At 36.7% G+C, this 72,089-nt stretch overlaps 2 protein-coding genes across 4 annotated transcripts in view; one reads left to right on the top strand and one right to left on the bottom strand.

Moving 5' to 3' along the window:
• Positions 1–22,727: 22,727 nt before the first annotated feature.
• Positions 22,728–49,836, bottom strand: LOC121373816 (gamma-aminobutyric acid type B receptor subunit 2-like). Of its 3 annotated transcripts, XR_005958134.1 has the most exons (5): positions 49,702–49,836; positions 44,789–44,883; positions 28,722–28,844; positions 25,451–25,642; positions 22,728–23,142 (listed from the first exon to the last, which is right to left on the bottom strand). XR_005958134.1 is itself a non-coding variant. In XM_041500592.1 (4 exons), exons 2-4 carry the CDS (start codon positions 28,818–28,820, stop codon positions 23,032–23,034), a joined length of 402 nt encoding a protein of 133 aa, XP_041356526.1. In that variant the 5' UTR covers positions 28,821–28,844; positions 49,702–49,812; the 3' UTR covers positions 22,728–23,031. The 3 variants fall into 3 exon arrangements, 2 of the variants coding, with proteins under 2 accessions (XP_041356526.1, XP_041356525.1); XM_041500592.1 differs by lacking the exon at positions 44,789–44,883 and having other exon boundaries at positions 49,702–49,812; XM_041500591.1 differs by lacking the exon at positions 49,702–49,836 and having other exon boundaries at positions 44,789–45,097.
• Positions 49,837–55,426: 5,590 nt separating this feature from the next.
• LOC121373813 (gamma-aminobutyric acid type B receptor subunit 2-like) overlaps positions 55,427–72,089 on the top strand; it is an 86,705-nt gene continuing 70,042 nt past the window's right edge. Inside the window, exons 1-2 of the mRNA XM_041500589.1 lie at positions 55,427–55,664; positions 60,461–60,598. Coding sequence (XP_041356523.1) covers positions 55,440–55,664; positions 60,461–60,598 — 363 coding nt within the window. The 5' untranslated portion in view covers positions 55,427–55,439. The remainder of the gene's footprint in view (positions 55,665–60,460; positions 60,599–72,089) is intronic.

Here is a 72,089-nt window from a genome sequence, read left to right on the forward strand (position 1 = left end):
ACGTCATTTCTCCGTCTGACTATGTTGACTAGGTTTTTTCGTAACTCGTATGACGGCCATTCTGCAGAACGCCACGGTTGTTCGCGTTTAGTCTCTACATGTCCGAGCCTGTCCTAGCAGCACTGGAAGATTGACCGCCCCACTCTAAGAAGAAATAGGAAGCGGGGTCGGCCCCTACTACTCTTTTCTAGACTTTACTTTGTTTTATTGTGATACCATCTCGTATCCTCCGGAGTCGGGCCCGTCTGCACCATTATACCAACCCATGACGACTGGACTATACCCTAGTCTGATTCTCTCTCTCGTTCAGACGGATCCGGTTTCTCAAGATCTGTATTTCAGCACAGCACTACACCTTCAACGTGTAGGGTTTTCTTGACGGGATGCAACCCATCTCGTCCCTACAAGATGTGTACACCCTAATGGCCTTAACGACGCCACTCACGTGGACATATAGATCGGACTTTAAACTTTTAGACCTTCGTTCAAAAGTTTATGTCAAAATTACTTTTTTTTTTAAAATATTATTAAATAGTCCGATCCTCTCTTCTTTCTCGTATTTATTTTTGGACTGTCGTTCTAAAATGCTCCAAATTATATAAATATTCGACCGAGCAGTTAATTCTTTTCATTTTTGGCTTGTAACCTTTTTTTTCTTTTTTTTAAAATTCCATTAACATTTTGACCACCCGATCTAATCTAGCGACCAAATTTAATGAGTAGAATTTTTTTCTGTCCCGGGACCGTTCCCTGGCTATCCAGAGACAGGCCCCGGGACGGACATGCTCGAACCTCTAGTGGTATATGAGCATGTAAAAATTATTCGCACTCGCACTCGCACTCGCGTATCAATATCAATGAAGAGAGGGCTGGAGGTAACTCAAGCTGAGGCAGTGAATGAATATGCTCAATGGTAAATACCTAGCCCAGAGGTAAAGCGCTACCTTGGGGCAGTAATGTTATTAGTTATCGTTTAGTTGATTACCAATCACATTACAGAACCCTCATTTTTCAAAACTGGAAAAAAAGAAAGCACTGGTTGAACGAGAGATAGCCCAATGGGCCCTCCGGCGTGGATCGATCTCAAACCGATCGCGCATTAAGCGAGCGCTTACCGCTGGAATGCGTCCCGCCCCTCGAAACACCAAGTCGACCAAAACAGTATGTCTTCTATGAAAAAAATAAAAAATAAAAATAAAATAAAATAAAATAAAAATAAAATAAAATAAAACAAAAACAAAAACAAAAACAAAAACAAAAACAAAACAAAAATAAATAAACCGATACAGAAACAAACAATAAAATAAATATATAGAATAGAATAATAAACCTCTGCCCCCAAGACCCCCCACCAAAACCCTCCAACAAAACAACAACAAAATAACAACAACAAAACAACAACAAAACAAAACAAAACAACAAACAAAGCAATAACAAACAAAAAACCCAAACCGAAAACCCCCTAAAACAACAACAAAACAAAACCGACTACAAAAAAACCCAAAACAATAAAAACAAACAAAACAAACACACAACCCAACCAGATATAAGTATATTTAAGTGGACGAAGGTGGGTGGGTCAGGGGCTCACCCCCCCCCCCCCACCCCCCACCCCACCCCTACATTTTGCGACAGTTATAATTTTATTATAATTATATTAATTTTTATCCCCGTCCAAAGCTCCCCCAAAGTTCCCTTGGCACTCTGCCTCATGTCATTAGGTCCCCGCTAAATGGATTTTGTGGATCCGCCACTGAATATGCTGCATCTGATGATGGTGATGATGAAATGTTTGTTCTGTTTAGCGACACCACTGGAACACATTAATCTTCGGCTGTTAAATGTCAAACATTTCATGTAGTCTTTGTACAGAGGATACCTGCTACTTTTTTTTTTTTTTACATTAGAATCAAATGATTTTTCATATTTACTTTCCCAGACAGGACAGCACATACCACGGCCTTTGATATACCAGTGATGTTGCACTGACTGGCAGAAGAAAAAAACCTAAACATTTAAAGAATAAATCCACCCAGGGTATCTAATCCTTCCACCCCAGCACTTGAGGTAAGCAATTTATCGATCGATCAAACAAAAGAAAGAAACAAACAAGACACAAACCACAAAACAAGACAAAACTAAAATAAAACAAACACAGCACAAACAAACAAACAAACAAACCAGAAAACAAACAAAAGCATCATTCGCCTTGGTAAACTGAAAACAATAGTACAGTTTGAATACCCCTCACTCAGTTTAGGGCAGCTATCTACGTTTCATTTCAACTTATTTTCGTGCTTCTATCCTATGAATGTTCAAGCAGGCTGTCCTGAGCACACACACCTCAGCTATCTGGACTGTCTGTCCAGGACAGTGGGTTAGTTGTTAGTTGGTTATTGGTTAGTGAGAGAGAAGAAGGTGTAGTGGCCTTAAACCTACCCACCGATTCCCTTAAGAACTCGCTCTGGGATGGAGCCGGTACCGGGCTGCGACCCATGTACCTACCAGCCTGTAGTCCAGTGGTTTAGACAAGTATTGCCTTAATGTGCCCGTCCTCTAGTTTGTGGGTTAGTGTTGTTGATTTTGTTTATTACGTAATCATATTGTTGCTGCTGCTTCAGTTGTGGTTATAGACTTATATGTCCCCCCCCCCCCCCCCCCCCCCGCACACACACACACACGTTTTGGCACCTTCCTACGGCACTGTAATGTGTGTATTTAAATTGTTCTTTTGGGCATCTCAAATGCTTCGTTAAAGCCGGACTACATGTAGGTCTAATCATGCTTCCAAGAACAAGCCTTAGATTTAAAAAATACAGCTTGTTTTCTCATTGTGACATTTACAATCATACAAAATAGTAACTGGTTATGCCCATTGTATTGTAAAAATATTTTAAGCAGCAGGATATCTATAATTTGTTCACAGTGGTCATATGTGTAAACTGTATCAAGTTACTTACACTTGTAAAACATTTTAATTTTAAGTAATAGCAAATTTATATATCATCCGGGGCGAGATGTAGCCTAGTGGTAAAGAGCTCGCTTAAAGCGCGGTCAGTTTGGGATCGATCCCCGTCAGTGGGCCCATTGGGCTATTTCTCGCTCCAGCCAGTGCATCACGACTGGTACATTAAAGGCCGTGGTATGTGCTATCCTGTCTATGGGGTGGTGCATATAAAAGATCCCTTGCTGCTAATCGAAAAGAGTAGCCCATGAAGTGGCGACAGCGGGTTTCCTCCATCAATATCTGTGTGGTCCTTTACCATATGTCTGACGCCATATAACTGTAAATAAAAAGTGTTGAGTGCGTCGTTAAATAAACCATTTCATTTCATTTATATATGAATCATTTGTTCTTAGATTTAATGTGTCCACAATTTTAGAACAATATTTCTTTCTTTTAGCTGTTCTAGTTGGGACATATACATGTAACTACTAGTGTTGCGGTTGTATGTACCTTTTGAAGAAACTTTCCACCCGGGCAGCAAGTGATGGCAAATATTCTGACGAGGTGTTTAACGTCAGCAACAGTGACATGTACCACTCACATGAAAAAAAATGTGTGCAAGGATGTGTTATCATATTTAAAGCCTTCTTCATATTATTTTTTAGCCCATTTTTCTTGGTAGGACTGGGTTCTCGAAAGCACACAATTTTGTCTTGTTCAATTGGACCATGTACTAGCTGTAGTGGAAAAACAATTACGGGGGTAATGAATTGCTATCCTATTTTGATTAAGAAAACTATTTAGGATATTAACTTATTTCCCATCTTTGTTAAGTATCGATAATATTTTATATTTCTCTAAATAACTCCCAAGACTGCTGTCTTAATATTAAAAGGGTAACATAATTACATGGCTACAGAACTAAAATATGATGTCATGTGTGTGTATGGTACAGTAATAAATGTCTACCTTTTATTGTAAGGCACTGAGATCAAAAATTACAATGCACGCGCACACACACACACACACACACACACACACACACACAGCGGGGGAGAGAGAGAGAGAGAGAGAGAGAGAGAGAGAGAGAGAGAGAGAGAGAGAGAGAGAGAGAGAGAGAGAGAGAGAGAGAGGTTTTAAATGTTTATATAAATGTTAATGGTAAAATAAAATCTGTATGTTTTACAAGACTGCTAAAACATATTAATTACTGTCAAACCCGTTCCCGCAACGTTCACTAATCTTAGCAACAAGGGTTCTTTTATTACAGCACCATTCATACAATAGCACTTAGCTCGGTCCTTTGATGCACTAAAGTACTGTCAGAAATAAAATAAAAATGATTTTCGTCGATTATTTCTTACCTATTAAACAGACAAGTAAATATTTTGTAAATATCTATTTAATGATAGTCTACCTAATTTAGCATTTACTTGTTTTGGCACTCATTGATGTACACGATGGTTCACTACTTTAGTTAATGGTCACTGGTTGTAACACATGATATAACTAAATGAGTCCAATGAGAAGGATCGATCCTTGGACCACTGTAACCGCAGTCGGGCGCTCTTTCGCTGAGCTACGTCTCTCTCTTCTCTATTATGACATCGCAGTTCGTGGGACACTATATACATTGAGTATTTGATTGATTGAAACATATATTATTGCTTTAACAAATGGATTAGACACACATTTTCTTCTAACTTACTAGGTCTTCTGTAAATCTCTATATAACAAAGAACTTACAAAAAGTCAACTTTATTAGAATGTGGTCGTTATATACAGATTAAAATAGATGCATTGATATACGAAATGTAGCACTTGAAGTGCCCGTTATTGATGCGTGGTTGTTAAATAAAGGTGACCTTTATAGCAGTTAGACCGAACATGACAGTCTTGTTCACACTAACATTACTTATATAGTGCTGAGTCATTTTATTCAAAAGTGAGCTCCGTGGTCTAGTGGATAAGCTGCTGGACAATCAAGCTGACGACAGTGGTTCAAATCCCGTCAAAGCTGGCTCACACATTCATTCATCTTTCTCATCTATCACCCTCTGCCTATCATTCTCATTATCTTAATATAAAACACTTTCCAATTTCTCCCACGATTTCAATCTGTTTTGACCCTTTCTGTCAATTTCCTCCGACTCTGTCTTCTGAGCTGTCTACACCATCGCCTACCTGTCTCAACTTCCTCCACGGGTGCAGTCTCTGTGTATATCCCTGCACCCACCTGGCATCCTCGTCCTCTGCCGCTAATAAAGCTGGTCTGACCCACGGCACTAACTAACGACCGCCGGTAGTAGGGGTGCATAGTAGGTGGTTACAAGTACCTCTTAACAATGCCAGAAATAACTACTGAACACTCCCCGAAGTGGTCAGACTAAGCACACAGCTAAAAAGCTGATAAGGAACAGGTGTGTGGCACAGATAGCCACAAGAGACAAGCACCTGTCGCGGTTGGAGAGCTAAGGACTGGGATGTGGAGGTGGACAACGAAAGAAGTTGAAAGATAGGAGTTGCCAGATCGGGAAGAAATGAGATGGAATGCACTGGCATACAAAAAAAAAACATAAATAAATTTATTCAACAGTGCTTTTTCACAGTGTAATATTGATTTGATATCGAGTTTTCAGACCACCAAGTTGGTACTAATAATGAAACATTTTAGGGGAATAGATGCTACTATATTTGAGCTAAGGGTATAACCCCAAAAGGACAAAACAAGAAAACATTTGAAAAACGTCAATGTAAATTATGACATTTGTGGTTAATGAGTTGCGTCATTTGTCGTAGTGACATTTGAGGCGTTAAGCGTTGTGACACTTGTGGTTGAGACCTTTGTGACCTTTGTGGTCGATCGTGTGACATTTGTGGTCGATTAGGACATTTATGGCTGTAACATTGCGACATTCGTGGTCGTTGCGACATTTGTGGTCGTTGCGACATTTGTGGGCACTACAGAGGCTGTTGTAAAACATGTTTTCAGGAAAGGACATTCCGTAATAGACTCTAATATCATTAGCAGATAATCCATGAGTCACCACTGTTCCTTAAATCTGTGCATGCATTGTTTGTATTTTATGCTACTGAATCGTCACATTTGTGTACCCTAGCCGTCATTTATATGTATACACGACTGTTTAGGAAAGGACACATTTTTACGGAATTTGACCCTAATGAAATAAATGTTTGGCCAGAAGATAGAGTTAATGTTGCTGGAGGCTGAACATTGTATAAGTTTATCCAGATACATAGAGCAATATTTTAATGCATAATTTGTCAACTGCCTTGCCTTTTAAAGTGGTTAGAAATGACACGTTCGGGAAACGACACCTGTATTAAATTTTTTTGATGGAAAGTCATCCAGTGTATTCATATAAACATAACACCAAAACTATATTGTCACTATAGGTAGTACAAAAGCAAATAATTTTCGGCTGGGTAAAAGTTCGAGGTGCACAAACCATTTGATAGAGCAGTTAACACCACAGGTCCTGTGCTTGGTGATAAACGTGAGTGTGTTGGTTGTAAAAAAACAACAATTCGTTTCATCTGGACAAAAAATGTATTCCATTTTATTTTATCTAGTACCACTGTGTGCTTGAAACATTATGGGATACCTGTAAAAAAGTACTCAAATGTGCGGAAATTGGGTCATAGATGCTACCCGTTATCTCTGAAATGAACAGCTTGTCCCCCATGTTTTTGTGATTCACTGTAAAGGTGAGGGGTGGTAGTATGTAAATCCATGGTGTTTATGTCGATTGATACATTGCAGGTAGGAGTTTTAGCCACATATGTTACTACTGTAGTCGATGACATTTGATTTGTTAGTCTACACCCTCTAGATCAAACTTGGTTTATGCCTGACTATGGATACAATCGACCATTGTTGTGTTGCACTTACTTTCTATATCATGTTGTTAATTGTCCAGTCATCGAATTTCGTAAAAATGTAAACGAGGCTGCGAAACCTGTGCAATTTCATAAATATATGCTCATATATGCAAGGTTCCTCTACCTATATATAGGAAAACGTTTTGGGAGCATTTGCTATTGGGGTCTTGAATATATAAATTAGGGTCTATGATATATATATATATATAGATTAATATATTATATATATATATATATATAAAAAAAGATTAAGAGATACAAGGAAACAACACTACACTTCAGCTATCTATGTAGTATTGACTGTTTAGGCATAACTGTCAGTTTGCAACCTTTCCCGTGAAATTCGCTAAGATAGCTTCGTAAATCCGTAACCTGGATAAAAACGAGAGATATATTCGAAAAAAAATACAGTTGGCCTGGAACCTCAATTCGGATCTTTTATATGCACTTTCCTACAGACAGGAAAGCACACACCACGGCCTTTGACCAGTTGTGGTGCACTGGTTGGAACGAGAAAAAAACATCCAGTTGAATGAATCTACCGATGTGGTTCGATCCTGCAACGCAAGCACCGTAGGCGAGCACTTAATTGACTGAGCTAAGTGAGCTAAACCCCGCCCCACTCAGTAATAGGATTGGCCTGAGCTAGGCCCCGCCCCACTCAGTAATAGGGTTGGCCTGAGCTAAACCCCGCCCCTCTCAATGATAGTGTTGGCCCGAGGTACTTTGGGTTGCAGGATCGACTACCTTCAATGGAATTCGAGTTTCCCCGTTTCCATCAGTGCTAAATAACTATTACGTGAAAAAACGTGGTATACCCCAAATCTTCCTTCTATGGGGAAGTTAATAAAAACGGTCCTTGCTGCTTATGTGGCGGATGCCTGTATCCTTTCATTTTTCTGTCGACCAAACTGTGCTGTCCAGAAACAGATGCGGGGATGTGCCTTATAAAAATATTCTAGTGTCCCACCCCCACCCTTTTTTGTTTGTTGCTCTTTTAGTTTTCTGATGGATATACCCTTTAACGCGTTGGTCTATATGACACTTTCCCCGTTAGACTTAACTTTCCTTTCCTTTCTTTGATGACGTGTCGTTAGACTTAACTTTCCTTTCCTTTCTTTTGATTAATAATCATGTTAAAAATAAAAGATTCGTAGATTAAAATGTGCTGTTGTGTCGTTAAATGTTGAACACAAAACACTTTCTTTGTTTAAATGTATTTTTGAGGAAGAGCATGATCTCCCCCCATCCTCCCACACACCTTGGACACGCGTTTTACCATACAATTGTCGTTAAACAAATATTCCTTTCTTATTTTTTCATTTCCATAGAGATAATATTCATCTTTAATGAATAAACATTGAAATGCACATTAATTGGGATACTTATAGTTTGTGTACAAAATATCAATAACAACATATTCTAACAGGAAACGACCAACTTTAATTTCAAAATATGCTTGCAATTATTACAGAATAATTCAACATCAGAAAAAAACAAAAAAACAACTGAGAGGACCCCAACAGTGAAGTGTACCGCGGCCAGAAGTATAACATTTGTCACCATGGTGGAAATTAATCCAAAATGGCCACCGGTACATCAATAAAATTGTATCTTTAGAACTACAACACTTAGACAGGTGGTCTTGGTGTCAAAACTGATGTTTACGGAGTCAATAACTTCATCAAAACGGTTTGTAATACTGTCAGATAATTAGTTGTCAAACAGTTATAATGGCTGACGAAAATGGTGGTGTTTTTGGCATGAAAATCTAATAATTTGTGTTGGAAAAACACTTTTTATGTTAAATATTAAATTATAATGGTGAATAAGTTTAGTTGACATGTTTTGAACAATAATAAAACAAAATTTTACCTGAAATTGTAACTGTTCGTCTAAAATAATAAATTAAAATGAAGTATATATGATATACCATTGATCACTTCATTGCTCATTGAGTAGGCATTGTTGTCACTATAGAGCTATTAGAACGCACAAGTTACCACAACTACAATACCAAACCATGGACGAATTAATAATGAATAAATGAATAATGAATGAATGAATGAATTGTTAACAAATCCATAATACGAAAACCACTGAGGGTAATATATATATATATACACACACAGTGCTTAGCCCGAGTACTCTGACTGTAAGAGAGCTAGACGGACATTTGGACATAAATACGCTCTCATTACAGTCGGAGGCCAAGCTATGTATTTTTTTGGCAATTCTCGACAACCAAAAAGTTGGCAAAGATTTCCGCTTTAATACCACAACAATCCTATGTTTGACGTCAAATACCTTTACATTGATCATTTTCGAGTTAACTGATTTTAAAAAATCCACATATTAATCACTAATACACATACTACAGAAAGAAATCCGACAGCACCCTCATTCAGCTACGCTTCGTGACACCCCGTCGCAAGAATTACAAAGCTCGATGACCTATTTCGTGACGTAGATCACGTGATCGCCCACTGGGCGATTCTGCCTTGTGCAACAGTTACAGGGGCCGTCTCATACCAAGCGACGTTACAACATGGAAGAGTTGGCTAATGGTTTCCTCTCTAACACAGTGATAAAATTACCAAATATTGACATCCAATAGCCGATGATTAATGAATCAATGTGCTGTAGTGGTGTCGTTACACAAAACAAACTTTTTTGGGTGATTGTCGGGCACTTGTCGTTTTGAGACGGCCCCTGGAAGACGGAATGGCTGAGTGAGCGATCATGTGACGCATCGTCACGATATAGGTCGGCGAACTTAGAATTCTGCTGTCCGGAGTTTGCCGAAGCTTAGCTGAATGTGGGTGCTGTCGGGTTTCTTTCTGTAGTGTGTGTATTAGTGATTAATATCTGAATATCTTTTAATCAATCAACACGTCAAATGTCAAACATAGGATTGTTGTGGTATTAGAGCGGAAATCTTTGCCAACGTTTTGGTTGTCGGCAATTGCCAAAAAAATACATAGCTTGGTCTCTGACTGTAATGAGAGCGTATTTATGACCAAATGTCCGTCTAGCTCTCTTACAGTCAGAGTACTCGGGCTAACACAGTGCTATGCATACTACCGTCCTCATACTAGTTATCATCTGGTACACTAGCGGCTTCATCTCACTATCATCTTCACATACAACATAATAATCTGGTTTATTTATTGCCTGATGTTCTGCATTGTTATCCACTGTCAAAGCATGATCACTTTGAAGCACAAGAAATGGGCAGTCATTTTCATATCAGGTTGTTCAGCAATTCTGGGTAACATCAAAGCTGGTTCATTAGCTTGGGAAATACATACCCATAAAACATTTTTCTTTTCAAAACCACCCTTGACAGCATTTACAAACTCACGTTTGGGTGTGCTGACGTCTCGCGATAACATCAGCCGGTAGAGTCACCATTGCTATATAGGTTAAAGCTGTCTTCATTTTGGGTAGCTTATTTGGTGTGGTGACGTCTCGTGATAACATCAGGCAGTAGAGTCATCATTGCTATATAGGTTAAAGCTGTCTTCATTTTGGGTAGCTTATTTGGTGTGGTGACTTCTCGCGATGTCATCAAGCAGTAGAGTCATCATTGCTATATAGGTTAAAGCTGTCTTCATTTTGGGTAGCTTATTTGGTGTGGTGACGTCTCGTGATAACATCAGGCAGTAGAGTCACCATTGCTATGTAGGTTAAAGCTGTCTTCATTTTGGGTAGCTTATTTGGCGAATTCCATTGTGACTTATGGGACATTTGATCAATAATCCTCAAAGTGTTGGAGAAAATTAAAAACATTTAAATGAATAATGGTGTGGCCTATCACATATTAAATGGGAAGTACTTATCTTTCTGAACATGATAAAACCTTATAGTAACTCGATTCGTCTTGTCAAGAAGACATATGGGACGTTTACGGATCACGTTTTCTGACAGAGTGTACTGAAGTTGTAATCACTATCTCAGCTTGAAAGACAGATTTTTGTATACAACCCTTTTACTAGCTACATATTTCAATTCTGCATTAAGATCAGTTTCGAGAGAAATATCTCTTTCACTTTTAATACTGCTTAATTTTCTAGTGTAACTGATGGGACAAAAACATGTGACCGACGAGATGCTATCCTTACAAAATCATAAAAGTTTTTTTGTGATGCATATGGTTTGTCAGTATTCTAGTAAGCCATTTCAAAAATGAACTGAACACTGTGTTTGTTTCAGAAAATGGAACCATTATACATTTCAGTTATGTTCATGATTTTGACAGTGAACTAAATTAAAAAAGTTTATGAAATGCAACTTTACCATGGAATTACCATTTGCAAGTACACTTTTCATACTGGCAATATAATATTAAAGCAGTCACAAATATAGTATAACAACGCTTCGCTACGCTACATGATATTATACAATTTGTGACTGTTATACATTGATAGATTAGCAAACAAATTATCCAACAATTCTTATACACACACACGCGCGCGCGCGCGCACACACACACACACACACACACACACACCGGTTATATATATATATATATATATATATATATATATATATATATATATATATATATATTACACACCAGTGTAAGATATTACTTATGTCATAACAATTACTCAATATCTAACTAGGTTGTTTTTTTTGTTTTGTTTTTTAATGACGTCAGTATTCGAATGACGTCACTTTGCATCTCACTGCAATAAAATAAACTGGGTACATGACGCGTCCTTTTCCCGAACGCTTGAAAACATTGAGAGCAAAATTGCTGTTGAAAATGTTTTGTTGAGTGGTTATTAACGTATCTAACCGACCTTGTACAAAATAGTGTAATTTAAAAGTGTGGCCATCAGTTGAAATTGCGATAAGATAGGCAGTTATATTTGGGCCTAGGCTATTGTGTACGAAGCCAAAACGATGTCGACCTGCAACTCTTTTTTTTAACGGCCCTAAATATAAAATGCAGTGTCACATCTAGTCAATCCCATTCACTCAGCTCAATCTTTGCTGATCCGATCAACAATTCAGTCATTATTGTGAATTTCAAAACCTCATTAGCTAACACTTAATGCAAGCTTCGCGCCAAAATCTAAACTACATTCATGACGTCTCGTTGCTCACTGTGACGTCGTTTACGTTTACGTGTGACGTAGATCACTTGCTGACCCAATTCGTAAAAGAAAATAACGTGTAGTAGGTCTCGACATCTGTTTACTTCTGCGTTGCGTCTTGTTTGCAGTTGGTTTGTAATAAATAAAATACTAAACTAGCTTGCCTGTCATACCATTTTTATGAAACTCGTGAACAGTGCTGGTATCTGACGAGCGAAAGCGAAACTGTCCACTCGTTTCATAAAAAAATGGCATGACAGGCGAGCTCGTTTAGTACTCTCTCTCTCTCTCTCTCTCTCTCTCTCTCTCTCTCTCTCTCTCTCTCTCTCTCTCTCTCTCTCTCTCTCTCTCTCTCTCTCGTACTGACGTATGCATTCATAGTACTCAAATAAAAACATTTTAATAGCAATTTTACACTGAAAGCTGTCCAGCGTAATACAATTTATATTCCTGATATATGATATTGACGATACCGAAAAACACTGGTAATAACTCTCAGCTCTCTCTCTCTCTCTCTCCACTCTCTCTCTCTCTACTCTGGTTGCTTCTCTCAGGCGGTGCCAGGCAGTCTCTCTACTCTCTCTGTGTGTGTGTGTGTGTGTACTATATATGACCTTGATATGTGGTATATGTATATATATATATATATAATATATATATATATATATATATAACATATTGAAACTTAACAGGACTACCTGAAGCTGCAAACACGTAGTCCATCGGACCACCTATAATTTTAAAATTTATTTAGGACAAATGAAACGTTTTGTGGATCTATACTAACCTATTTCAAACAGCAGAAACAGAGGCTTGTTCAGAAAACAATTGTATCGCAGTTAACGTAACTGGTCCCCCATCATATCACATTCATTCACAGTACGCGATGCGGTTTTGTTTTTAAATGTTACCGCATCCTGACTAAACTGAGCATGCGCGAGTTACACATTTTGTAATCGATGCAGTATTCTGCCAAAATACAATCATCTTGAATTTGGAAAATAACGGGATACCTCGCACATTTTCATAGAATGGTAGATTAATTTACCAATGTCACATCGGAATGAAAAGACTGCGAAGTTGACCATTCTCAGCAAAATAATAATTATGCATCGATCGACAATTGTCGCACGTTTTCGTAAAACGGCACTTGCGTCACCGAAGTTAACTTTAAGCGAGGTGTTCCGATAGTAATGCCGTTATGGAAATTGCCGATACATGCATATTAATTTTCACAGAGTTACAAAGATGTCTCTTTTCCCATTTTAACGAAAAACTGCTTGCATGTTTCAATCAACTTTTCATCTCAGATTACATCATTTAACAATATTTATTATGTTCGATTTATTATATCTGGGCTGGCCAAAAATTCTAAACATAAAGTGCCTGTTTGTTCCTTTTGTACTTGTAATTTTTGTAATTCCGTAGTCTGCAGCAAGCATGCGTGCGTGCATGTGTGTGCGTGTGAGGCCCCTGATTATTATATCGAGTACTGTGTTTAACCGGAAGTAGGCCCACGTCTTTGAATAAGCGCTCAGGCATTTAAGAAATTAGGCATATATATATATATATATATATATATATATATATATATATATATATATATATGAGAGAGAGAGAGAGAGAGAGAGAGAGAGAGAGAGAGAGAGAGAGCAATTTTACACTGAGAGCTGGAGAGGGCGGGCGGGGGGAGATTCGTCACGAATGTTTTTTAATATGTAAACTATCAACCAAGTCTATGTTAATTGGTATTTGTCGAGGCTCTACCGAGACAAATACCGATTAACTAGACGAGGTTGATATTTTACATATTAAAAACACGAGTAGCGAATTTATTCTATAACATTCTAAAAGAAAACTTTTAATTACATTTTTAGTAAATCACAGTACTAAAGTCGCCGTCGGTGATATGACGTCATCATGATTAGCACAAATTAGTTTGACGTCACGCATTTTAACTAAACTTTGAAAACGATACGCTCAGGTATACAGGTCTTGTAAATTTGCATACCATTATTAACCGGGTTAATACACAAAAATTATCACATGGGTTTATGACATGGATATCATGGGTACGTTATAGTATATATATATATATATATATATATATATATATATATATATATATATATATATATATATACACACACACACACACACACACATATATCCATGTATACATAGACACGTGTGTGTGTGTGTGTGTTATGTATATTACAAATAAAGGGATAAATTACACGTTTGGTATGAAAATAGCATACAAATTTGCATAATGGGGAAACAACTTCAGTAGTATAGTTTGAAGTAGTTCAGTGTTATTAATTAGTGACAATGTAGAAATTAGATTTAGTTAGACAGAAATAAGAAAAAACCCTGTTGAGAATACACTCAGATTGAAATATATTACTTGTGCAAAAATAAATAAACAATTATTATTTATTTACATATTGTTGTGTTACTCATTTCCCTTTCAAACCTGACAAATGAATTATTACAATATTTGTCAGATGATAGTTGATATGAATGTATGGTCACAGTCGTTACAGTATATATACAGGTGTATGTATGTATGTATGTATGTATGTATATGCATGTATGTATGTATGTATGTATGTATGTATAACTGGCTAAAATATTACGTCAGTGACCATGGAATTTCATTATTTAAATAAATTCACAACCATGTCATTGAACCATGCCATTGACAAACAGTATAGACAAAACAAAATCATATACAGTCAAACATTTGTTACACACAAATATGTCCACTTAACACAGGTAGCTGCTAATCACAAACGTTTTTTTTATAGAGAGAACGTTTGACTGTACTTTGGCTGATGTACATACATTTCAGGAATAAATAACAGGCATACATTTAAACGGTAGCTGTTACTGTTGAACCTAATTAGGTAATACCAGTGTAACCCCCACCCCCCTCCGAAAAAAATAAAACAAAACAAACAACAATGAACACAATAACAATAATTAAAAAATCAAACCCCCTCCACCACCACCACCAAACAAAACCTTTTCTTTTAAATGTAATGTTTGTGAAAACAAAGTGACAGTGGATGGTAACTTTAGTCAAAATACCTGTTTAACCACATGACCTATCAGTCAAAAAGTGGGAAATCAGACATTCACACTTGCTTATTAGCTCTTCCAATATAACAAGAATTCACAAGTTCTTATAACTTTACAAACTATGGAATCTGCCTATATATATATAATTATATACTACTATATGTATGTATATATGTATATATGTATATATGTATATGTATATATATATATATATATATATATATATATATATATATATATATATATATATATATATATATATATCTGTATATATATATATAATTATATACTACTCAAAAGAATTTAAGGGTCAAAAATTTATAACCAAATAAGTTTCAGAGTGTATTAGATTGATGATGTAAACTACACCAAAAATATTATTTATTGTTCCATATTTACAAAAAACCACAAATAAACGTCACTGTATATAAGAAAGTCATATGACATGCTGTCAAAGTTGAAGGTTGTCAAACATTGATTTTACACATTAGAACATTCGTTTAATAGTGTGTGAATCCACCCCTGGCGCGAATACACTCGACACATCGTTGCCTCATGCTGTTGATCAGACGTCTGAAGAACTCTTGGGGAATGGCCTGCCACTCTGCCATAAGAAGTTGACCCAGATCATGAAGGTTGGCCGGAGGGGCATGGTTATCCCGAACTCTCCTGCCTAATTCGCCCCAGGCGTCTCTATTGGGGCCAAGTCAGGCGAATATGCTGGCCAATCCATCCTGGCGATACCTTGTTGTCTGAGAAAGTCCGTTACCACCCTGGCGCGGTGGGGTCTGGCATTGTCATCCTGCAGAACTGCCTCGCCGCCAATCTGCTGAAGGCCTGGGAGAACCAACGGCCGGATAATCTCATTCAGATAGCGGATTCCATTCAGATTGCCATCCACCACATAGAGGGGGGTCCTGTGGTGGATAGAGATGCCGCCCCACATCATGACGCTGCCACCACCGAACCGGTGACGTTGTCTAACGTTAACGTCAGCGAAGCGCTCCCCAGGACGTCTGTAGACACGAACCCGACCGTCGTTGAACTGCAGACTAAACCTGGACTCGTCAGTGAACATCACTCGACCCCACTGAACACGTTGCCACCGCAGATGAAGCGTGCACCAGTGCCGTCTGGTCGTTCTGTGACGTGGTAGGAGTGGTGGTCGAACAGCCTGGCGACGGCAGCGTAGATTATTGGCTCTCAGACGATTGCGTATGGTTTGATCAGACACTCGAGTTCCAGTCGCAGTCCGCAGATTGTCACGTAATCGGCGTGCAGTGGTTGTGCGTTGACGTAGAGCCATATTGGTGATGTAGCGGTCCTCTCTATTTGTAGTGCTTCGGGGTCTTCCCGAACGTGGACGATTTCGAACAGAATTCGTTGCTTGGTACCGTTGCCACAGTCGGCCAACGACACTCTGACTGACACCAAGTCTCATAGCAACATTTCTTTGCGTATTGCCATCCTGAAGCCAAGCAATAGCCCTTCCTCGATCTTCGATAGTGAGTTGAAGTCGTACCATTGTCGAATTTGGAGTGTGCACCATACACGAACGCAAGCTCCAATTATACAGAACAGAACAGAACTTTATTCACTCAGAACACCAAACGGTGTTACATTGAGGTGTTTACAAACATATATATATATACACAATACAATGGCGGCTGCTGATTAAAACATACATACATATAATTATATCTATCTATATCTATCTATCTATCTATCTATATACATATACACAAACGCTAAAATATATTAGATGAATAAATCTATGACAAAGGCGTGTCTTTTAATACACTATTAATGACATTAAGAAACGTACATAGTTTCTTTATAATAGATAATTGTTTTGTGTTAAAGAGCTTGTGTAATTTAAAAGTGTTTGGTCTGTTGAAGTAATATTTATTTAAGTAGGTTAATCTTTCGTTAGTAAAGTGTGGACATTGAAATAGGTAATGAAATTCATCACCTATTGTGATTTTGCAAAGAGGGCAAATTCTATGTTTTTCTTTCAATATGCAAAGAGGGCAAATTCTATGTTTTTCTTTCAATATTTTGCCATCTGCCAGTTTCAATTGGAAGATAGTGATTGCTGGTTCTGAATCGACTGTAAATAATGCGTATTTTTTCAGGTAAGTATAGAAGGTAATTTTCACAAACATGTGCCGATTTAAATATTCTATAAGTAATACATTTGGGATAAGTATTAATATTTTCGTTCCAGGTTTGTCTGAATTGATCTTTTAAACGTTGAGTAACTAACTTAATAAATGAGTTCTTATTTGAAACTGTCTGGTTTAACCAATAATTTCCCAGTCCTAATTTATTTAATATATCGTTTATATTACTTAACCATTTAAATTTTAACCCATTTTTTGTGCTTTCACTAATCATTGTTTTGTACAGTATATATGATATTTTAGAGGCCTTTCCTGTGATCAACGAGGCCCAAAAACTTAGCATTCTAATGTGTATCTTAATATCTAATGGAAATACGCCTAATTCTCCATAAATCATGGGCAGTGGGGTACTTCTTCTTAGCCTTAATAAGTCTCTTAGAAAATTTAGCTGTATTCTTTCTATATTTTGATTATTACCAAAATCCCAAATTTCCGAGGAATATAACAGAATAGGGACAATGGTACTATCAAACAAGTGTAATTGGCAGTCTATTGGTAAATTAAGATTTCTAATTCTCATTTTGAGTAAGGTCATACCTTTATTAGCCTGTGCTATTAAAGATTTGTTTTGCATGGATAAACGATCCTGTTCTAGTAAATATAATGCCTAAGTATTTATAGTTATCAACAATGTCTAATTTAATGTCCTTAATGTAGAATGATTTATTTTTGGGAGGTTTTGTACCAAATACTAATATTTTAGACTTACCTATATTTACTTTTAATTTCCAAATTTCACAATATTCCGAGAAAACGTTTAAAGACTTTTGTAGGTCTTCTGGTGATTCTGCCAAAATCACAGTGTCGTCAGCATAAAGTAGCAGGGTAATTATAAACAGTAGGTCAGTATTGTTGTTTTCATACTCTATTCTTATACCATTACATTGATTCTCTTTTAGTGTATTTTCTAGGTCATTTAAGTATATAGCGAATAATATGGGGGACAGATTTTCGCCCTGACGTACTCCATTTTGACATAGGAAATAAGCCGAATATTCATCATTGTGGCTTATACATGATTTGATACCTTGGTACATATTATAAACAATTCTAAGAAATTTACCATTTACATCTAAATTTAACATTTTTTGCCATAAACCTGTTCGCCAGACAGTATCAAATGCTTTCGAGAAATCTATAAAGGCACAGTAAAATTTCTTTGTTCTTTGTTTGATAATTTCACATAGGGCATGCAAAGAAAAAATATGATCATTAGTACTATAACCTTTGCGAAAGCCCGCTTGACTTTCGTTTAGTTGTTCTGTGGATTCGAGGAAGTCATTTATTCTCTTATTCAAAATTGATGTAAATAGCTTTCCAAAACAACTTACTACTATTGTAATGGGTCTGTAAGATTCGGGATCATTTGGGCTACCTTTCTTTTTATAAATTGGCTTAATAATTCCATTTAGCCAATCATCTGGTAGTATGCCTGTGTTGAAAATAATATTAAATAGTTTTACTAAGATTGGGGCGAGTTTGCTTTCTCCATATTTAAGGTATTCATTTGAAATTTCATCTGTACCCATCGCTTTATTGTTTCGGAGACATCTAATTGGCTTTCCGTACTTCATCAATAGTGATTTCATTATTTAGGATACTGTTTTCAAACGAGATATCTATGTTGATGCTTTCAACACCATTAGGGTCTGTTTCATTTATTTCTTTGAAATATTCAAAGAAATTATCCATTTCTATATCAGTGGGTGTTTTTTTCTTCATTTATTGAATTTAATAGTTTCCAAAATTCCTTGGGTTTGTTTGTTTGCATTTTGCGTATTTTTTGTTCGGATGATTTATCGTGTTTACGTTTGTAAAATTTTACAGTTTTTCTATATTGCTGGCCCAAACCTATCATCGAGAGACGATCTATATTACATTTACTGTGATTAAATTTAAGTCTAGCTTTGTGAAACCTTGCTATTCTACACTCTTTACCAAACCAAATCTTCTTGTCAGCTGTAATATGTTTGTTTGTACTTATTTGAGCATAATTTCCTACCGTCTTTTCGGCACTCTTTTTCATAATGTTCCCCAAATCTTTTACTAAACTATTTATTGTTTCTCTGTTTGGTGTATCAGAATTAACGAATAATCTATCTAAATGAGCTGCAAGGTTTCTAATATTTTCATCATCTATATTATTATTATATATATCAGCTGTACATCTATTAATTTTCTTAATTTTACATTTTACATCAGCTTGTTTATCGTCATTAACACTAGTAATTTCCCTACTTTTGTAAAATAACAGATCGATATAAAGTGGGCAGTGGATATCAGAAAGTATTGGATTAAAATCAAATATTTTGAACTCATCTATATGCTTGAGCAGATTTATCGAGGCAATGTTGTAGTCCACAACGGACGAATCTTTACACGTGAATTTCCCAAAAAGCTTATCGTTGCCAATACGGCCGTTCACGATGAAAAGATTGTTAGATTTACACATGTCTAACAATTGTGAACCAAAGTGGTTAGTTTTAGCGTCTTGGCTAACTCTTTTTAAAGGTATGTTCATATTTGCTAGACGTGTAGTAGCACTATTCAGATATCCATCCACACTATCATCTAAATCAAGTACATGAGCTATATTACTATCAACAATATAGTCCTGGCATTCATATCACCAAGTAGCAATACATAATCTGTTACGTTAACATGTGTTTGGATCTCTTGTCTTACGGAGTAAAATGTGTCAGCATTACAATATTTAGAATTTTCAGGTGGTATATAAATAGCACCAATATGTAAATCATCTTCAAAGTTTGTAAAACTTCTATCAATTTTGCACCAAAGTAAAAAATCTGATTCCATTTCTAGAAAAGATACATATTTAGCTATATCTTGCTTAATAAGTAGAGCAATGCCTCCAGATCTACAACTATTTCTGGCTTGGCGGTTATTACAATGTATAGTATATCCAGGGATATCAATAATATCTAGATAATCTAGCTTTGTCTCTGAAAAACACACAATATCAAAGTTCTTAATGTAGTCGATTAATTCAGGAAAATTCAGTTTTTGACGCAATCCACACACGTTTAATGTTCCAAACCTAAGGTGTGTTTTCTGAGATAATGTGTTTTGGTCGACTCTAGCCGTGGCATGTTTACGAAGTGGTGTATCACTATCTCTTGTATTATTTGTAGTCGACATAGGCGATTTACTAGCAATATTATAATAATTTACATGTACAGAACTATTTTGAACGTGATTATAAGTATGTATTAAAATGTTATCAATAGCAGCATCAAACTCACATAACAGAATATCGTTATTATTATTATTAAATGGTGTACAATAATCGCACTGGTAGTTTATTCCAGCCAAGAAAGTGTCCGTGTTTCCCACGTAAGTGAGTGCTCTGTCCGTCACGCAGCACTGATCAACAGGTGCTGTATACCGAGCACACTGAGTTGGGCCAAGCCAACACAGTTTTTGTTCTGTGTAAACAAAGTAACCGCCAGTAAACAGTGGGTCAGCTTGGCTGTAGTCGACTACTGGCTGGAATAATGTTTGACACCTCTAACTGTGTTGGGAGGGGTTCTTTTGGGGTTGGGGAGGGGCAGTGGGACCTAATGTAGTTGGAGTGCGCATTAAACTTGGCGGTTGGTTTTGGGTTTGGGGCTGTACCAGGGCAGGAAAGGGAGGGTAGTGACTGTGGTACTGTGGTGGAGGGTGGGGTGGATTGAATGGGTGTGTTGGATAGGAAGGGTGGGATGGGTAGGATGACTGGGGTGGGTTGGATGAGTAGGATGACTGGGGTGGGTTGAGTGGGCTGGGTGGGTATGTTGGTTGTGGCGGAGGGGGCACATTTCTGTCAGAATGGGGGTACACTCGTATTCCATTAATGAACAGCTGGTCCTTTACAAGTCTTGCGTGATCTCCCCTGGCTTTAGCCTGGCGTAGTAACGGGTACAGTTCGCGTCTCCGCTCCGCGATCTCGCGTGGAAACTGTTCATTCACGCCGTACTGTGTGTCGCGAAGTTTAGCAGGGGCAGACGAGCGTACAATTTCTTTCTGTTTGTACCAATGGAAGCGGGCGACAATTGTACGGGGACGCGGTCGGTTTCTTCCTGGAGGACCGATACGATGAGCATTTTGAAAAATGATCTCCTCGTCGATTCCAAGTTTTTCTGCTATAAAGGTTTTAAGAACTGCTTCGACATCTTCGTCTGGCTGTTCGGCGAAACCAGTGAATAAAAAATTATTATTCATGCTACGGTGCTGTATATCCAACAAGTTTTCTTTCAGTCCCAGAACTTCGTTATGCAAATACCCAACTTGGTTGTAACAGGCAGAACAATAGTTTTTCATTTCATTTATTTCATCCATTTGCCTTTGTTGAGTCACTTGTATTTGGTCTGTACGAAGTGTCTGTTGCTGGATCACAGTGTCGTATTTCTCACACACTGTAGCTACATTCTGTTCCATTTTCACCAGTCTCGCGTCGGTCATATCCATTCTGTTATTTAGCTGACTGAGTGAGTCAGTTATAGCGTCAAGCTTTGATAACTGTTGCATTGACTCCTGAATAACATTCAACTTATTTACCATATCCGAGAACTGGGTTTGTGGAATCGATACATAGTTTATCCTCTGTTGGGCCCCTGTATTGTGTAATATATTCTGTGGGGTGGACTGCATAAGTTGCGGGTTCCAAACATTTGGGCTGGGGGGTGACTGAATAAATGTTGCGTACGCCTGTGGTGGAGTTGCAGACTGAGGCAAATTATCTTGATGCATACTGGAGAAATTACGATCATTAACAAGACGAAGGCTGTTAGATATCAAACTGGGTAGAGAGGTGTTTGAAAGTTCATGAGTACTACTCACATTTTCACTTGATCTCTTGTTGTTGCTGTTTTTTGCTTGCTTTTTCTTTCCTTTTGTCATTTGGACATTTTATGGCTCATAGTAGGTGTCTTGTCTACCACCATACCAGACATAGAACACAAATATCAAACTAGCTTACAAATAAATCATATTTTCTCGGAGCTCTGTTCCGCGACATCGCTGCAGCCGCCATCTTGTCACGCCCACCTACGGAAATTCAGCATAGGGAACATGGAATACACGTGCAAAGCGTGCAAATGAAGCGCTTTGTGAAAAAGCAAGTTATGGGCACTTAGCAGACCTTTCGCTTTCGCCCTAATTTACGTCCAAATGTAAGCATGTTTTCTCCATTAGAACTAGTCGACAGTGTCAATGACAGTGGATTTTAATTCATTTATGGGTTGCTTAGACCCACTTTCGTCAAAATGGAACAATACCATGCGTGACATTATGGACTAGCTAATATAATTGACATTCAGAAAATAATGTCGAAAATATCGTCTGACCCTTAAATTCTTTTGAGTAGTATATATATATAATTAACAGGAGACATTGTAATTCTGTATGACTGAAAAAGAAGCAAAGTTCAAGGAATATGCATACATATTTAACAGGTGACATTGTGTAATTCTGTATGAATCAAAACAGAAACCAAGTTCATGGTCATTTAGTGAAACTCCATATTTTTAATACTGTTTACATAATTTATATGGATAATAAAAGAACAAATGTGCAAATAATGTAATATCAAATAATTGTGAGTTTGACTGTGGTGTGTTTGTGAACCTATACCACACATATATTTGGACTAGACGTGTATTCTGGCACACAGGGTTGAGTTAAATATGGCTGGGGTAAGAGGTAATATGACTGTTTTGTGTTCATTGCAAGATAAATAATAGTTTAATAAAGTGTAAATAAGTAGCTTTATAGAAATAAATACACCAAGCTGAGACAGCCAATAACCAATTCAGTTATGAATGCTATCCATAGTTGTACCAACTCGGGGAATTGACGTCGCCTGTTGGCTTGATTTGCTTTCAGTTTTCTCACCTCTAAGAAACTTGAGTAATGCATCTACCTACAAAAATAAACAATGCAATTTAATAAAAAACGTACCTACAAAAGCCCCTAATAACATTACTATTTAATACACTGCAACTAAAAACGTAGCTAAAAAAAAATAACCTAAAAAAAAACCCACAAAAAAAATAAAAAAAAGATAAAAAAAGAAGAAAAAAAGAACTTCGAAGAAACAAACAAACAAACATTGCTATATAATAAACATGCAACACCCATTTTCATTTCAGTTCAAGTTATTTTCGTGCTTGTATCCAATTACGGCTCAAGCACGCTGTCCTGATACACACCTCAACTTTCTGGGCTGTTTGTCCAGCACAGTGGGTTAATTGTTAGTGAGAAAGAAGAGGGTGTAGTGGCCTTATACCTACCCATTGAACCCTTAAGAACTCACTCTGGGTAGGAGCCGGTACCGGGCTGCGAACCCTGTACCTCACAGCCTGTAATCGAATTGCTTAAACACTGCGCCACCAAAAACAGCCATTGCTCTTTAATATACATATACATACAAAGATATAAATATATTAAAAAAACAATAACAAACCAAAACACAGACAGACACACACACACACACACACACACACACACACACATACAACACACAAACACACACACAAAAGCAAATACACACGCACACAAAAACAAATACACGCACACAAATACACACACACACAAACACAAATACACACACACAATACACGAATACACACACATAGAAACACATAGAAGCACACGCACACACACAAATATACCTATAAAAACAAACCGATCCACAATGCATACATTTTCCTACATCTGACACATATTTGGTCTGATAGTTGTCCAGTTTACTCCTAATATTGAAATGTAAAGGCACAGACCCCCAATTTCAGCCCGTAAAAATGGGTAACCAAGTTTAGTTAATACAAAAATCTGTAACATATTGGGGTAAGGTTATAATAGAGAGAGGTTAAAGTCTAAGATGTTTAAACGGAAAAAAAAACCCGTCTAAAATAACTAGAGCTTATCTCGATAACCATTATTTCTCAAACGAACGTGCGTTTTTTTTAAATTCTGAAAAATGCATTTATTACAAAATCCTGGATGATCAGAACCACTTCAGGTGTACAACAATAAATATTCTACTACTACAAATTTAAATTATGAAAAACGGATTTAACAGTGAAAAATATGTTGTACAGTTTAAACACTAGGGTATGTCACTTTAAAATTACTGATTACAACAAACACTCCAAGAAGAAATCGTATATCCTATCCAAAACCAGCCAACTGTTTCAGATAGGGATGGGCTTTTTTCTTCTTGCAACTTGAGTGTTGTCGGAATCATATATGATTAAAGGTGCTAGTCTAACTGGCAATAATGGCAGTTCCCACCAAAGATATTTATTAATTTTTGCTTTGAAACATAAAGTATATTTTTCGAGGTATATCTCTTTTGAAAATTACAACTAAATAATTCCATTTACTAGTACCGGTATACCATTTGTATTTTAAGAAGAAAACGTGAGTGTATGACACGCATTAACTAGTGACGTCATTGTTTTATGCGTACACATTCAAGACACCATGTTTACCCGGAATTCTTTGCGTTTAACTGACAAAAGAGACAATGATGGTACCATTCTAGACTTATTCTAGAATTATTCGGTAAATTCCTCTTGTTTTCCAGTGCCCTGTCTTTGAGAATTATCATTCTTGAGTTAATTATGTTAAGATTAGGCGCGCGATCGATTAAATTGTAGTTATTTATTACAAATAAATGTGAAAATAACGAAATATTGCAGTTTCAACTTGGACAATCAGAGAATGGGTCCACTGATGTGGTTCGTTTCTACGACGCAAGCACTAACTGAGCTGCCCCCCCCCCCCCCACACATAAACACAGTGCTTATGGTTTGAAAAATAATGGTGAGGAATAAACAGCTGTCCTTAATTTATGTCACATTCACAGAGATGTTGAGGAAAATAACCGGCCGCAGCGGTTAAGCCATCGGACTACATGCTGGTAGGTACAGGATTCGCAGCCCGGTACCGGCTCTAACCCAGAGCGAGTTCTTAAGGGCTCAATGGCCACTAACTAACTAACCCACTGTCCTCGACATACCCAGATATCTGAGGATAAGTTGAAATGAAATGAGGAAAGAAGTTAGTTATATCGACGTGTGATTAGGCGAGCAGTTTTTCACCCACGCTGAATTCGTTTTGAGGGAATATACGTGAACAGGGGCAATTGTTTTTATCATTCATTCATTCATTTCAATGCTTATATCCAATTTCTGTCCTAGATAAATAAACTGAATGCCACTTACCTTTGGAAAAAATATATTACATTGCGTAGATGTTGTACCAGTAATGATGAGGATGCTGATGACACTGAACGAGACGTTGGGATTGTTATCATTCTGGATCAGTGACACCGGCAGGCCCACTATAGACAGCAGGATTACAATGTAGATGCACAGCGCGATCGGTTTCGAGTCGTTCATTACTGTGATATTCACCTGCAGGTATGGACATATATATATATATATATATATATATATATATATATATATATATATATATATATATATATATATATATAGACACACACTCACGCACAGACATACAGAGAGAGAGAGAGAGAGAGAGAGAGAGAGAGAGAGAGAGAGAGAGAGAGAGAGAGAGAGAGAGGGGGGGGGGGGGAGATTCGCCACGCGTATTTTTTAATATGGAAAATATCAACCGAGTCTATGTTAATCGGTATTTGTCGAGGCCCCCATGACGTCACCATGGTCGTTAAGAAGTTTTATAATTTAATTTCAGCAGGCACATTTCACCTTGCTTCGCAGTCCGAATTGGACGTAGAAATGTTTGTGTTTTTACAGTTTTTTGGATCCGCCTTAGACTACTTCCTTCGATAAGCCTTTGTCGGGAATACTAATTCATTAAGATAAGCCTTTATGGAGAAACATGTCGGGAATACTAATTCATTAAGATAAGCCTTTATGGAGAAACATGTCGGGAATACTAATTCAGTAAGATAAGCCTTTGTCGGGAATACTCATTCATTAAGATGACGACTTAGATGACATTACAGGCGCGGATACGAGGATAGAATGTTGTGTAACCCCTCCTCGAAATTTCAAGTGCCGCGAAAAAAATTAAATGTTTAGCAGGTGAATACAATGCATTTATTTATTTATTTTTACTGGTGAACGTAATATCTTGCTCAGCTTGATAATTTTGCACTAGCTTGGTCATGATTTTATATTGAGGGGTAGGCTACCCATACGTGGGCAGGGCACCTGTCCAACACTGTCCAAGTCGTGTTATGAAACAACAAGTAGTTTGGAGGTGGGGAGTGTACGTTTCAAGACTGTTATACAGGCCCACGGAGTATATTTGAAAATGGGGGCAGGAATGGGGTGAATGCCTAGATGAAAATGCATGTATTTTTTGGTCCGAACCTTCGGGGGAGGTGTGTGTGTGTGTGGGGGGGGGGGGGGCACATGCTTCCCCAAGAACATTTTTTATTTAACGTGTTAAAATGCGCTATTTCAAGTCTTCTGAAAAGAGTAAAAAGGAAAAGTTTGTGTTGTGCAATGACGTCCGCAGCCCTGGCTATAAGCGTCCTTTTAAATGCTACTAGTTGATTACTAATGAAATGGAAAATGAAGCGAAACTACTAGTATTTAATATTTAATTATTTTAGTTTTTAAGAAAATCATTATTTTATTTTTACAGATTTATATTGTAACTTTATTATTAAGGTTAGTGGAAGTGTTACTTTTTCAAACAATGTTCTGATTTACTTCCTATATGTGAACTGTAGACGTAACTTTCTTCAGCCATTCAGCAATCGATAAAATTTAGGTTAGACATGGGATACACCACACCAATACAACACATACACTTTAAGAAATAAAAAACGCATAATTTTAGAGTTAATAAAAAAACGTGATTATTCCATTTTGTTTCGTTTTTGTGACGTCCGGTGGTATAGCTTGGGGTGAAGTGACGTCAACTCCGTCTAACGCCTCTATGCACAGTGTAAACAAATGCTCTAATTTACGACAAGGGGCTTCGCTTTCATCAACCTGACTTGTAAAGCAACATAAATGACTTGATAGTATTTAACTAAATATATTTCAATTTGCATCAATAGAACGAAATGGAGCTATAGTATTTTACTCTATTAAAAACTGCAAAGAAACAAATGCATATTATTAGGCCTATTGGTAGGGTACGTTCAAGTAAAAGCGACCACTCACGATACCCAAATGATAATTTTATTTTCTTTGGGACTACGTAGTTGGTCAGTTTTGTGATTTTTAGATGGGAAAGTCTACTTAATCAAGGGTTTTACTTGAATTGGTAAACTTGGTCTCACATATTTTATGATACTTTTTTGTTTTGTTTTAAAGATAAGTGTGACAATTGTAAAAATATCAGGAGACGAAGCTTGAAAGTATGAGAAAATAAATTAGAGCAAGGTATAATTTTAACATTCATCTGTGGAAATGTGGAATTCAAGCAATTTTCAAAATGTTTTTCTCAAATGCAAGCACTATGATGCCATTTGACACATTCAAGGGATTTTCATTATGACCACTCAAACACTTTTCAAATGTGTGTAAGCGTTGGGAATTAGTTTGAATTTCATCAACAGATCAGCTTTCGATTACACAATTGGTTACAATTATATCAAAATAAGAACGATTTAAATTATAGGGACCATCCACGTGTTGTTGTGCGTTCAACCCATCGGTGCTAGAGAAAGTATTCAACCAATCGGGTAGTTCGACACAACCATTCGGTCAACAATATGCAAGTTTGACTCGGGACTTCGTTTTTGGTTTGAGCATTGCGGTGTATGTGACCCTTCCGATTTTGACCAAACGAGATTGTACTATTTAACCAAACGTACTAGGGTGACACTCCATAATTGACGAATGCATTCATAGTCATTGAACAAAAACATTTTAACACCAACTTTACATTGAAGCTGCCCAGCGTTCAGAAAAAAATCCCCGTTAAGCACTAGTGTATTTTTATGTAAGGATATCCAAAATGACATTATTGGAATTTGACTTCATTTCCATAAAAAACCCCACTGTGTTACATATTCTTACATCATTTTAATATCTAGAATTGGCGGACTGGAATTGTATTAAGCTTCAGATTATATGATGAAGAGATTATTACCCTCGTGTGTGTTGGTATCGTCAATATCATATATTAGTTATACAAATAGTATATTATTCTCTCGAGAGGCTCGCATAGTACAATGTTTATTCCTAATGCATGATATTGACGATAGTGAAAAACACTCATATGTGTGTGTGTGTGTGTGTGTGTGTGTGTGTGTGTGTGTGTGTGTGTGTGTGTGTGGACACGAAAGCAAACACCAATCCCAACATATTTGTATCAATTCACGTAAACAGGATGAATAACTGAAGTTAACATTTCCCCACAGTTGATTATGGGCTTTTATAATCGATCGTCACATTGGTAGAGCTAGACCTCTCAATATTCTATTATAATCGACCATTGAAAGATTACAAAATGTGTGTGAACCCAAAATAAAGTAGGACTTACACGGCTATGCATGAGTATTGCTTTTGGCCGGCTAGGATCGATCACTGACCACACGACCATGATGAAGAGGTTGACGGAAGTGAACATACCGATCTTCATATACAAGTCTCTATCCTTCAGCACCTAGGAAACAAAGCGCAGGCATCAAGAAGAGAAGTCGTTTTATGTCAAATGCTAATTTGGTAACAAATGGATGATACAATAATCCGTTAGTGCTGGATGTGCTCATCTTTCGCGAACACCAGATATCATCACTGTTTTGACAGTGATTCATGAGTGCATGCCATCACAGCTGTATATACAGTTTGTTTTGTTTAACGACACCACTAGAGCACATTGGTCTATGAATCGTCGGCTATTGGATATGAAACATTTAGTAATTTTGACATATAGTCTTAGAGAGGAAACCTACAATATTTTTTGCATTAGTAGCAATGGATCGTTTATATGCACTGTTACGTGATAAAGTGCCGAATTGCAATAAAAAAATGTTTTTCAAATTTCCGATTCCAAACTACTCTAACATGAATTTGTCATATCTTTTCATAAAATTGTTGATCAATGGACTTTTGAAATTTTCAAATATACTGCATTTCCACTAAGTGCCGTTTTGAAATAAACTGCCTTTTTCAACAGAAAAATACTTTCTTATCATTTCAAAATCACTGTATGTCTTTAACTGGGGGTGACGAACAATTTCCGATTCCAACTTTTATCAATAATAAATTAGAAACAAAAAAATTTGAGTTTATTGCAAAAGGACACAAAAGTGTTGTTTTGCAATAAAGTGCAGAATTGCAATAATAATAAAAAAAAAAAAAAAATTCCACTTCCAACTTACTCTAATATGATCTTTGGGCTCAAATGAATACCCGCAAACCAAATTTGGCATATCTTTTCATAAATGTGTTGATAAAAGAACTTTTGAAATTTTCAGTTAATGTGCCGTTTTGCAATAAACTGCCCTTTTCAACAGAAAAAGACTTTCTCCTCATCTCAGATATAACGGAATGTCTTTAACTAGACATGGGAAACAAAATCCCATTCCAACTTTTATCAATAATAGCATACATTTTTTATTTTGTTTAGTTTATTGCAAAAAGACACGCTAATGCATTTTTCCAAAGTGTCATTTCGCAATAAAGTGCCGAATTGCAATAAACTGCCTTTTTCAACAGAAAACGACTTACTTATCATTTCAAAATCAGTGTATATCTTTAATTGGGGATGGCGAACAATTTCCCATTCCAACTTATATTAATAATAAATTACCAAAAAAAATATTTGAGTTTATTGCAAAACGACACGCTAATGCATTTTTTCAAAGTGTCATTTCGCAATACAGTGCCGAATTGCAACAAACTGCCTTTTTCAACAAAAATCGACTTTCTTATCATTTCAAAATTACTGTATGTCTTTAACTGGGGGTGGCAAACAATTTCCCATTCCAACTTTTATCAATAATAGCATACATTTTTTAAAAAAATTTTTGAGTTTATTGCAAAAAGACACGCTAATGCATTTTTTCCAAGTGTCATTTCGCAATACAGTGCCGAATTGCAACAAACTGCCTTTTTCAACAAAAATCGACTTTCTTATCATTTCAAAATTACTGTATGTCTTTAACTGGGGGTGGCAAACAATTTCCCATTCCAACTTTTATCAATAATAGCATACATTTTTTGTTTTTGTTGTTGAGTTTATTGCAAAAAGACACGCTAATGCATTTTTCCAAAGTGTCATTTCGCAATAAAGTGCCGAATTGCAACAAACTGCCTTTTTCAACAAAAATCGACTTTCTTATCATTTCAAAATCACTGTATGTCTTTAACTGGGGGTGGCGAACAATTTCCCATTCCAACTTTTATCAATAATAGGATACAATTTTTTTTTTTTTAAATTTGAGTTTACTGCAAAACGACACGCTGGTGCATTTTTTCAAAGTGTCGGTTAGCAATAAAGTGCCGAATTGCAATAAAAAAATATTTTTCAAATTTCCGCTTCCAACCTACCCTAACATGATGTCTGGGCTCAAATGAATACCACCGAACCAAATTTGTCATATCTTTTCATAAAATTGTTCATCAATGGACCTTTGAAATTTTCAGATATACTGCATTTCCACTAAGTGCCGTTTTGCAATAAACTGCCTTTTTCATCAGAAAACTACTTTCTTATCATTACAAAATCACTGTATGTCTTTAACTGGGGGTGGCGAACAATTTCCCATTCCAATTTTTATTAATAATAAATCACAAAACAAAATATTTGAGTTTATTGCAAAACGACACGCTAATGCATTTTTTCAAAGTGTCGTTTTGCAATAAAGTGTCGAATTGCAATAAACTGCTCTTTTCAACAGAAAACGACTTTCTTCTTATCTCATAATCAGTGTATGTCTTTATCTGGACTTGAGAACAATTTCCCATTGAATGTATGTATGTGTGCAGGTAGTTAGGTAGGTAGATAACATATTATTCGTTTATTATTATTATTATTATTATTATTATTACGAAAAATGGTTGATGGAGGAAGGAAAGAAGAAAGAAATAGAAAGAAACTAAAGATAGAAGGAAAGAGATATTCAATTTAAAGCTTGAATTATGAGAACGAGAACTGATTTAAATATAGAAAGGTATACAATAGGATGTCGGAGAAAGATGGATGGGCAAAAGAAGGTATTCAAATTAATGTTTATTAAATAGAGTAAGGAATGTACTAAGACTTTTCTACCAAGATATATATATATATATATATATACACACACACATATATCTGTGTGTGTATGTGTGTGTGTGTGTGTGTGTGTGTGTGTGTGTGTGTGTGTGTTTGACAGTGTGTATTTTTTTATCTACATATGTATATATAGAGAGGATTCATTAAGAGTGTATGTTTAATATGGAAACCATTAACCGGGTGTATGTTAGTCGGTATTTGTTGAGACAAATACTCATCAACTAGACAAGGTTGATATTTTACATATTAATAAAATATGTGTAGTGATTTCGATTAATCCTACAACTTCTAAAATAGGATTTGCATTCGATATGTAGTAAACGACTCCACTAAAGTCGCCTTCATCAGCAACATGACGTCATTACGATTAGCACAAATTAGTTTGACATCATGCATTTTAACTAAATCTTATGAAAACGTTAGCACATGTCTACAGATCTTTTTGTCTTGTAAACAAATTGTGCTCTGACAGCAACAGGTTATTACCTAAAGTCCATGCATATTTGCATATCATTATTACATACACTAAATTATCACATGGGTTTATGACATGGGTACTTATAGGATACATATATTCTAGAACGTCTAAACAATCGTACATTCTTAAAATAGGTGTTGTATTTATTCTCTACTTTGATGACAAAACGTACAGTTCTCATAATTCATATTCTTTGACTTGTAAGCAAAGGTGTTGGTCGTCAAATCCAGTTCGATTTTCGTTAATAAGAACGTGGAACAACTCTCTTAGCCTTTCTGATATGCACACAGATGCTAACTTATAGGTAGCTGAAAGTGATTGGCAACTTTGTGCTGCATATCATACTTGTGACAAACTGCTCAATATATAAGTTAATTCTTGGTTTATCATACATACTGGGGTTTTATTTTATTTTTACATAAAGTACAGGTGATTACAAATACTACATTTTTGGGTTCACAATTCAAATTCGGTCGCATTTGATATTCAAGTTTGGTCTGCTGATTTTTGAAAGTCACCTGCTATTTAAGTAACTAATGAAGCCTACACCTGGCTTTATTACAAGTAGCAAAAGAACCAATGTTTATTTGGGGTGGTTGGGTTTGTAGGTTTATAGGCTTCATTTGCCTCGTGTTTTTTGTTGTTGTTGGGTGTTGTTTGTGTGTGTGTGTGTGTGTGTGTGTGTGTGTGTTGATATCGTGAACATCATATAATACGAAAAAAAAAAAACTGTATTGTGTAAAACCTGCATATCCTTACACACAACATGAACCAGTAAATGGTATTTTCAGAACGCCGAACAACTTTAAATGTAAAGTTGCTATTGAAATGGTTTGTTTGATGATTATGAACGTAAACGACAAATTGGAAATTAGATAAATTGTGAAAGCATGTGAAAATTGTCATATTATGTTAAATATTTTAGCCAGCAACGGTTCTTTAATATAAAAAAGTTACAATTTTTTTTATGAATGTATGCATATTTCTATGTATGTATGTTTGTATGCATGTTTGTATGTATGTATGCCTGTATGTATGTATGTATATATGTTTGTATGTATGCATGTAATACATATGTATTATGTTAAATATTTTAGCCAGAACCGGTTCTTTAATATAAAAAGGGAGAACAAGTTTATGTATGTATGCATGTATGTATGCATGCACGTATGTTTGTATGCATGTATGTATGTAATACATATGTATAGTATGTATGCAATGTATGTAAGTATTTACATGTATATAATAGTATGTAATACATATATATATATATATATATATATATATATATATATATATATATATATATATATATATATATATATATATTATGTTAAATATTTTAACCAGAACCTGTTCTTTAATATAAAAAGGGAGAACAAGTTTATGTATGTATGCATGTATGTATGTATGCATGCACGTATGTTTGTATGCATGTATGTATGCAATGTATGTAAGTATTTACAGGTATATAAGTATGTATGTAATACATATATATTATGTTAAATATTTTTAGCCAGCACCGATTCTTTAATATAAAAGGGAGAACAATTGTATGTATATATGTAATACATTTATGTGTGTATGTATATATGCATGAATATATGCATCAGTGTGTGTGTGTGTGTGTGTGTGTGTGTGTGTGTGTGTGTGTGTGTGTGAGGTTTGAAAATTAGCAGTCGCCCGTGGCGACCTATGTAGGCCAAGGGAGACAAAGAATTTCACAAAGGTAGTCCGTTGGGCGACCCCGTCCAAATATTACTGTAATAAACAATAAGTATATCGTCGAGATATCTGAGGTACAAAAGAGGTGTTTTACTCGATTTCTTCAAAGAAGCCTCTTCCCATTCGGCGACATTGATAGATACAAAATGTGGACTAAAACGTTTGCCCATAGCACAACCACACATTTGCTGATACATTTCTCCATCACACTCAAAATCATTTCGTTTTAGGCTTATTTCTAACAGCTCAATGATGTGTTTATCTCGTCTGTTTGGATCTGGGTACTTAACAAATGCACTCTTAAATGAATCAATGCCCGCAGCAATACCTATGTTGGTGTTGGTGTACATGGAGTCAGTACCATTCTATGTATGTATGCATGTATGTATGTATGTATGTATGTATGTATGTTTGTATGCATGTATGTATGTAATACATATATATAGTATGTATGCAATGTATGTAAGTATTTACATGTATGTAAGTATGTATGTAATACATATATATTATGGTAAATATTTTAGTCAGCACCGATTGTATGTATGTATGTATGTATATTTGTGTGTATGTATGCATATACGCATGAATATATGTATCAGTGTGTGTGTGTGTGTGTGTGTGTGTGTGTGTGTGTGTGTGTGTGTGTGTTTGAATATATGTGTCTCTCTGTATCATGGTTGAAAATTAGCAGTCGCCCGTGGCCAAGGGAGACTAAGAATGTTACAAAGGTAGTCCGTTGGTCGACCCCGTCCAAATATTACTATAATAAACAATAAGTACGTTTTTATGCTTTCTAATATGACACATCGTATATTTTGGTAAAATGTTTTTGTTGTCACACATTTCTTTTTCTCTTGATATGTTTTTCATTAGTGGCCTATTATTGTAGCATTTACAATATTCTAATTAAATGTATCTGTCCGTGCTTCGTCTATAGGAGGACAGCCACTCCCAAGAAAATCCTTTACTGGAAATGTTACCCCATCTTGCATCGCCACAAAGATGACTCCCACCCCAGACTAGTATATATACTAAAGCATGTGCAATTCTATCTTTACTGTCTTTGTACTGCATTTTTATTACATCAGAGATAATGCAAGTCAAGCTGAATACCTTGAATGAGATTTAATATGTATAATTTGTAAAGAAACATTTTTATTCATGGTGGATTTCTTTCTTCAAAAATTGTTGTTTCAGTTGTTGTGGGTTTAAAACTCAATAGCATGTTTTTTTTATATAAATTTTAAGTTAATTCATTATGAAGTTACATACCAAGTCATTGGTTTCCTTTTGAAGGAAACGGATTATATACAATGAACGCATGACTATTATTCAACAAAGAACATTCTAGTTTTGAATTTGCCTGTGCAGTTAAATTGCAATGTGATAACTGAAGGGCTAGTTAAATTTGAGAAAGGACAATAACAGGTTTCTTCAATTAGCCCTGCTAGCGACCTTATGGTTTTCGTACTAATTTGCAACCCTGCTGTATGTATATAATTGTTTTGACAAAATCGGGTAACTGAATATAAAGGTATTGTGAAACTACAATGGTATGTATGTATGTATGTATGTATGTATGTATGTATGTATTGATGTATGAATATCTATATATTGTATGTATGTCGAGGTTGACTATTACATACATAGATATTAACGCACTGGCGCAGGGGATAATTAAATCCTTTCTGGCCTCAAAAATTGTCTTATGCCGTTGCTGGGACTCGAACCTGTGGCACCGATTCGCCCGCAAATTGCAAGACTAACCACGATACGCTCTGAGCTATCGAAGCTTCCATAAAAAGGAAGTGTCTTTAACTCAACCATATGCATGGGGCCTACAATCTACGCGGTCGATCCCGCTAACGTGCATGAAACAGTGGGCAGACCTGGCACTGGCTAGTATGTATTGATGTATGAATATCTATATATTGTATGTATGTCGAGGTTGACTATTACATACATAGATATTAACGCACTGGCGCAGGGGATAATTAAATCCTTTCTGGCCTCAAAAATGGTTCCATGCCGTTGCTGTGACTCGAACCTGTGGCACCGATTCGCCCGCAAATTGCAAGACTAACCACGATACGCTCTGAGCTATCGAAGCTTCCATAAAAAGGAAGTGTCTTTAACTCAACGATATGCATAGGGCCTACAATCTACGCGGTCGATCCCGCTTACGTGCATGAAACAGTGGGCAGATCTGGCACTGGCTAGTATGTATTGATGTATGAATATCTATATATTGTATGTATGTCGAGGTTGACTATTACATACATAGATATTAACGCACTGGCGCAGGGGATAATTAAATCCTTTCTGGCCTCAAAAATGTATGTATGTATGTATGTATGTATGTATGTATGTATGTATATATGTATGTATATATGTGTGTGAATGTATGTATGTATGTATGTATTGTATGTATGCATGTATATAAACACTGACAAAATCGGGTAACTGAACATAACGGTATTGACTGCAATACTAGTGCTTACATAGACATTGTACTAGTCAGAATCTGTTCTGATCATAAAGTGACTGTGCTTATTTGATGCGTAGGTATGTACGTATTAAATGTGTGATAGTCTGTCATTTTTTGGATCGTTTTATCCTAGCATGCGTTCCATGCAGACATGTGACTATTAATATTGTTTTCTATCGACGTCGCCAATAGATTCGCCGTATCTCATACCAGCTGTTATCCTTTTCCCATATCGTTAACCAAGCATTTGCTCAACTTCCATCTCCAATTATCCGTCTGATTTCTGTAATGATACCACTGCCTCTGTCAATGTGTCTTATTATTCTTAGTACACTAATGCCCATTGGTGGATTTGGCATCAAAGCTGGATCTATATACACCTCTGGTAAACCAATGGAAGATGTTACTCTTCTAAAAAAAAGAGAGAAACATTGTTTAATCGGTAAATTGAATCCGGACATAAGGCCACACATTGGCGAATAATTTTGTCACGGAAAAGACTTGGAAGCAAAGGACCACTCTCGTCTTGACTTCGAGGCACATCTGGTGGGTGGTTATTATCACTTGTAGTTTGTGCCAAGTGTGCATCTGTCACATTGCTTCCAGTGGTCTTGTTTTGTAACAGACATCTACGTGGATTGTGACAACTTTGCTCACTTAGTAACTGGTTATTTACATCCTCTGCTTCATCGTTATCAGTGGATTCTGTATGAGTGTGTTCGGGCGTCTGGCTATCAACTGCGGATAGGCGTTGCAGAAAGTTTGTGACAGAACATTGTAAAGTAATGCTTACGTAATGCTCGCCACTTTCTTCGGGGTAATATCCTAAAGTGAGCAGAGGTATCTCTGGATCAAAATGTCCACTGTTGGATATTATTCTTGTATATTCATCGCCCTGAGAACTTACAACCAGGAACTGGCAGTTGAATTCTCTGGAGAGAGCCAACAGAGTAAAATGATCACCAAACGTGGTTTTCTGTTGCATTCTCTGCACATATTGGTGAACCGATTTTTCACCCAGAAATTCTTCATACTATTCCCCATTATGCTCAATATGCTCAACTGCCACTGCCCGTATCTGATCTCCCGTTCTGTGAATACCAATTCTTTGCAATTGGTCTGCAGCGGCATCGAATTGGCAATTCCCATATGCAATAGGATCCTTTACAATGACATCTCTTTGGTTGTTAAATAGTCTTTCATGGCTAATCTCAGGGAGGCTTTCAAGTACAGGAATATCTTCTTCCGATTGTCTGTCTGCACTAGTCTCAATCACCAGAGGAATGTAGAATTTCCTGCGATGAAGCTGCTTTCTTCGAATATCTTTAAACCTAATTTTAGAAATTTGCTGTCTTGTTTTTTCTTCCTCTGTGTAAGGCTGGTTATAAATTCAACAGAGACCCACTGCTTTATAACCTGTTGGTTTGGATCTTTGAAGACAACTTTGTACCTAGAATACGACTTATTTCTTCTCAGAATTTTCGCCAAGATAACTGTGCGTTTTATAGGTACTCGTAATTTTGAAGTAGGGTACTTAAGGAGCACCCTTTCACCTTTTTCATAGATGGAACACGCAAACTTCTTTGAAAATATGCTTCATTTGTGCAGCACATTTGTCAGAAGCCACGTTTGCTTTATTTCGCACTTCGTCCGCCAATTGAACATGTTTTCCTCTGCCAAAATACACGCTGAAAGGACTTTGGTAACTCAAAACCTCTTTTGACTGACTGTTGATTGCCTCAGCGATGTATGTCAGATTTGTCACCCAATTGTAACCTCGTCTACCCTTTTTCAACATGTCATATCTGATTTTCTGTTTGATGGATCTATTTACTCGCTCCACCTTGCCCTGGGACTGAGGATAATAAGGGCGACTGTTGATAATTGTGACCCCCTTCTTAGCCAGAAACGTGGGTAATGTCCCTCGAAACTCTGGCCCATTATCACACTGAATAATTTCGGGGTATCCATGCTGTGTGCAAATGCTTTTAATTGCTTGCTGTACACAGGCAACACTTTTATTTTCCAAGGGTTGTAGAAATACAAAGCGAGAAAACACATCAATGAATGTCAGTATGTATCTGTAGTCTGACCCTTTTGAATGCACAGTTTCACGCCGCATGTCTATCAAGTCCATTTGCACTCTTTCAAAAACTGTATCTGCCCTTATAGTTTGTAAGGGGGCCCTGTTTAAAAAACGTGCGTTTACACGTGTGTGTGTGTGTCTTGTCATCTTGTAAAATGTGTCTGATCTTTTTTTCGCTGATGCCAGTGTATGTATGTTTCATGTCATGAATTAAAGTCCTAGTACAGGAACCTTTTGATTTCTTTAAAAAAAAATTCGCTAATTTGTTCAAGTTATTCTTGGCTAGAACCTTCTTGTCCTGATAATAAATATGTTCTTGGCCTTTGCTATCAGTGCCCAAAGCTAAATCTTCCTTGTACCTACAAAACAGAATAATAGCATTTTTCTGTTTCGGTGTTCTATCTTTCATTGGTGTTTTAAAATCATGTTTTAGAATCAACAGCCATGTCTTATGCGTCTCTTCGTCCAAAGGTCTCATATTTGACAATACTTTAATACACAATTTATCAAACAATTACTGTGAAAATATAGCCTACAACCGTTTAACAAAACACCACTATATGTCTTTACTAAACAGTTAAAACCGCAAAAATAAGCTTAATAATATCACAGAACTCTGTTTAGATAACAAATATTGAAATGCAATTGGTTAACCACACCTTGCACTGCAACCGCTGCTAAAACAAACCACACAAATAGTTGGTTACAACAACACAATACAGTTTAGCCGACACTTTTTCAACATTCACAACAACAAAAAATGGTTAGCAACACCATACACCATTTAACCAACGGTTTGGAAACACCTCACACTATTTAGCCAACAGGTGTGAAAAGTTAAAAGATTAGATGGTTGACGATGTTTCACACTGGATAACAAATAATTATTAAAAACTCCTCACACTATTTTTAAAGCAATAAAATATAATTAGTGAGAACAAAGATTTCTTAAACAGAAATACTGGGTTAACAACACCTCGAACTGTTTAACTGTTAATTGTGAAACAAAGTAGTTGCATACCACTATTTAACAACGATTGTTATAAGTGAAATGGCTAATATGACCTCACAATTGAAAGTATTTGTGAATAAAGAAGAAATAATTGGCTACCTCACACTATTTAGGTAATAGTTGTGAATTATAGAAATAGAAGGTCAACAACGCACCTCACACTATTTGTACCATAATTATTACAAATGAAATAAATAGGTAATCACGCCTTGCATTCTTTAACAAAGAGTTGCTAAAATAACAAAGATTTTTTAAACACTAAAACACTCTAACCAACCAGCAATTGAGAAACACAAAAAATAGTCGTTTATCTTCACCACTTTACACTAGCAAACAATTGTGAAAAAAATACAGTAATAGTTTTTCAAGAACACCCACACTAATCAACCACAAAATCAGAAAAAAGAAAATCGTTTATCAACAACCACACTAACACTACAGTAGTGGTTGGTTAACAATATCCACACAAATCGAACAACAACTGAAAAAAACCCGAAAGAAATAGTCGTTTATCAAACTAGCAAATTGCTGTGAAAGTAATACGATAATAGCTGGTCAACAACACCCACACTAATCAACCAACAATTGAGAAAAATATATATAGTCTTTATAAATAACTAACGCTAAAAAAAATCCGAAAACAGTTGGGAAAACAAATACAGTAATAGTTGGTTAACAACACCCACTCTAATCAAACAACATCTGAGAAACAAAAAGAAATAATTCGTAACAACACTTTACACTAATAATTATTAAAATGAAATATTTGAATAACATATAGCAGGCTGTTTTAGTTATTAAAATGATGCTTAATGCAAGAACACGTCTTCTCTATTAAGCTCCTGGAAAACAAGTGAACTGATAATGATATGTCAAGTGCGTTTCATCTTTTACGATATTACATAAATTAATATAATGTATGCAGATATATTTCAGGATGAATACCACCAAATGAAATCCCATACACGACAATACTCACATACGTGGCTAAAACTCCAACACACACACACACACACACACACACACACACACACACACACACACACACACACACACACACACACACACACACACACACACACCTTCAGGTGATTGCACTCAACCAAAATGTGGCGTACCGTCAGAGTACCCTGACAGTACTCACACTGAGGTTGAGGAACAGTCTTCAAGATAAATGAATGAGTCATGTATGCATGACCGATGCCAGCATGACATAAGACTATTTCATCCTTCCTGCACTGTCTATAGGAAGACTGCCACTCTCCCAGAACTAGCTTGACAGAATGAAGCCTTTTCACAACCGCACCATTCCAAGCATGTTGCCAAGTTAAAAAGATAAATGGGTTAATACTATGTTCAAAATCAATATACGGCACACCAACACTGGGACGAGGCAAATCCAAAGCAGACTTGGCAGCTGAATCTGCCTTTTCATTACCCCTGATGTCAATATGGCTAGAGCACCCAACAAAAGACAATATGTTTATTGGCAATGGATCAAAAGACACACTTTCATATTACCATCCCAATTAAGGGATGGTCCAGCTTCATATTGCGTAAAGTTTGGAGACACGAAAGTGAGTCTGTAAAAATAATAAATTTGGATCCAACAGAGAATTTTCCACTTAATGGTTTCTGCCAGAGGGTACCGAGGTTAAAATTATGTGCCCTAAAATCTTGGAAATTAATGGATATGTTTTTAATGTTTAGATAAATGATAGTAAAAGAACAGCTGTTTACAATTGGTCATGTGCTTGAAAGGTAATGTCCTAACCCTAATTTCAAAACATTTCAAACCTATAACCACTTAGATGAGGCACTCACATCTGTTTTGTTTTTATTACCTACCCTAAATATGATTTTCTTTCAGAGACAGTAATTTAGTTTTTCATAATTTTATACCCCAAATTTTAGCAAAGCATGGGCATTGTTCTTCATCCACATGTCATCTTATATGTAACTTTATGCAACTTTCTAATAGAAATCAAATAACAGTGTCAAAATTAAATACATTATTTACTACTTTTCTTAATGTACATTGTACTGCTATACTTTTAATTTTATACTTTGTTTAGTCACACTGATTTTGTTTTTATTCATTGTTTTTGTGTTTGACATATTGCTGCTAAGGAGTAATTTAGACTTGCAAGACTTGGGATTCAGTTTGACTCCACCCATCAAATAGTAATCCTTAATTGCTCAGTTGAGTGTACAAGTTTCTGAATAAATATATTTACCGGTACTAGACTGCATGGCGATTAATATGTAAAGACCCTCTCTTTGAGAAAAAAAGAAAATGTTGGGAAGTATTCTCATAATATTTAAAAAATTGTGCGAACTGCAATCTGTGGTTTAGTTTCATGTTAAAATGGTGTAATATATAAAAATAAAAATAAATCTTTTTTTTTCATACATTTTTTTAATAAAAAAAAAAAATTCTATAATTATTATTGTTTTGTAGGCATGGGTTGTCTTATAATATTTGGTACTATTTTTTATTTGCCTATGCCTCTAGAACAGATAAATGTTTGTGAGTACATTTTGTGCTGACAGTAGGATAACTACTGGGGGGGGGGGGGGGGGGGGGGAGATTGGGTTGTGGTGGCCAGAAGCTTCAAGTTTGATTCCCAACAGTTGTCACAACACATGAGTTTATAATTTATTTAAACACTGTACTGTACTGGCTTAATTGGCAAATATTTTATAGGCTGTCCATCGATCCTACTTTTTGGTACTTTTTGGTCTTTGTCCTATTTTTCCTACTTTTTCTTCAAAATACTTAGTTTTTCTTACTTTTTTGTTTGAAAATGCCACGAATTCCTGTTAAAGTGTGCATATTCCTTGTGTTATTATAAAAGTCAACAGTTATGGCACTTATTTTTATTTTTCTTGGCAGCAAAATATATCTCCCAATTTGTGGCACCATATAATCTCAACATATTAAAATTACACCCTCAAAGCCAACGTTTGCGAAAAAAAAAATATGTTTCAGCCCACGACCTAACTCGGCATGTACAAAATAAACATGGACTCTTGGAATCTAAAAATAAACCTTCTCAGCAGCAGCAGCAGCAGCAGCCCCTAAGATTGTTACATTTATTCCACATGATCATGTCGGGGCCCAAACTGCTGAGGGATGGTAAGATCTTCCCATCGCCTCAACGCACCATCTGGCTCTACAAACGATGGTAACCCCTCTACGACATCATTGAGGCAACCGTTCGAGTGAAATTTGTTCAAGGAATGCCCGAGAATTTGGACAAGGATTGTTATTTGGATACCAAAGTCAGAAATCTCATCGTGTTGGACGACCTGATGTCTACAGCTGGAAAAGACCCTCGCATCACCGACCTGTTCACGGAAGGAAGTCATCACAGAAACCTCTCGGTGATTACTATCAATCAGAACCTCTATAACAGCAAGGACCTAACACAAAGAGGAAACTGTCATTACTTGGCACTGTTCAACAACCCCATCGACAAGCAACAAGTCCTAAACTTGGCACAGCAGATATATCCTGGAAATACTCGTCATTTGATGCAACGGTTTGAGGAAGGTACCCACAGGCTCTACGGACATCTCTTGGTGAACTTGAAACCGACCACGCCCGAACATTGGAGACTTCGACGTAATGGTTTAGAGACAGGGCCGTCCGAATGGTATAAAAGCACGAACGTAATGGCGAATGTCTCAGAAGAGTTTCAACCACCGTCAGAGAAAGAGCTCTATGTGCAAATCATGCAAAGGAACGCATTCAAAAGAAAACTACCAGGCATACCCGCCTACGAATGAGACGACGACGAAGAAGAAGATGAGGTAGAGCCCTATATGCGTGGTCTGGTCTTTAAAGACGGGAGTGACTTGCAGCGACATCTGCGATTTAAAACATGCGAGGAGGGAAATGAAGAAGAGCCGTCGTCCGATCTGGAAAACAAAGGTGTACGTCTGATGATCGAGCGTGAATTCGACATCAATCGTGACTATCTTGAAAGCAAGAGGAAACACTACGAAGAAAAAAACATGTCCCAAGATGTCATCGAAAGAAACATGAAGACTTTACAATTGAAGTTATTTAAAGACACGTAATCTCGCTTCCTGACCTATATACATTACTTTGACAAAGGCCCTAACACGAGGAAAATTCTACAGTCTGTGAATCACGACAGAGATCTGAGACCTCAGATTCGTTCTAAATTAAATCAGTATCATTCCTGGATCAGCGAATATTTGGACGAACTAGACGACGACGATACCGATGGTGATGATACTGATGATGAGGATTTAACCACTACACCAATGAGGCCGATCATATGTGGGGTACAGCAATGTCTCGGGCATTTCTTGTGACGTCACACCCCACGCCATCCATAGCGTACCCACGCTATCTCGAGGTTAAGACGTGTCTGGGCACGCTCTGGTATGAATCCAACGCCCCCCCCCCCCCCCCCCCCCCCCCCCCCCCCCCCCCCCCCCCCCCCGGATGTTCGCCATCTGCCAAACCCCTTAACCCAGTTACGGTTCTCTACGCCGTGGAATTTTCCCCGGATGTTCGTCAACTGCCAAAGCCATTCACCCCACGCTATCTTGCCATCTGATCCGTCATGAACAGCTTCCTTACCATCTGTTTCCTGTATAGACCCCCGACAGTTAACACAGTCCTTAAACCGACGTTACTTTTTCTTCTGATCCGTCATTAACGACTTCCTCACCATCTGTTTCCTATACATCAAAGGACACCAACAGCTGCCAAAGCTATTAACCCCGTTAAAGTAGCGTCTCCACGCTTAAAGGTCAGACAGCTGCATGACCCAGAGGTCAATGTACTGAACCCCCACGCTTAGAGGACATCCAATCAGAAGAGGCTACGCCCAGGTGACCTAGCTCATTTGCATATTTTGGGGCACAAGTGACCCTGGTACTACTGACATGTTATACGGCCCAATAGTGTGCGTGTAGTACGTGTTTGGGGGTGGAGCGGCGTTGGTGTGTTTTCTACTCTGTTTGGGATATTTGTAGGGATAAAACAATTTACAATCCTCTCTTTTTTTCTCTTTTTATAATATGAACATAAAAAGGGGCAATGAATTAGGGCTCCCTAACTCTAAATCACCCAATGTTTTCCTGGGGGCAAAATGTTTAAAAAAAAAAAAAAGGAAATAAAATTGAAATAAAATAAAATAAAATAAAAGTAAAGTAATGTAAGATAAAATAAATGATATATCATAAACTGAAAAAAAGTAGTAGTAGTAGTAGTAGTAGTAGTAGTAGTAGTAGTAGTAGTAGTAGTAGTAGCAGCAGCAGTAGTAGGAGTGTTTTCAGAAGTAGTAGCATCAGTATCAGCAGCAGCAAAAGTAGTCGATATGGGATATTTTTTGCTTCATCTGAAAACGTACATAAATCGTATTCAAAAACTATTTTTAAAAATCGCAACAACCCCCCCCCCCCCCCCCAAAAAATAATAATAAAATAATAATAATAATAATAATAATAATACAAAATAATAAATAATAATAATAAATAAAGCCCATTGTGAATTAGCTACCTGATTCCGTTCCGTTCCGTTCCGGTCCGCGTTTTACAAACACCCGCGAAAAGTGACCGTCGTCAACCTTAAGACGAATTGGTTATGTGACGTGCCTGAGGGTAAAACGGATAAAATATTATTTAGATATGGCACCATACATATTATTATTTTTTTATTTTTTTTTTGCATATGTTATTTTTTTTAGTTGACCTTTTGACAAAATTATTAATATTATCATTAACTGTATGATTAATGTGATGATTCGAGTGTTTTATGAAAAAACATCCACATTTAATTTTATTCAATATCATTCTCAGACACTATTTTTCTGAATATGTACAAATGACAGCAATGGGCACCAAATAATTTGTAATACAAATGGCTGGAAAACGCATAGGGGGGGGGGGGGGGTAAATCATTTCTATTGGAGGCAGGCAGATTTTTGCCCGAATTAAACAAAAGTGCCCGAATCTGGATTACAACGTTTATACCTATAAACATTTCTGCCAAACAGTTACAAATCTATATTAGGCCTATAGGATTGCAAACGAACTGCCACGCATTATGACATGGAATACAACTAATATCGTGAGTAGAATGATGAAAACACATGGTGCAAAGTGTTCAGAGCAGCTGATTTTGCTCGATATTCTCTAATGTTTTTGCCCGATTTTGCAGTTGCCTCCACCCCCAGCTCCCTGTCTCATACGCTTGTGTTGGGGACCACCATCTACTGTGGTAATCTCGATTGAGATTCAAAACTTCTACTGGCGTCGTTTGAATCTCGACGGCGAGGTAAATAAATCAGCACTGGAAATTTTACAGGACGGATTCTGACACTAATATCGAACGTTCGTAAAAATCCAAACACCTTTTGTCGGCAAATATATGTTCCTCCAATATGATCGTTTTTTTTTACATATCTGACAATGTCAAGATTAGTAAATTTCGAAGCTTTTAATCCTTCTGACGTTCAAAGTGACTCCATTTTTTTTAAATGGCTGAATATCATCCTATTGTCTGTTTTAAAGATTGTTATTATTATTGTGTACATTCCACCTATATTGGCGGTCCATTTTTTCTAGTGAAATTGTATGTTTTGACTTGCATCTTATATGAGTCACTTTGCATTAATTCTAAACATTAAATAAATTTATATAAATAACTGGAAAAAAACAAAAAAATATATATATAGTTATTTATTAGTAGTTGGACTATCACATAGTGAAAATATATACAATTAAAAGCACACACTTTTATTACATTTTTATATATTATACTGTGTGTGTGTGTGCACACGCGCATAAATATGAACAAAGCTAAAAATGTGTTTTTCATGGGACCAAGAAATATATATTATCAGACACCAATAATACAAATAAAAATATTAACATGTATAATACATGTATCAAAATGTAACTGAAACTTAGTTTTTAAAAATACATGGGTTACACCCAACAGCCACTGCTACACCACCCCACCTCCTACATCCCCCCCCCATTTGATTTGATTTTGAACTTATTTTCGTGCTTATATCCAATTAAGGTTCAAGCACGCTGTCCTGGGCACATACCTCAGCTATCTGGGCTGTCTGTCCAGGACAGTGGGTTAGTTGTTAGTTGGTTAGTCGTTAGTGAGAGAGAAGAGGGTGTAGTGGCCTTACACCTACCCATTGAGCCCTTAAGAACTCGCTCTGGGTTGGAGCCGGTACCGGGCTGCGAACCCTGTACCTACCAGCCTGTAGTCCGATGGCTTAACCACTGCGCCACCGAGGCCGGTCCCCCCCCCCCCCCCCCATTGCTATAAATGCATATAAACACCAATAATGCAAATAAAAAAAATTAAGATGTATAATACATGTATCAAAATGTAACTGAAACTTAGTTTTTGAAAAATACATGGGCTACACCCAACAGCCTCTGCTACACCACCCCACCCCCTACATCTCCCCCTTAGCTATAAATGCATATAAATACCAATAATGCAAATAAAAAAATATTAGCAGGTATAATTCAAAATGTAACTGAAACTTAGTTTTTGAAAAATACATGGGTTACACCCAACAGCCTCTGCTACACCACCCCTACATCTCCCCCTTCTGCTATAAATGCATATAAACACCAATAATGCAAATAAAAAAATATTGACATGTATAATTCAAAATGTAACTGAAACTTAGTTTTTGAAAAATACATGGATTACACCCAACAGCCTCTACTACACCACCCCACCCCCTACATCTCCCCCCCCCCCCCATATGCATTACATGGATAATATCAATCAGTATAACGAAAATGCCTGCCTAGCCTGCCTGCGAGTATATTAGTGACTGCCTGTCACCTATATCCGACCGGTCTCGGTAGCGCAGTGGTTAAGCCATCGGTCTCCAGACTGGTAGGTACTGGGTTCGTATCCTAGTCAAGGCATGGTACTTTCAATCCAGATACCGACGCCAAACCCTGAGCGAGTGCTCCGCAAGGCTCAATGGCTAGGTGTAACCCACTTGCACCGACCAGTGTTCCATAACTGGTTCAACAAAGGTCAGGATTTGTGCTATCCTGTCTGTGGGAAGCGTATATAAAATATACCTTGCTGGCTATCGTACAAGAGTAGCCTATGTGGCAACAGCAAGGGGCGGCTCCAGATTGTTCTGTAAGGGTGGGTGAGGGGAGGTGGGGGGGGGGGGGGGCGCAGATGTGATGTCGAAATCCGAATATGTGCGCCGAAGGCGCACGCTTCTGTTTGATGGGTTGAATGACTTTCCCAGAAAAAATTTGAAATGAAAGTGCCGCAGATACGATACCCTGAAATCTGAGAGTAAAATATAACCTAGCAAAACTACAAAAGTGCATATCTGTCATGATTAGGGTGGGAGTACGAACCATGCGCCCCCCCCCCCCCCCCCAGCCCCTGGATTCGCCTATGACAGCGGGTTTTCTCTCTCTCCTACTAACACTAACCACTGTCAGGAAACTGACAGAGTGCTTTAACATTAATTGAAAATAGATTTAACCAACCAATCACCCTATCTGTCTATATAGGCTAGTGTGACGGTACATGCTCTTAAATTTGTTTCGCCTGTGGCGATTTTAATTGTGTTAGAGGGCCGTGTGCAGTTTCATTGCCCGTAGCCCAGGTGGGCAACTTGTTACGTAATATTTCGCGCGATCGGGCATTCCAATATGCACTTAGTCCAGCTGTGGAGGCCATGTGGCGAGTAGTTACGTAATACCTCTCCGAGTGCGGTTTCGACGACCGTGATTTGGCGACGATGGCATCAGTAAGTCTGACGATCAGAGAGAAATATACCGACTCTAGTAGAGTTGGAATATGAGATGATACGTGAGGTACCGCCTTGTACCCCCAGGCAAAATCCTGATTTATAATAAATAGCTAGTGTTTTAGAGATATCGAGGAGAACGAATTAGGAAGGCTCCAGGGGATCACGCACGTCGTCCACTGAACGAAATACATTAGTTCAGACGGGACTTAGGTAATTATATATTTTCTGCTCTGTGTATAACCTTGATGTGATTGATGTGACTTTAAATATTTTAATACTGTATTATACCAATATTCTTTAGACAGTGTCTTCGGTCATCTGACGAAGTAAATCGTAGACTTCTTGTTCTAACATTATATGAGTATTTGGTAATATAAAGCTTAGCCAGTTATCCTAGACGACCTAGGTACACTGTAGGTTATTGTCTTTATTGTGATCGGTACCAGTATTAATTCTGTGTTACAAGGTTACTGAATGAGTAGTTAGGGGTAATTAAAAATTAACCCGTTAGGAATAGAGCTGTAATTCCTTTATTAATTAAGTTCCCCTGGAAGCGTTCCTAAATTATCACACGTTACTGAACGAGTAGTAAGGGTTACTTAAAAATTAACCAGTTAGGAATGGTGTTGTAATTCCTTTATTAATTAACTTCTCCTGGAAGCGTTTCTCAATTATCACACGTGTGGGTGTGGTGTAACGGTGAAGTGATTCGCATATTGTGTAACTAGACACCTAGAGATTAACTAATTAAGTGATCAGTTCTGGGTTGTTATTATTGCTGTTATTAATTAACTACTACGGCTGTACATTTGTCAGCGTAGGATAATACAGATTCCAAAGTGTATTGTGTTTTGTTGTGTTTCTAGTGAGCTAAACGTCCTATTATAATATATACTTTATATAAGATCGTATCTCTGATCTTACCTAGAGACGAGCCATACTAGGGTTTAACAGCCTGTTACAGAGAGATCTAATAGATATACAGTTAGGAGAGATATTTTGATAATCGTGTTTTATTCAGTTACGGGTATTATAGAATCCCCGTGACAGCTAGTGAAATTTTGCACACATTTGAGATTAATACCCAACTAGTGGTCCACACTTTACTACCCTCAAGGTTCGCCTCTGGGGACCTGTCGAAGTGGTTCCATTAATCATTCTAATGACATAATATTGTATGTGTGTACAAAATTACATACTTCTTTCCAAAAGTGCATACAGATGGCCTTTTCTAGCCACTAGACTAGTTAACATCGTTTTATTTTGTCAAGTCGTCTGGAAAGATCATTTATTTTTTTGTTATGTCTGTCAGGTTGTACTGCGTCAAGGGAAAGTGTGAAAGAAGGAAAGGATTGAAATTCAGGGGAGAGATGTAGGGGTGGGGTGGTGTAGCAGAGGCTGTTGGCTGTAAAATGTCCAGTGCTGATTTATTTACTCGCCGTCGAGATTCAAACGACGCCAGTAGAAGTTTTGAATCTCAATCGAAATTACTACTGTAATTCCGTTGCGCCATACTCAAAAATGTCTTTCTGGCAAAAACCCTGGTGACCGACACTTTTAGTATTTAGAAATACTTGTGGTTAAAACAATATTATAAAAGGAAATAGTATACGCAAAAGTCAACTCGGTAAAATAAAAACATACCGACCTGTAAACAGCGTTGTCTGCATCTTTTTTAACCGAGGTCAAGGTTGATAGACCAGTTTTTTAATTAGAATGATGTCAGTAACAAATAATAAGAGGTATTCGTAACTCAGCGCCCGGTCACTCGCCCTTGTCAAGGTCGTATTCAAAACGAGGTTATGTGGGCAGAATCGATAAGAATTAAGGTGGCGTCATGCGAGCATACATTGTTGCATACAAAAGTCGCATGCAACAATTTTTCCTCATGTGAACACAAATCGCGCGCGATTTTGTTGACGTGCAATACGTATCGTCAATGTTGCTCGAATGTTGCCGGGAATAGAACTTGTTCCGTTTCCATGCGATGTTGCAGGCGACAGGGGATAACTGACCAATCAGAAAGTTACAAATATGCAAAATCGCAGCCAAAGGTTTGACCGCGGCACTGACATTTTATATGATAGAACTTTATCACGGCCATGAAAATTTATGGAATATGGATAGTTCCAACTATCACACACACACACACACACACACACACACACACACACACACAAAACAATGAGAACAGCAGCACTGACGTCATTTGCAACGGAGATTGGCACGGAAATTACTCGTAACAAGCCCGTAACATGGTGAACATTATTGGGAGGGGGGGGGGGGGGGGGGCAAAGAAACGAGTACCGAAGGCGCGAGGTATTTGGAGGGGTCCGGAGGCATGATCCAAAGGTTATTTGCCCGTTCCGTTACTGTAACTCTCGCCGTTAATCTCGATCAGTTAGTCTCGCTACAACTTTTACATTCAGTCGAGATGCAAAAGTTATCCAAAAAAAAGATAAAAGAAAAAGCCAAAATTATTAGGGAGAGTGCCCCCCCCCCCCCCCCCCCCCCCCCCCCCCCCCCGGCCACCCCCCAGCTACGGCCCTGCGTAAGTACTAGGCTACTTGGCCTTTAAACTTTCTATTGACAATTCAGTCCCGAATTGGGCCCGATTTAGTCATTCGACATTTCTATCATTATTATTTTAATAAACAAATAAAATTTCGTCACATCAACAGTTGTTTCTCACAAATTGCATGCAACAGTGTATGCTCGTGTGACAGCCCCTTTATGGAGTCTTCTCGACTCTGCTCATATAGCCTCGTTGTGGATACGACCTTGACAAGGGTCAGTGACCGAGCGCTAAGTTACGCTGTTTACAGGTTGGTATGTTTTTATTGTACCGAGTTGACTTTTGCGTATTTCCTTTTTCTAATATTGCTTTAACGTCACACATTTCTAAATACTATAAAAGTGTCGGTAACTAGGCTTTCTGTCAGATTTGTTTTTTTGTTTGAGTATGGCGCTACGGATTTCAGGTTTTAGAAGGCATCCGCAGTCGATGGTGGCCCCCAACACAAGCCCATGAGTTCGGTTGTGGCAGCTGCAATCAGCTGGCCTGAACACTTTTCATCGTGCATTTTCATCATTCTACTCACAATATTAGTTGTATTCCATGTAAAAATGCGTGGGGATTCGTTTGCAATTCTATAATATAACTGTTTGGCAGAAATATCGTCAACGTCCCTAACTGCGTTATACTTCCAACTCGATTCAGTTTGTTTTCTGGTGCACGAATTGCACAGTCAACATCCGATTTGTTGTCGTCTGCTTGTCGTTCAGTTGTGAGGTTTTCACAGTTCTATAACATTTCATTAGCACTATAGTTCAGACAAATAAGTATCTAAATACAAAACTTTACAAACCTCTAAAACCATTCATTTTACTGTCGTTTTTTGTTTATTCCTTAAAATTGATGATATCGGATCCACGTTGCTGGTAGAAATTGACTTAAAATGGAGGAAGATGAATAAACAGTTGGTGCGTGTCACACACATGCAAGGTCAACAAGGCCAAATATATTTTTTTAATTATTATTATTTTTAAGCCCCGTTGTTAGAATTTGTTTTCAATTATTATATTCGATCTGCAGAAGGTATTTTACATTTGTGTGCCACTACTGTAGTGAATAATATTCATAATCCATTCATATCAATTTTAAAGAATTAATTTGAATCAATTCATTTAAAAAATATTTTACAAACTATTCATTGGTATGAACGTAATGCCTATCAGTATAATTGGCATACAGTGTTAGCGATGGGTGTTGGTAAAACGTGGACCCGACCAGAACGCTTGACAAACTGGATTTTTCCTTTTAAAAAATATTTTAAAAAGTGTTCGTCAACTGTGCATAGTTAAGAAATATATCTATTTTTGCATGTTGTGGCCTCATAAATAGAAAATGACGAACCACACTTGCGCTGTACGATACTTTTTGCAAACGCATGCGCCTGAACGCAGATAGAAACGTTGCACTCTTTCCTGTTCCTGATTACTGGAGAGTGCTTCACTTTTGTTATAAGAATGGATTTGTTTTACGTCCAAGTTTTTGATTTTTCAAGTTAACTGATTGCAATCTATTTTGTTTCACGTATCGTAGTTGAAACAAGTAGTATAGTATTTCCGTAAATATCGTATCGCAGTTTTGGGAATTCAATGGTATTTATAGGAATAGACATTGTAATCCAGATTCGGACACTTTTGTTTAATTCGGGCAAAAATGTGCCTGCCTCCCGCAGAAATAATTTGCCCCTCTCCCCCCGGCGCGTTTTCCTGCCATCTGTGATACAAATTCTTTGGTGCCCATTGCTGTCATTTGTACATATTCGGCAAAATAGTGTCTGAGAATTATAAATAAAATTAAATGTTGATGCTTTTTTACCAATCTAATTAAAATTAACTCCACTATTACATGTGGATCTAACAGCAGCCCGTTTGAGCTCGTGTCCAGTTGACCTTTCATTCGCCCAATTAAAACCTTACTTGCAAAATCATTTGAAAAGATTCGCCTTTATGCCGAGGGTATACGAAGTATGCCGGAAACTAATTTCAATATAAAAAAATTAATAAAATTCGTTTCAAGACGAAAAAACCCAACCCAAAACGTGATGGTATAGCCATAAAATCAGTTCATACTAGTATACAATCCAAAGTTTATTACTGCACTTTTACCCCTGGGTTTTTTTATTTTTTTATTTTCAATATTGAAATAGACCAACAAGTTCGCCTATTGCAAACATAGTCTCGCCCGATATTTTTAGAATCTGTATGCTCCTGAATAACGCTAAAAAGACGACGTGTAATTGGTGGATATTTAAATTGTTATTTATAGATGAAATGTCACCTGGACATGGGAGTCCACGCAATGCTGTTATATCTGCTGGTAGACCAGTAGAGCTAATTTTAATCGGATTGCTTTTTCACCAAAACCCCGGATTATCACATTAATCATACAGTTAATAATAATATTAATTAATTTCGTCAAAAGCTCAACTAAAAGAAAAATTCTGCAAAAAAAATAATAATAACAAAAAAATATTGGGTATGGTGCCATACCCAAATAATATTTTTGGGTGATGGCATTTTATCTGTTTTACCCTCAGGCAGATACCCTGGTCACGCCACCTAACCAATTCCTCATAAGGTTGACGATAGTTACTTTTCGCGCCCTTGTTTTCAATGTTTTGGCTTCGTACACAATAATTCTTCTCCACTGGACAGGGTTATCGAGCTTTGCACGGTACTAGAAAAATCTGTTTGACCCTAGGGCCGCTAGATAAATCTGTCCTACCCGAGGGCTAGACGATTTCTACATACGCGTGACGTCATAAGTCATGTTTTACGACGACTGACGTCATAATTCATGGGGTTTTTTTTCAGAATTCTGTTTGCCATATAACGTTTTATTACCTACGAGGTTCAGCATAATAAGGGTCATATTTATCGTACGATTTCCCTCGTGTGTCAAAAACTGTGACGAATATTTACAATTTCTTGAGCGCGATACCAAAATCAGAGACGGGAACACTACTCACCAACGACCTTTTAATGCACGATTAAGGTCGACGACAGTCACTTTTTGGATCCTTGTTTTGGCTTCGTACACAATAAATAAAACATATCCAACGGTAATTTTGTGATATGATATAATATTATTTGACAAAAGGTACTTTTTATTTCTTTCATCTTTTAAAACTTAAAATTAATATTTTGTCCAGAATTATGAAAAAATATATATATATTTATCATATCACTACTAAGGAATAGCATTGGGCACGCCCATTACATAAATCACATATTTTGAGACATAAGTGCAAATATTTAGAACATAAGTATACAAATTACATTAGTATGCAAATTATATACCGAAAACGTAGAACTATTTTCACTTGTCAAAATTGTTGACAAACAAACATGGCGTCTTTTGAAGTTCGGATCCCAGTCGAGGCATGGGATTTTTAATCCAGATACCGACTCCAAACCCTGAGTGAGTGCTCCGCAAGGCTCATTGGGTAGGTGTAAACCACTTGCACCGACCAGTGATCCATAACTGGTTCAACAAAGGCCATGGTTTGTGCTATCCTGCCTGTGTGAAGCGCAAATAAAAGATCCCTTGCTGCTAATCGGAAGAGTAGCCCATGTAGTAGCGACAGCGGGTTTCCTCTTAGAATCTGTGTGGTCCTTAACCATATGTCTGATGCCATATAACCGTAAATAAAATGTGTTGAGTGCATCGTTAAATAAAACATTTCTTTCTTTCTTTCTTTCTTTCTTTTGAAGTCAGATAGCGTTACTATCGATAAAAAAGGAAGTGCTACAATCAAAGCAACTCTACCTTCCGGTAATTATATAGTTATGATTGACGGGTCCAGTTATCAAGCTGAATTGTCACCAGAATTGCTATTGAATGTTTTTTAACATTACTAATGCACCTGAATGTGTTTGAACAAAATCTTGTGATTACAAAATGGTACCTTTTACGTAATATGGATTTCAAGTGAAATTACGGTAAAATATACTATATTTATTGTGTACGAAGCCAAAACAAGGGTGCTAAAAGTGACTGTCGTCGACTTTAGCAAAAATTATGTCGTATGCACCGTCTCCTCGCGTAGAAAACTTGGATGAACTGACAACCCGATTATTCAGTGGAGCGATGATTTATGGAGGCACGTTTAATATAAAGTTCAACTTGTCAGCAACGAGTAATTCCATGAACATCAATAAAAGAAAACACAACGATGACGACACAGACATTGAGTGTACAATTCTTGACATTTGTCTTCGTTGATTAAACTGGCGTTCTGGTTTTGTAACGTATTACGAGCAAATTAAATATTGCATTGTTCCTGAATTTTAGCTATTACATTATCTTTAAAGGCATTTCAAACAATATCATTACTATTATAAGTAAGCCTTCACTCATTCTTTCTTATTTCTGTTTATTGTTTAAATGAACTATATTCCTATGTGTAATAATTAGTGGTTCATCGGTCCGCGTAGTAACACAGCTGATCTAGTTGTGTAAATTGAGAAATCTCCGTCATTAGCTAGCAGTATTACAATTTTTTAACTATTATTTAGAAAAACAATTCCAATTTAGGGTATGTAATAAATACAAAACTACATATATGTGGTTTTCTGATTTCTGTATTCCACTCGTGTATTTCCTGCAGGAAATACACTCGTGGAATACAGAAATCAGAAAACCACATATATGTAGTTTTGTCTATGCATCATTGTTTTTAAAATATTTAAACAAATTAATATTTTGTTGAGTGTGTCGTTAACTAAAACATTCCCTTCCTTCTTTTCTTCATTTTAATTATTATCATTATTGTTAGTATTAATTGATCCAGAGGCTTGAATCTGACCAAAGCGATGTGTGTTCGCAAGCCACTGACTTTCCTGCTGGTTCTCCAAGTGCAGACAACTCTGTGTGGACCTGTTAAGGACCTCAACATCCTGGCCTTGTTCCCGTATAAGAAATATTCGGATTGGGAAGATCCCTTCCTGCCAGGAGCTCAGTTATTTGTTGACAATGTCAACAAACATCCAAACATTCTTCCGGGATACCGACTCAAATTGGAGTGGAATTACACACAGGTAAATAGCTAGGACCCATACGCAGTGTTTCTGCGAGAAATAATTTTTTTGTATATGGCGCTATGGAATTGAATGCAACCACAGTCAACAGGGGGTACGGGGGCCTCCCACAGAAAGAAAATGTGTTAAGTTTAGGGTTAGGGTTAAGAAAATAATACTGTGATAATAAGATTAATTAATATTTTCAAAAGGTTAACTTTAAAAAACAAAATAAAATCTGGAAAAAAAAATTGGATATGGCGCCATACCCATTTTACCCCCTGGCAGAATCCCTGATATTACCATAAGCGTACGTGTGTGTGTGTGTGTGTGTGTGTGTGTGTGTGGTGGCAAATTATTCCCTACCCCCGCCACCCCAACCCCCCCCTCCCCCACCCCGATTCTCCAGTGCTTGAGAACATCTTCAGTTTGAGCACAAACGATAGAGATATTCGGAAAAAATTACCTGGTCTGAAATCTTTACATGTATTTCCATCTTTCTGACAACATTATTATTTGTAATCTGTGTAAAACTGTGAATTGATTGATTTGCAGCACTATATAGCCACTAACTGAAAACGCGCTCAACGAGCGATGCACTAATTCAGAGCAATGATACCATATTTAGTAACTTTTCGAACAGGACACGAGTAATCTTAATACAATGCAGCCTGATAAGGGTTAATATTGTCAAAAGGTTAACTTTAAAAAACAAAATAAAATCTGTAATTTTTTTTTACCCCTGGCAGAAACCCTGATATTAGTATAAGCGTACGTGTGTGTGTGTGTGTGTGTGGTGGTGGCAAATGATCCCCCCCACACACACACACACACCCATACCCCACCCCCACCCCCACCCCCACCCCGATTCTCCAGTGCTTGAGAACATCTTCAGTTCGGGCACGAACGATGGAGGTATTCGGAAAAAAATACCTGGTCTAAAATATTTACAGCATGTATTTCCATGTTTCTGACAACATTATTATTTGTATAGTGTAAAACTGTGAATTGATTGATTTGCAGCACTATATAGCCACTAACTGAAAACGCGCTCAACGAGCAATGCACTAATTCAGAGCAATGATACCATATTTAGTAACTTTTCGAACAGGACACGAGCAATCGAAATCATACGTGCTTATTATAGTCAAGAAAATTAAAGTGACGTATTTTTACCTCATATTAACAAAAATAACGCCTTTACAATGAGGATGGCACATATTATGACATCTAATTTCTTTTAAACCAATAATTTATAATTGAATAGAGATTTATATACTAACGTTTATATACTAACGTTTATGATTCTGTTGTTGTTGGTGTTCACAGAGCTCGAACACAGATCCCTTCCCAATGTATATTTAATTACCTCCGTTCTAATAAATTAATGTAACAGTAGTGGACTACATCGTTCGTTGGACGACAGAATTTCCCATGTAGGTCAGCATCGGTGTTGTGGTTATGCCATTGGACTTGAGGTTGGTAGGCATTGGTTTCATATCACGCCTGAGGCAATGGGGGATTTTTCACGTCAGGACTGGCTCCAGTCCAGAGTGAGTGCGCCGCTAGACTCAATGGGGAGGTGTGAGGCCACATACACCGATTTTCACCCACTTCACGGGTGCAATTATGGGTGTGTCTTCCGAATATATGACCCCACATGGGGGATGATTACCCAGTATTCACTGCAGGTTCCGTGTACGCCAGGCTCATGTGATTCCGAGATAGCTCAACTGACAGCAAGCGTGGAGCATCGCCCTGTCAATTAGTAACATAACGAAATGAAAATACTGCGGCTTCAACATATTTGTAATGTCCAAAAAAGAAACCAAAATTGTCTTTGTTTATGTGTCAGTTGTTATGTGCGAATTTTCCCAATTCCATCAGACATGGCAGCCTGGTGATATATGCAGGACAAACCCCTGCTATCCTTGTCTGCACGTACCTCATACAATGATCACCAGAGGCAGTAACCCCAAAAAGGAAGCGGGACGTAGCCCAATGGTAAAGCGCTCGCTTAATGCGTGGTCAGTCTGGGATCGATCCCCGTCGGTGGGCCCATTGGGCTATTTTGTGTTCCAGCCTGTGCACCACGACTGGTATATGAAAGGCCGTGGTATGTGATATCATGTCTTGAGATTGTGCATACAAAAGACCTCTTGCTACAAATGGAAAAATGAAACTAGTTTTCTCTCTAAGGCTATGTCAAAATTACAAAAAATGTTTGACATCCAGTAGTCGATGATTAATATATCAATGTGTTCTAGTAGTGACGTTAAACAAAACACACTTTAATTTTAAACCCCAAAACCAAAAACGTGATGTTCCAATGATCGATTATAATGAAAGATTGATCATTTTGGCTCTATTTAGATCATAACGCATTGTGTAATCGAAATTTTATCAGTTCATGCCAGCCGATAACCAATAATTGATGATGAACTTCCAACCGATTGCCATCACTAGTGTTGTGGCACCTATACTAGCGTGTGCTATGAATCAATGTATATATCGTGGTTAATTAAGATTATCTCTACTCTGTAAACAAAGTTAAAGTTTGTTTTGTTGAATTAAACCGCTAAAACACATTGATTAATCATCAGCTATTGGATGTCAAACATTTGGTAATTCTGACACGTAGTCTCCCATAGACAAATCACCTGGAATGAGCTATTCATATATATTATATAATACAGGACTGTATTATATAATAATATACTTGTAAGTTCTTAAATTCATTAACATGTATGTTATCGTTCAAGCCAGTGCACCACAACTGGTATATCAAAGGCCGTGGTATGTGCTATCTGGTCTGTGGGATGGTACACATAAAAGATCCTTTGCTTCTAATGGAAAAATGTAGCCGGTTTTCTATCTAAGACTATATGTCAAAATTACCAAATGTTTGACATTCAATAGTCAATGGTTAATAAATCAATGGTCTAGTAGGTTTCGTCTCCGTCTTTCTGTCTGTCTGTATGTCTGTATGTTCGTTCGTCTGTACCATATTGAGTTTCCCAAATATATTTTGTTCACAATGCCCCGAAGTATAGCTTTATTAATTACTGTTACAAATAAAGTTTGACTTTCATGGCGATTTTTGACGGAGTTATGGCCCGTGAACTTGAGATACGGAAATTTGTTGAGTCTGTTAGTGGGCATGTATTTGCTTCTCCAGTACTCTCAGAATCCTTGTTGTTACTTACTTACGTAATCCTCTTCGTGTGCGGTCACACATAAGCCCGACACCAAAGAACGCCAATGGTGTCTGTCCGTTGCACGCTTCGTCACTTCGCCCGAACTCCAACCAAGAGCCTTCATCTCTCGTTCCACCAATCTTCTCCAGGTCTCCTTAGGCCCCCCCCCCCCCCCCACCACCCTCCCCATTCTCTTGCGACCAGGGGTCCAGCGCATGGCCTCTCTTGGGATGGATGTCAATGGCATTCTGCAGACTTGTCCAATCCATTTTCATCTGCGTCGTTTAACCTCGAGAGAGATGGGCTGCATGCCTGTCCTTTCTTGAAGTTCCTTGTTGGTGATTTTGTTTGGCCAGCAGATGCGCAGAATCCTGCTGAGGCACTTGTTCTGGAACACTTCCAGCATCTGACAGCTGCCTTTTGTTGTTAAAGGGAGTATAACTTAAGTTTTAAGCCCTAGCAAGACTTCCTTTTGTTTTCCTCAACAAAATAAACACACATCCAGCTTACCGTAACATGTTTTAAATATAAATCATAATAAGGATAATCAATTTTGGAATTACCTTCGGGCGAAATATTAAAACTTTTGTGGAAGAAATAATAAAATAGAAACTCCAAAATTATTTTAGCCCAAAATCAATATTGAGATACTACAAATAATTACGATGTCCAAATGCATTGATTGTATCAATAACCATATTCTGAGAAAGAAAATGTAAGTAATTTAATAATGTGAACATATTTCATTTGCCGAAAAGCTTTTTAACTGGCTATAAACTCGGAATAATAATTCTTCACTTTAATTAGTTACTTATTGAGTTATATTTCGGAGGTCGAACCCCCTACAACGGTTGATGCATATTTTCTTTTTTTTCAATATATTTTTGGAGGGAGTATGGCTCCCCCCCCCCCCCCGTCAATAAACCTAGTTCGCCTAATTCTAGACACACACACACACACACACACACACACACACACTACAACTACTACTACTACTACTAAAATCCCTGGACAATGATCTGTTGTTCTTATTATTATTATTAGTAGTAGTAGTAGTAATAGTAGTACTAGTAGTAGTAGTAGTAGCAGTAGTGCTAGTAGTAGTTGTATTATTATTATTATTATTATTGTTGTTGTTGTCATTATTAGTTATTATTATTATTATTATTGTTGTTATTATTATTATTATTATTATTATTATTAAAGGCGCAGACCCAAGTTTCACCCCGTGAAACTGGACACTAAGTTTAGTTAATCTACAAACTTATAACACACATTTGGATAAGTTTATAACAGAGAGAAGCTAAAGTCTGTGATGTTTTAACGGGGAAATACTGTCCACAAATAGACTACAGCTTGTTTCGGTAGTCATTACTTCTCAACCGAACGTGGGTTTTTAGAAATATGAAAAATGCATTTCGGGATATTAGCAAAACCCTCATGACCAGAACCAATTCAGGTGTACGAAAATGAATATTCTAAGTAATAAAATCAAAGTAGTTCCAATTTAAATTATTAATAACAGCTTTTATTAGTGAAACATACGTCGTATTCGGTAGTGTTAAAAAAGTATGGTCTCTCTTCTTCTTTTTTTCTTCTTTTTTTCTTTCTCACAACCAGTGTGATCCTGGAGAAACGGTGAAGATCCTAGTCAGCCGGTTTTGTGGCGATCCCAAGATAATCATGGTGCTCGGGGGCTTCTGTTCCTCTGTCTCCAAGGTAGTAGGACTGTCTGTTCATCTGTGGAACGTGATCCAGGTAACGTATTCATCATCCAGTGGTAAAGTGCTCGCCTGGTGCGCGGTGGATCTAGGATCGATCCCCGTTGATGGTAACATCAATACATAACGGGGGGAGGGGGGAATGACCCATCCATCATGATCTGACATCCCCCCCCCCCCCTTCCCGGAAACGTCGCTCGCCACAGTCTAAGCCCCATCAGTTGAATCCCAAAAAGTCCCAACTTCCCAAGATGTCCCAATTGGGAAAATTATGTACCAAGTCAGCCCAAAATGTCCCAACTGCAGAATAGCGTGTTGAAGGAAAAACATATACGAAAAACACTTTAGTATACATACATACAAAAGGAAAACAAAACAAAACATTTTACCAAAATATAAGATGTACTTAGTCATTACTAGTATATTACAAAGCATAAAAACTTACTTATTTTTTATCACAGTAATATTTGGACGGTTATGTCATCATGTAAGTCTTGGTGTCACTTCAGATCTAATTTGTTCTTATTTTGATTCTGTCCCGGAAGCTAATTAAATACGATTCATTTTTACCATAACGTTGAACAACAATTGTCATATAGTAGCTCTATTAGATAATTATGGTATATCCAATCCATTCTAATATATTCCAGATTTTAAAAATGCATGCAGTGTCTTCAATAAGGTTTGAGCTCTGTTTTTAGAAAGACCCGGCCCAAAACCACAAGCTGTGTTTGGCGCAGTAAAAATATAGAATATGTTCTATGTCTTCTGCTGCCAGATCTGTAGTTCGCGCCAACACAGACGCAGGGTGTTTTGTCAGTTTCAGTGTCTTTCTGTTTCAACTGGTACCTTACTCGCTAGACCCTAAAATCGACGGTCGCCCAACGAACCTTTTTGGTAAAATTCTTAGTCGCCCGTAGCCAATAAAGGTCGTCACGGGCGACCGGGCAACCGCTAATTTTCAACCCTGATATATATATATATAAATATATATATATATATATATATATATATATATATATATATATATATATATATATAAACGTACTGGCACATGGGATAATAAATACCTTTCTGACCTCACAAATTGTCTCATACCGTTGCTGGGACTCGAACCTATGATACAGAATCGCCCGCAACGAATGTTCTTTAACTTAGATGCATGAAACTTTGGGCAAACCAGGCACTGGCTAGTATGCATTAATATATATAAATATCTATATATATTATATGTATGTCGGGTTTGACTATAACAGTCATAGATATTAACGCACTGGTGCAGGGTATAATTAAATCCTTTTTGGCGTCACAAATGATCTCATGCCTGCTGATGTTTATTACAAACACAGATAGACGCCGTCTCCCACGCTCACCCCCTACAGCTGCAAATGTAATTAACCCAGAAAGGTCACCGAGGTCAGCGTCATGACACTTTCCTCTGACATTCAAATCAAATTCTCTATTCGCTCAGACCATATACATGGTACATGATGTAAAATATAATACAATTATACATAGTGAGCAAATAATACTGAACTAATGTTTCCACTTGGAGAACATTATGAAATTAATATATTGAAATTATTATATATTACTCCGACGCCATATAACTGTAAATAAAATGTGTTGAGTGCGTCGTTAAATAAATTATTTCCTTTCCTTTTCTTCGTATTATATAGTATATGTATATATACATGCAAATCCACACAATTTCACACATTCTTTTGAAACTTTGATTTATATATTTACAAAGTTTTGTTAATAAATCCTTATTGTTAAACAATACTTTCATTTTTATTACGCCAGGATTTCGTCAATAGTAGCTTGATAAATATCGTTTTCTAAGATCATTTTGTGTGTTATATTCACACAAACAAAATGGAATTCGTCGCCAATACAAGCTTGGTTACAAATATTGCATAATCTTTCATATCATGGTATATTTTGCAGCCACTGCTGTTTGTAAAATCTTCAGGAGCTAAAAAAGCTCTCCTGATTTTATTTGTTTGCAAGATTCCTGCTATAACCTCACCGTAGTGCAGGGGTGTAACATTCTCTTTGAGAATGGCCAATACAGCACAAATTGAAGTTTTGAGTAAAAGTCTGTATCTATCTGTGATATTTGTATTTGTATTTTTGCACAGTTCTTTACGCTGTTTTTATTTATATCTTGAATTTTTATATTGATGTTGATCATCGCCTTATTTGTTTGCATTACCATAGTTTGACACCCAGTGGTCGATGCATTTTTCGTGCTGGGGTGTCATTAAACATTCATTTATTCATTGCCATCCTCAGAAATTGGCATACCTTAATTGTTAAAATGTAAATGTCACCAAACTGATAGTAATATTCAACAATAAAATTAATATCTGTTCATATTTCACTATCATTTATATTTACCATCCTTACTTTTCATTATAGTCCTTCTAACAAGTTTACCACTAATAATCATCAAACAAATATCAATTTAATGACTGTCATTTTGAAGTTTTAACTGCTCATTAATAATTAATTACTAACCATTCTCACTGATTAACTTACGACTATCACTATATAATCACCACTGTGAAACAGTTATTTATTAATCACTGTTCTTTTGAAGTTTTCACTGATGTTAGGCGTAAGTGTAGGCGAGAAATTCGGCAAACGCAAACATTTTGAAAGTAAAATTTCAGGGGTGCAGAAATGGAAAATATTTCACTAGCCCACCGGACCATAATCAACACAAACGTACTAGCCTGCCAGAATTTCTACTAGTCCGCCAGCTTATAAAATGTACTTTTGTTTAGCAATATTTTAATATATATTTATATATTTAGTGACAAATACATTAAGGACACTTGGTAAGTTATAAACATCACGTGGCAAAAAAACTAAATCAGACCCCAAACCTTGATTGACAAATCAATACATGTTGAAATATTCTGATCAAGACTACGTTATTCACATTTCTTTCATATAGATTTACAAAATTTAAATATCGCTAACATACTTTCAACGTAAATTTGTTTTAGGAACTATTGATCTTTGACAGGCTTCGTTACCTGGGAATTAGGCTAAATTGGAACCACTATCAAAACGGAACCAATTTTGTTGGCGAAAGCGATTTGGATATAACGGAACCTCAATGTAATGGCGAGAATGATACTTTTTAAGCTGTAACAGCATTTCGTTTGATTGCATTTCACCGACTTCTAGCTAACTGCTAATACTTCTATCTCCACTATATAGAATATAACTGTTGCTGTATTGAAGATATTATCGTCCGTGTAATGATATCGTTTTAGCCATACATATTTTGGGGTTCCATTTTAGCCGTATAGCCATAGATTGTGGTGCCATTTGAGCCAACGCTAGGTTCCATTTTGTCCAATTTGGTTCCATTTTCGTCTGGGGCCGATTTGGCATGATTTTGTTTTCACTATAACCCGTGTTTGCGCAGTTCTGAACTCTGAAGTCGTCTATTGGCAATGCGGTGCATGTATGACATCCTTCTGAACTGTTTGTTTGAATGGTTTGGAATTATTGCATGGCTGATGCGGAGACGCAGATTCAATGCAAAATAAAGAAGTACATAAATAAAATTATAATACAATCAATCAGAAAAAGATAGATCGCCCGTCGAACTGGTAGTTGCATTTTTGACTCGTCCGTCGGAATTGTTACTCACATTTGGCGAGTGGGCAAGTACTTTCTGCACCCCTGTAAAACCGATAATTAATATAACAGGGAGTTACTAGTAACTAAACAAGTAAATAAACATAGCAATATCGTTTTATTTTGATATTGGTCAGAATTAATTTGCGAGATTGCTACAAAATTAACACACCTAACCCGCCCGTTCTGCAAATTCGTGATACGAATAGAAATATGCCGAAGTGTTCCGATCGAAATATTCCGATAGACAGTACGACTTCCGCTTACATATATCCAATGAGAACAGTTGATACATGTTATATTAAGGAAGACATCACTGGGTTTTTTTTCTGAACGAAAGATTTTGATTTCAGTTTCAAAAATTATATAAGTTAACAGTATAAAATTTTCACGGTACAACATAAGATACAATACAATACATGATACTAAATACAGTGGCATAGGCTGGGGGGGAGGGGTTGGGGGTCTGAAACACACACACACACACACACACACACACCGCTGAAGCAAGTGGTCCATTTCAGAACTAAAACATACAGGTTTATACATATGGAGCTTCTGGTGGTGCAAAAACAAAATGGAAAAGGTCCACTTGGTTCATATTCGACCCCCCCCCCCCCCCCCCCCCAGGTCCAGCTCACGCTACGTCCCTGAAATAATAATTACTAAGTTAGTACTCACATCTCACATCATGCATGAGAATACTTCCCATTGTTCCTTGTCCTCATATACAGACACCTTACATCAATTTCATCTTACCAAGAACAATTGATACATGTTATATTAAGGAAGACACCAGTGTTTTCTTTTTCTGAATGAAAGATTTTGGTTTCAGTTTCAATTTCTAAAAATTATATAAGTTAACAGTATAAAATGTTCACCGTCTAAAATTGTTAAGTGGAGCGGGGTTTTTTTTGCATGCCGATATATGATTTACAGGCGCTATGCTGTCATCCATTTTGCCCACCATCCTTCCTGTCTTCCTATCACCACTTATATAACATCACTGTTATATTCCCCAACCGTCCTTGTGCTGTAATGAATAAAAAAAACAACAACTTTTGTTTAACATACTGCCAACAACATTCTATTACTTAAGCATTTAATATACTTCATATGCATTAAATGTTACACTACATGATACAACATAAGATACAATATATGACACTACATGGTACAACATTAGATACAATACATGACACTACATGGTACAACATAAGATACAGTACATGACAATACATGGTACAACATTAGATACAGTGCATGACACTACATGGTACAACATTAGATACAGTACATGACACTACATGGTACAACATTAGATACAATACAAGACACTACATGGTACATTAGATACAATACATGACACTACATGGTACAACATTAGATACAATACATGACACTACATGGTACAACATTAGATACAATACATGACACTTTATGGTACAACATTAGATACAATACATGACACTACATGGTACAACATTAGATACAATACATGACACACCATGGTACAACATAAGATACAATACATGACACTACATGGTACAACATAAGATACAATACAATACATGACACTACATGGTACAACATAAGATACAATACATGACACTACATGGTACAACATAAGATACAATACAATACATGACACTACATGGTACAACATAAGATACAATACATGACACTACATGGTACAACATAAGATACAATATATGACACTACATGGTACAACATAAGATACAATACATGACACTACATGGTACAACATAAGATACAATACATGACACTACATGGTACAACATAAGATACAATACATGACACTACATGGTACAACATAAGATACAATACAATACATGATACTAAATAATAATGACCAAGTTAGTACTCACATCTCACATCATGAGAGTACTTCCCATCGTTCCTTGTCCTCATATACAGACACCTTACAACAATTTCATCTTACCAAGAAAACCACAAAGCTAGCGTGTCCATTCACTGGGATCACTGCCGGTAACCACCAGACAAGAGATAAGGTGCATGCTAACTTCATGCATGAGTGCACTTACAACTTATTAAAATCACCAAGTATACTGGTCAACATTAAAAGTGTATACTGGCTAACACAAGTAACGCATAACACTTTCTCATTATATATAATAATTATCAACTTGACATGTAGAATTTTGTGCGTTTTGCCTGAGAGTCGTGCGAGCACGTGTACAGCCACTCTGGACCTACGCATTAAGTAAGCGACGAGGAGTGCGTAATGCACGCTCGAACGTACGCGTGACCATGAAGGCGTTTACCACATAAAATAATAGTTAATATAAACAAGACAACAAGATGTCACTTTAACGACGGGTTGTTATTGCATTGAAAACCACAGCATTTTATATATGAAATATTATGCTGATATCAACCAAAGTTATGAACTAAGAATACTGTTAACACTAAACTATGAAAAATATGAAAACATGTAGTTAACCAGTGATGTCAATTACAAGTATTACAGTTAAAAATCGATATTTATTTACACAACCCAAAACTAGGCAATCGCCCATTATCCATCGAATGTTCTCAGTGACTGACTAACAACACCAGGAGACTAGACAATCGCCTATTATTTCAAGATGTTCTCCATGAACAGTTAATTAATTATCTATCCTAGATTTAATAAATAAGGAAGTGCAATTATTGAGTTCGATCCCAAAACTTTACTTTAAAGTAAATTTAATTGGATAACCTATTAATTTGGAAGAACAACAAAGGAAGCTAAAGGCAATCGCCCATTTACCTCACAATGTTGTCCAGAATTCCCCGAAAAATATTTTGTAAAACATCATAATTATAAACTCAAGTCCGAACAGCTGATTGCTGTCAAAATTGGATCCAACTGTTTACAACTGACATAACTGTTATATTTATTCCCCGACATTGACGTCACTGGTCTTTTTTTGAATCTCTAGTATGAAGTCAAAAATAATCTCAAGAAAAACACAATAAGGTTTTATAATAAAGAATGGATACACAAATCAACGAGTATCTGAGCATGTATTCCTAATATCAACGTTATTTATTATTCATAACATTAATTAAAACAATAACATAGTTTTCATAGGTTAAGCGATAGCACCACGGTTCTGATCTATTAACCAACAGTTCTTTACCGCAAACCGGAAGTAGTTTACCTCGTGCATTTTCGCTAGCAAAACAGACATTAGCGAGAAATACTCCATTTTTTTATGAAATAACTCAAATATTAATATTCAATTAAGTATTTACTGAACAATAATCACATATAATTTAATCACGGACATTGGTCCATCCATCTACACGTTAATTACTTCAAATCATGGAAGAAATAAAAAGGGTAAACGTCAAGATTAAACATAGCCAACCAAGTTGAACTATTGTTATTTAATTTTAAAGGATCATGCTCATTGAAACAATCAATTTTACAACACATGTGACAATAACTTTGTTACCATTATTTAAGTACTTATAGTTCCTTGCTTGTAATATTGTTCTGTGCACATTCCTGGGCTGATTCCGAGGTTCTTTCATTTAAGGAAGCTGTATAAAGGTTGTTAGCGTATACCCTCACGACTTTCGTAACCTGTTTTGGAATACTTCTAGTGCAGAAATATATGCTAATCAAAGATTCGTATCATCATGTTACATACACTCTTTCAATCTTTACACTGGTTTTGTAGATTACTGGTAATTGATGCTGTTGGAAAAAAGAATTTTGTTTAAAGGGCGAAGTGTCTTTAAAATAACGACCTAATTTGATTTCGCAGCCTCCTACTTTGATACATAATTTACAGTGAAATGTGATAACCATGTATGATGACATTGCTGTTTTTCATCACAGTCATTTTCATCATGCATGGTTTGAGGCTTGTTGCAAATGTATATATTTTCAGAAAATGCTGCAAGTTAACCCTTCTGTTTGACATAAGCAGTTATTTATGAATCAGGCATTTGTAGCAGTATACGCACATGCCATTACTTCCATAATCTCTGGTGGACCAACTGCAGATACAACAGTACCATGACTGGATATTTTGTTTATAATTTCGGATATATACAGGATTCGTCACGAGTATTTTTTAATATGGAAAATATCTACTGAGTCTATGTCAGTCGGTATTTATCGAGGCTCTACCGAGACAAATACCGATCAACTAGACGAGGTTGGTATTTTACATATTAAAAACCATGAGTATCGAATTCTATTTATTCTATAACACTTTTAAAATAACATTTTAATTAAACTTTTTAGTAAATCACTGTACTAAAGTCGCCGTGGGGGTGGGGGTGATGGGATGCCGGGAGTTAGGGCATTCTTTGGGGCTATATGCGTAGGCGGTTCGGCCTTAGGTTTTGTGTAGGGCCGGCCTCCCCTCCCTCCCGACCCTCACCTGGTCAAACCAATGTTTAAAATATGATTGGCAGCCCCTTTCCTCTTAACCTCCCATGGGCTTAATGAATATTGGTTAATACTTATTATTAATTTTAGACCAGCCCATCTAAATTTGCGCCGAAAATATATTATATTAATAATTTATATAGGTTAGGAATGTTGATATTTTTCTTTAAGGGCGCAGCCAAAACTTTTTAACTCCAACTCTCCCCTTTTTATACTTTTGGCGTTAATATTCAAAATTTCCCCTATTTGTTAGGTTATCCCTGTCCCGAGTTAGACCCCCGATCCTATCGGAGGCCGGACTCGGGATAGGCGTCTTCGAAACCCTAGTGGTATATGGACACGTTAAACCAGTTACTAAACTAAGCTAAAGTCGCCGCCATCGATAATATGACGTCATCACGATTAGCACAGATTAGTTTGACGTCACGCATTTTAAACAAATATTTGAAAACGTTATGCTTAGGTACACGGGTCTTGTTGACCATCCCCAGAAATACATTACCTAGAGACCTTGCAAATTTGCATACCATTATTAACCAGGTTAATAAAGTAAATTATCACATGGGTTTATGACATGGATATCATGGATAAGTTATAGGATAAATTCACATTCAGTTCTGGTGAACGGCAGCTTTTCACGGCATGCTTTGTAGATTTGCTATGTTGATGTGCTCAGCCAGAGCAGGATAAGTTCAAGACTGACTTTTGATTCAATTACTTGTGAAGATGGTGTGTTTCAAGTGTTTCAAACAAATGTTACATTGTTTCGTCGTGTATAGCAAACTACCAAACCGTTGTTATTCATGTATAGTGGTATATGTATCTTCAGACCGACTCTGTGCTTCACCATTACTGATGCAGCCCTTAATAAAGAGGTAGCTGTATGTGTTACATCACGTGATGGCATACACTGCAATGAGCTGGACAGGTTAGTCTCCTAAGTGTGGTTTGTTTAGGTGTAGGTGTGGCAGTGATGTTAATCACTTGACTTTAGGCTTTTGTCATGTCAATTTGAACAGAATATTGCCACTTCCAGCAGAAGAATACCAGCAATGCAAATATATCAGTATCGTCAGACACCACTTTTCTGTGTATTTTGTTTTTGTGACAAATAATCTCCAATTCCTTGCAAGATTCAAGATTTATTAAACAACACTCAGACACATTACAATGTGTAACCAGAGGACATTTCAAATACATAATTAACATACATGACAAGAACAGGCGTCAACATAGAAGTACTATAATTAACAGAACACAAGGTATGCACACACAATAGCTAAAATATGCGGAGAAACGTCAGTTCACAAGACAAGATAATCTTTTAATAAATACAGCTAGGTTTTTTTTAATAAAGGTGCATTACATAATGACAGCATACCTTTCATTTTAAAAACGCTAGGATTAATTCTATAATATTGTTTTATATATTTTCTTCTAATGATTTCAATATTATAATTTTTACAATTGAATAAATAATGGTATTCATCTCCAATATCGGTATTACAAAGTTTGCATATTCTATTTTCTATAGTCCTGAACGTTAAACCATCTACCAGTTTCGATTGGTAATCTTAATTATGACGTACGCAATTTAGTTATAATCTCGACATATAGGTTTGGAAATAAAATTCTGTATAAAATTGACCCCTAGAAGAGTTTGTAATGTCCGAGAACCACTGTTGTATAAATTGATCACAGAGGTTTTGTTTTAATTCTTGTTTATATGATTTCAAATCATTATCTTGATTGGTATAGATGTACCCCATTCCCCGAGTTATCGAAAATACTTTTTATGAATTTCAACCATTTAAATTGATTTCTTTCACCACTGTTTAAAGAGAATTTATATAAAATACTACCAAGTTTATGTTCGTCTTTAACCAGTTTACTCCAAAGTGACACCATTCGTAACTTTACTTGTATTTCAAAAGGGAACCTTCCTAATTCTCCATATACCATAAAATTGGGGGTACTTGTTTTTACCTTCAAAATCCGTTTGCAAAACTGGAAATGAATTTTTTCCATTATTTGTAAAATTTCATAAACCCAAATTTCTGATCCATATAATAAAATCGGTTTAACCATTGAATCAAAAAGTTTTAATTGTATATGAACTGGTATGCTATTGTTCCGTGTTTTTTTGTGTGTTTTTTGTATATGGCAAAAAGTGCTTTTTGAGCTTGGTCTACAAGATGATGCTTTGCATTAGAAAAATTCACATTCAATTTAAAACAAATTCTTAAATAACTAATAATCAACAATTTCCAATCGTTCATCTTGTAGCATAAATTCAACATTTGACCTCGACTTTCTCTTGCTAAAAATCACAACTTTTGTTTTACTCACATTAATACTAAGATTCCAAGAGTTAAATAGTCATCAAATACATCTAAAGCATGTTGCATACCTTCAGGAGTTTTGGAGAAAATTACAGTATCATCTGCATATAATAGTACGAAAATTTCTATAAATATATGTAATTTGTTTTGGCAGTTTTCTTTAATTATTTCCAGAGGAGATCTTTGAAGCATTTTTAAAAAATCTTCAAGATCATTTAGAAATATTGAAAATAAAAATGGTTCCTGTTTATTAAGTTTACTTCAGTAGCAAAAAGGTTTAGTCTGTTATTAATAATGGCAGTAAACAGTTTACCAACACAGCTGATTAGCGTTATAGCTCTATAGTTGTCAGGATCCTGTGGGTTACCTTTATTTTTATATATTGGTTTAATTATTCCCACTGTCCAGCTGTCTGGTATGATACCCGTGTCTTATATAATATCAAACAACTTAAAATAGACTGGGAGGAGAAGATTTTTTTAGATATTCGTTAAGTATTCCATCAGCACCTGGAGCTTTGTTATTTTTTAACTTTACGATTCTTTCAGATATTTCACTTTCAGTTATAACACCATTAAGAATGTTGTCAAAAAAGGGATTTTCACACAATTCGTTTGTTTATATCGTCCGTTATATCATCTATATTAACATGTGTATCTGCATTTAACGTTTTAAAATATTCATATAATGTATTTATTGGAATATTATGGTTTTTACGCTTATTATTTGAAGAAAATTTATTCAAAGTATTCCAAAAGGCTTTTGGGTTAGATTTTGATAATGAATCAAGTCTTTGGCACATTTTTCTTGATGTTTTTTATAATTTAAATTCAGCTCTTTCTTGTATTCTTTGGATCTTTTTTTCAATAACATTTTGACATCATTAGACTTATTTGCTGAGTACCTGTTGTTTACTTCATGAAGTGCATCTCTCTTTATTTTACACTCCTTGTTAAACCATAGCTTCGAATTACCAGAATTATATCAATTTTTTTTTATAAACCAAACACACTGGTTGCTGAATTTATAAATAAACTACCTAGATCGGTTACAATATGATTTATCTGTTCAGCTGTAACACTATCACTATCAAT

This window comes from Gigantopelta aegis, chromosome 5, assembly GCF_016097555.1.
Source record: "Gigantopelta aegis isolate Gae_Host chromosome 5, Gae_host_genome, whole genome shotgun sequence".
NCBI lineage: Eukaryota > Metazoa > Mollusca > Gastropoda > Neomphalida > Peltospiridae > Gigantopelta > Gigantopelta aegis.

Coding starts and splice junctions, on each gene's coding strand:
- LOC121373816 (XM_041500592.1), bottom strand. CDS start 28,820: ATGAAGATCGGTATGTTCACTTCCGTCAACCTCTTCATCATGGTCGTG. Junction 25,643..28,721: donor CAATACTCATGCATAGCCGT/GTAAGTCCTACT, acceptor CCATACCTGCAG/GTGAATATCACAGTAATGAA. Junction 23,143..25,450: donor GTAATATATTTTTTCCAAAG/GTAAGTGGCATT, acceptor TTATTTTTGTAG/GTAGATGCATTACTCAAGTT.